This window comes from Oncorhynchus keta, chromosome 26 (genome assembly GCF_023373465.1).
Source record: "Oncorhynchus keta strain PuntledgeMale-10-30-2019 chromosome 26, Oket_V2, whole genome shotgun sequence".
NCBI classification, from domain to species: Eukaryota; Metazoa; Chordata; class Actinopteri; order Salmoniformes; family Salmonidae; genus Oncorhynchus; species Oncorhynchus keta.
The window spans coordinates 28,061,538-28,133,360 of NC_068446.1; the positions used below are offsets into that span (position 1 = coordinate 28,061,538).

At 42.2% G+C, this 71,823-nt stretch overlaps 4 protein-coding genes across 11 annotated transcripts in view; 1 reads left to right on the plus strand and 3 right to left on the minus strand.

Annotated features, from left to right (window-relative positions):
• Nucleotides 1-11,843: 11,843 nt before the first annotated feature.
• LOC118359202 (alpha/beta hydrolase domain-containing protein 17A-like) lies at nt 11,844-20,577 on the minus strand. Of its 2 annotated transcripts, none has more exons than XM_035737563.2 (5): nt 20,339-20,577; nt 19,053-19,434; nt 17,853-18,047; nt 17,238-17,417; nt 11,844-16,023 (listed from the first exon to the last, which is right to left on the minus strand). In XM_035737563.2, exons 2-5 carry the CDS (start codon nt 19,424-19,426, stop codon nt 15,798-15,800), a joined length of 975 nt encoding a protein of 324 aa, XP_035593456.1. In that variant the 5' UTR covers nt 19,427-19,434; nt 20,339-20,577; the 3' UTR covers nt 11,844-15,797. The 2 variants fall into 2 exon arrangements, with proteins under 2 accessions (XP_035593456.1, XP_035593455.1); XM_035737562.2 differs by having other exon boundaries at nt 19,600-20,576.
• Nucleotides 20,578-25,085: 4,508 nt separating this feature from the next.
• Nucleotides 25,086-33,034, minus strand: LOC118359205 (AN1-type zinc finger protein 5-like). 2 transcript variants are annotated; one of them, XM_035737568.2, is made up of 6 exons: nt 32,896-33,034; nt 31,244-31,459; nt 30,851-30,965; nt 30,537-30,664; nt 30,253-30,360; nt 25,086-28,694 (listed from the first exon to the last, which is right to left on the minus strand). In XM_035737568.2, exons 2-6 carry the CDS (start codon nt 31,401-31,403, stop codon nt 28,546-28,548), a joined length of 660 nt encoding a protein of 219 aa, XP_035593461.1. In that variant the 5' UTR covers nt 31,404-31,459; nt 32,896-33,034; the 3' UTR covers nt 25,086-28,545. The 2 variants fall into 2 exon arrangements, with proteins under 2 accessions (XP_035593461.1, XP_035593462.1); XM_035737569.2 differs by having other exon boundaries at nt 31,244-31,408; nt 32,896-33,000.
• Nucleotides 33,035-33,361: 327 nt separating this feature from the next.
• LOC118359204 (perilipin-2-like) lies at nt 33,362-44,875 on the minus strand. Of its 2 annotated transcripts, none has more exons than XM_035737566.2 (8): nt 44,728-44,875; nt 36,769-36,860; nt 36,284-36,479; nt 36,102-36,181; nt 35,137-35,488; nt 34,544-34,905; nt 34,205-34,420; nt 33,362-34,024 (listed from the first exon to the last, which is right to left on the minus strand). In XM_035737566.2, the coding sequence occupies exons 2-8, from the start codon at nt 36,835-36,837 to the stop codon at nt 33,887-33,889; spliced, it is 1,413 nt and encodes a 470-aa protein (XP_035593459.1). In that variant the 5' UTR covers nt 36,838-36,860; nt 44,728-44,875; the 3' UTR covers nt 33,362-33,886. The 2 variants fall into 2 exon arrangements, with proteins under 2 accessions (XP_035593459.1, XP_035593458.1); XM_035737565.2 differs by lacking the exon at nt 44,728-44,875 and adding an exon at nt 41,654-41,840.
• Nucleotides 44,876-68,571: 23,696 nt separating this feature from the next.
• Nucleotides 68,572-71,823, plus strand: part of LOC118359206 (semaphorin-6B-like) — a 150,629-nt gene continuing 147,377 nt past the window's right edge. For 2 of the 5 annotated variants that reach the window (XM_052480481.1, XM_052480482.1), the window contains exon 1: nt 68,572-68,825. In XM_052480481.1, coding sequence (XP_052336441.1) covers nt 68,697-68,825 — 129 coding nt within the window. In that variant the 5' untranslated portion in view covers nt 68,572-68,696. Of the gene's footprint in view, nt 68,826-68,846; nt 69,446-71,823 lie in introns of those variants that run through there. The other 3 variants (XM_052480485.1, XM_052480484.1, XM_052480483.1) reach the window with 2 other exon arrangements.

Here is a 71,823-nt window from a genome sequence, read left to right on the forward strand (position 1 = left end):
CCAAACATGAATGTAGGGTATCATGACAATAATCACAGGAGTTTTCTTAAGACAGATCTGGGACCAGGGCACGGCTACAGAAACTCTTCCTCTCCTATCCTGTACTTCTGCTTCCCCACAGTGGAGATCCAGTTATCCATTGGTCTGACCAGGAGTGTATTCATTAGTCGGATTCCATTGCAAAACGTTTGGTCTTTCGCAAAACATTTTGCTACAGAAACCGTTACCGTTTACTCTAGAAACCAAACGGAAGCAAACAGAACCTACCTGAATTTGTCCAATAGAAACTCTTGTTTTCTTTGCTAAATGTTTTTTGTTTGGAGAAATGTTTTTGAACGGAATCTGACTAATGAATAAACCCCAGGCCTTACTCCCCCTAACGACTGATCATGGACAGTTCGAAGCCAGGGTGGCGACGGGCATGCTTCAGCAGGTGGTCGTTTCGCATGAAGTGCATGGCACACAGTGGGCACTGGAACCGTTTCTCGCCCGTGTGAGTCCGCAGGTGGCAGATTTGTTCATCAGAACGGGAGAACTTCTTGTCACAGTCGGGCCAGGAGCAGTTGTAGGGGCTTCTCACCTGGGATGGGATGAAGAAAGTTAGTATTCACAACCAACATACTTGCTACTCTGTATGCAACACGCATACCCTCAGTGGTGTAAAGTAATTAAGTAAACATGTATTGAAGAAATTCTTCTGTTTTTTGGGGGGTATCTGTACTTTACTATTTATATTAATATAACTATTTATATAACTTTAACTCCATTAAATTCCTAATGTAATCATGTAATTTTTTACATGTTTCCTGCCACCCAAAAGTATTCATTACATTTAAAATGTTTAGAAGGAAGAAAATGGTCTAATTCATACACTTATCGAGAACATGTGGTCATCCCTACTGCCTCTGATCTGGCAGACTCACTTAAACACAAATGCTTTGTTTGTAAATGATGTCTGAGTGCTGGAGTCTGTCAAATAAAACAATGGTGCAGTCTGGTTGGCTTATAAGGAATGTGAAATGATTTATAGCATTTAAGTATAGTTTAGCATTTCCTTTTACTTCTGATACTTATATATACTTTTAGAATTTTACTCAAGTACTATTTTACTGGGTGACTTTCACTTTTACTTGAATAATTTCCATGCAATCTGCAGTTGAAACAATAAGACATTTCCCACCCCTGTTTTGGGTAAAAACTGAGGGATGGAGCTGGAGAAATGTAACCACTCTCAAATTCATAGACCGAGCTATAGATGCAAGTACTGACCATCCATTATATCAAAATGATAGTTTTAACCATGTTGTGAGGCTATGTAGTGTTTGTTTACATTTACTTTGTTTGACTCCAATGTTTGTAAACAATCGCATTCATTTGTCCCCAAAAAATATGTAGCAACTGCAGATTGCCGCTTTAAGCAGTGGTGTAAATTCCTAAAGAAAATACTTTTTACACCATTTTCCCTGACTACCAAAAGTACTCATTACATTTTAAATGCTTAGCAGCACAGGAAAATAGTCATGCACACACTTATCAAGAGAACACGTGGTCATCCCTACTGCCTCTGGTCTGGTGGACACACTAAACACATGCATATTTTGTAAATAATGTCTGAGTGTTGGAGTGGGACCCTGGCTATCTGAATTTTTTAAATAAACAGCTTTGCTAAATAATAGGAATTTTAAATAATGTATACTTTTACTATTGATTCTTGTTTTACTCAAGTATTTTACTGGCTGACTTTTACCTTTATTTAACTAGGCAAGTCAGTTAAGAACAAATTCTTATTTTCAATGACGGCCTAGAAACGGTGGGTTAACGGCCTTGTTCAGGGGCTGAGCGACAGATTTGTACCTTGTCGGCTCGGGATTTGATCTTGCAACCTTTCGGTTACTAGTCCAACGCTCTAACCACTGGGGAATCTGTTGTAAATGGGTATCCCAGGGTAGCCTATTTGAGTAACTTCCCATTAAGTTATCAATACTTTTACTGAAGTATGACAATTGGATACTTTTTCCACCAATGCATCCTTTTAGCGCTCAGATGTCTATTACATTGGACTGTAGCCAATAGTTGACGAAGCATGGAGGCTAACTGCTAAGCTATGCACATAGGTATACCACTTCTGGTACGACACTTTCCTGCGATCGAACGTAGCCTAAAAACGTGTCGCTTCACATAGCCTCTATTGTTTGGTTGTCCATCACATTGGACTGTAACGTTAGGCTAATAATAGTCAGTGCTATCCGGGATCCTTGACCATCCCTACCCTAACATTAACCCCTACCCTAACAATAAACCTTACCGTAACCAGTTTAAATTCATCTTCAATGGGGGTAGGGATGTCCCAGGGATACCCATATAGCAAGGACCCAAATAACAGATGACTGAGCATAGAGGAAGAGGCAAAGCAAGAGGTTTTACTCTGCCCAAAAATCTGTCCACTAAAATAAACTCACAAAGTGAGGTATTTGTATATGGTGGTCAATACCTGTTGAATTTGGAAAACAAAAAAAGTGCTTGCTAATTTGCCATGTGAGGCTTGTTTGATCGAATATAAGTTTTGTAACGGTTAGGTTGATGCGACTGCACTGATATAAATTGACGCAAGTGGCATTTTACCAAAAAAACGACTGTCTTGAGTTGGTCATCATGGACATTTTAGCATGGACATTGGAAGTGATTTCACCATTAATTTTCTATATTCAGGGTTCACTCAAACATTGTTTTAAGCTTTGTTTTACTATTGACAATTTTATAGCTGATTTCAAATTGTATATTGTATTCACTCTCCTTAAATATAAGTCATCTGATTTATTTGTTTGTCTGAATTGTTTCAAACTTTTACGCTGCCAACTCCTGATATCAGGACATAAACACAACAATCTGACTCCAATCCTCTAATCCCTGGCTAAACTAGCTGAACTATGCTTAGTTTTCGTCCTCATTGCCAAACTTCATAATTACTGCACCTTCAAAATTAAAACTATTTTGCTAGTTATACAATCATGTAACTAAGACATTTGCTGGAAAGAAACTCCAATTATTTATTGAGTTATCATGACTTGTTCAAGATATCTGTCGTAAAACGACGGTGGCGAAGGATGATATTGCTACTTTTTTTTATTTTAATTTAATTTAATTATTTTATATATATTTTTTTTTATAACAAATCAATACATAAAGCACATGAGGGAACACAAGCATACATAGATTACAAACAATAGACAATCGAGCTAGGGGGTACAATATCACAAGGACCTTAAGGGACATGCATATACTTACAATTCTAACAGCTTTTTTGTTAGTAGAGCATTTAACCGTCTTAAAATACAGTTCAATTTCTTTTTGTAGGATACGAAAATGTGGTTTTCTGTTTGTAAATTTACATTTGTGTATATGAAATTTGGCCAAAAGAATAATGAAATTAATTACATAAAAATGATTCCGCTTATTTCTATTGTATGTAGAGAATCCAAACAGTACATCTCTCCACAATAGTGTAAAATCTTCATAAATGTGTTCAATTATAAACCTACTGATGTCTTGCCACAGTTTTCTTACATGCATACAATGCCAAAAAAAGATGCACAACTGTTTCTGGGTGGTCATTACAAAAGGAGCAATTTGAGTTGATGTTTTCCTTAAACTTCTTCATATAGTGGTTGGCAGGATAATATTTATGAATAATTTTAAAGGAAACTTCCTTAATTTTGTTAACAAGTAGGTATGTGCGTGGCAACATCCAAACTTTTTTCCAACAGATATTATCAATAAATCCATTCCAATAAGGCATGACATAGGGTATAGATACAACATCCTGCTGAAACAAGGATCGTATCGCTCTGTTGTTGAATGGACCAAAAGAGAAACAAATCTTTCCTACTGATGAGTCAACAGATATTGCTACTTACCGCGGACCCAAGTAAAAATTTTAGATCCACCGGCGTCATTGGTGTAAATGAGCAGCCTCTCCCTGCTTGGCTCGATGGGATATGTACTGACACAGCCAGATACAAATGAAGTCTGAAGTTTACATACACTTTAGCCAAATACATTTAAACTAATCTTTTCATAATTCCTGACATTTAATCCAAGTAAAATATTCCCTTGTTTTAGGTAAGTTAGGATCACCACTTTATTTTAAGAATGTGAAATGTCAGAATAATAGTAGAGAGAATGATTTATTTCAGCTTTTATTTCTTTCACCACATTCCCAGTGGGTCAGAAGTTTACATACACTCAATTAGTATTTGGTAGCATTGCCTTTAAATTGTTTAACTAGGATCAAACATTTCGCGTAGCCTTCCACAAGCTTCCCACAATAAGTTGGGTGAATATTGGCCCATTCCTCCTGACAGGGCTGGTGGAACGCAGTTGGGTTTGTAGGCCTCCTTGCTCTCACATGCTTTTTCAGTTCTGCCCACAAATTTTCTATAGGATTGAGGCCAGGGCTTTGTGATGGCCACTTCAATAGCTTGACTTTGTTGTCCTTAAGCCATTTTGCCACAACTTTGGAAGTATGCTTGGGGTCATTGTCCATTTGGAAGAACCATTTGCGACCAAGCTTTAACTTCCTAATTGATGTCTTGAGATGTTGCTTCAGTATATCCAAATAATTTTCCAAAAATGATGCCATCTATTTTGTGAAGTGCACCAGTCCCTCCTGCAGCAAAGCACCCCCACAACATGACGCTGCCACCCCCGTGCTTCACGGTTGGGATGGTGTTCTTCGACTTGCAAGCCTCCCCTTTTTCCTCCAAACATAACGATGGTTATTATGGCCAAACAGTTCTATTTTTGTTTCATCAGAGCAGAGATTTCTCAAAAAGTTCGATCTTTGTCTCCATGTGCAGTTGCAAACCGTAGTCTGGCTTTTTTATGGCGGTTTTGGAGCAGTGGCTTCTTCCTTGCTGAGCAGCCTTTCAGGTTATGTCAATATAGGACTTGTTTTACTGTGGATATAGATACTTTTGTGCCTATTTCCTCCAGCATCTTCACAAGGTCCTTTGCTGTTCTGGGATTGATTTGCACTTTTTGCACCAAAGTACATTCATCTCTAGGAGACAGAACGCGTCTCCTTCCTGAGCGGTATGACATCTGCGTGGTTCCAAGTTGTTTATACTTGCGTACTATTGTTTGTACAGATGAATGTGGCACCTTCAGGCATTTGGACATTTCTCCCAAGGATGAACCTGACTTGTGGAGGTCTACTTTCTTTTCTGAGGTCTTGGCTGATTTCTTTTGATTTTCCCATGATGTCAAGCAAAGAGACACTGAGTTTGAAGGTAGGCCTGCAATACATCCACAGGTATACCTCCAATTGACTCAAATTATATCAATTAGCCTATCAGAAGCTTCTAAAGCCATGACATAATTTTCCAAGCTGTTTAAAGGCACAGTCAACTTAGTGTATGTAATCTTCTGACCCACTGGAATTGTGATACAGTGAATTATAAGTTAAATAATCTGTCTGTAAACAATTGTTGGAAAAATTACTTGTGTCATGCACAAAGTATATGTCCTAACCGACTTGCCAAAACTATAGTTTGTTAACAAGAAATTTGTGGAGTGGTTGATTAACGGGTTTTAATGACTCCAACCTAAGTGTATGTAAACTTCCTACGTCAACTGTATGTACACAGTGTTGTAACAAACTTTTTTTAAACTGACTATTGTATTTGTTGATTTTAAATCAGACTTTATTAACATAATTAGTAAGCACAAGTTAATTGACACAAGAAAACTGGAGAAAATAGCAATTCTACAGAGCACAATGAGTACAATTAATGGCTAAATTACTTCTGGACACAAAGGGTGTGAGGAGCTCCCCCTCACCACTCTATTGAGGGCTTCCACCATTTTAAAGTAGTCAACTGGTTGGGGATTCCTATTGGTTGGGAGCAATTAGCAAATGAAGAAGAAAATGTGCTACTTTAAAATGGAGATAGCTTTGATGGCACTGCCAATGAGGTCACAGACGCTATAATTGCATAGATCCAAAGATTAGTCCTCTATCTGCCGTCTTATTGGCAAGAATTGTCATACCTGATCTCTCCTCCCATCTTCGAGGACGTGTATTTCCATTATGAGCACGGTCACTGGAATATCTTGTCAATATAATATACTGTACTTTATTTGGAGGATGGTAAACTAACTGCTAAACTACGCACATACCTGTGCGTGTCCTTATATGCGACTTCAGGTGAGAGAATTTACCTAAGATCTTGACACAGCTATCAAACATGTCGGTTATTTTTAACAACTGGAGAGTGCGATAGTCAGTATCACTTACCAGCTGGCAAATTCTCAGGTCCACCAACGTACAGTGTGACTCTGGTCGGGTCATTGTGGTGTATTGGGAGACGGTAAAATGCACGCCCACTAACATAATTACGCATCTGACATGGGTTGCAAGAACAGAGTGGGATGTTTCTCAATTTCAATTTGAAACCTACTAGCTGCGTGTTTAAATTAACATGGATGCATTGGTGACAGTGGATGTGATCGTGCTGCTTACAGTGAGTCACTCTGCTCCAATTTCCTATTGTGCTGTACACTGCAGCCTGACAGAAGGGGAGTGTTGTTGCATCTGCCTTAATCCCAGTGCCAATCCATAAGAGCATTTGTGTGAGAGAGACTGTGCTCATTTATGCAGCCCATTGAGGAAGAGTTGGGAGACACTTGTGTGTTTGGGGTGGAGGTGGAGCAGGGCTTACGATCCATCTGGCAGTGCTACATCCCCCTACTCATCTTCCTGCTCTATGAAGAGAGCTTGGTGAGACTAACATTTGTATATAGAAAACAGACCAGTCATTTGAATATTTTTGTCATAGATAATAGCTAAGCACATCTGTTGGGCTCCCCAATTACCATTCCCTCTTCTCTGGTCAAATAAAATAAAATTTTATTTGTCACATGCGTGGAATACAACAAGTGTAGACATTACTGTGAAATACTTACTTACAAGCCCTTAACCAACAATGCAGTTTTTTTCACCTTTATTTAACCAGGTAGGCTAGTTGAGAACAAGTTCTCATTTGCAACTGCGACCTGGCCAAGATAAAGTGTAGCAATTTGACACATACAACAACACAGAGTTACACATGGAATAAACAAAACATACAGTCAATAATACAGTAGAGCAAAATAAAACAAAAAGTCTACATTCAGTGAGTGCAAATGAGGTAAGTTAAGGAAATAAATAGGCCATGGTGGCGAAGTAAATTACAATATAGCAATTAAACACTGGAATGGTAGATCGGCAGAGGATGAATGTGCAGGTAGAGATACTGGGGTGCAAAGGAGCCAAATAAATAAATACCAGTATGGGGATGAGGTAGGTAAACAGCCCATCTATGTACAGGTACAGTGATCTGTGAGCTGCTCTGACAGCTGGTGCTTAAAGCTAGTGAGGGAGATGTGAGTCTCCAGCTTCAGAGATTTTTGCAATTCGTTCCAGTCATGGGCAGCAGAGAACTGGAAGGAAAGACGGCCAAAGGAGGAATTGGCTTTGGGGGTGACCAGTGAAATATACCTACTGGAGCGTGTGCTACGAGTGGGTGCTGCTATGGTGACCAATGAGCTGAGATAAGGCGGGGCTTTACCTAGCAGAGACTTGTAGATAACCTGTAGCCAATGGGTTTGGCGACGAGTATGAAGCAAGGGCCAACCAACGAGAGCGTACAGGTCGCAATGGTGGGTAGTGTATGGGGCTTTGGTGACAAAACGGATGGCACTGTGATAGACTGCATCCAGTTTGTTGAGTAGAGTGTTGGAAGCTATTTTATAGATGACATCACCGAAGTCGAGGATCGGTAGGATGGTCAGTTTTACGAGGGTGTTTGGCAGAATGAGTGAAGGATGGTTTGTTGCGATATAGGAAGCCGATTCTAGATTCAATTTTGGATTGGAGATGCTTAATGTGAGTCTGGAAGGAGAGTTTACAGTCTAACCAGACACCCAGGTATTTATAGTTGTCCACGTATTCTAAGTCAGAGCCGTCCAGAGTAGTGATGCTGGACGGGTGAGCAGGTGCGGGCAGTGATCGGTTGAATAGCATGCATTTAGTTTTACTTAGGTTTAAGAGCAGTTGGAGGCCACGGAAGGAGAGTTGTATGGCATTGAAGCTCGTCTGGAGGTTAGTTAACACAGTGTCCAAGGAGGGGCCAGAAGTATACAGAATGGTGTCGTCTGCGTAGAGGTGGATCAGAGAATCACCAGCAGCAAGAGCAACATCATTGATGTATACAGAAAAGAGAGTTGGCCCAAGAATTTAACCCTGTGGCACCCCCATAGAGACTGTCAGAGGTCCGGACAACAGGCCCTCCGATTTGCACACTGAACTCTATCAGAGAAGTAGTTGGTAAACCAGGTGAGGCAATCATTTGAGAAACCAAGGCTGTCAAGTCTGCCAATAAGAATGTTGAAGTTCAAGAAAGAGTTAATAACATATTTACTAAATAAACTAAAGTGGAAAAAAAAGTTACAAGAAAATTACATAACAATAACGAGGCTATATAGAGGTGGTACCGTTACCGAGCCAATGTGCGGGGGTACAGGTTTGTCAAAGTAATTTGTAAAGTGACCATGCATAGCTAATAAACTGTGATTAGCAGCGGCGTTGGGGGGGTCAGTCAATGTATATAGTCCTGCTGACCATTTCATTAATTGTTCAGCAGTCTTATGGCTTGGGGTAGAAGCTGTTAAAGAGCCATTTGGTCCTGGACTCGGGGCTCCGGTGCCGCTTACCCTGGGGTAGCAAAGAGAACAGTCTATGACTTGGGTGACTTGAGTCTTTGACCATTTTTTGGGCCTTCCTCTGACACCGCCTAGTGATGCAACCGGAGCAGTGGAGCAGTTGTATAACTTTTTGAGGACCCCTGCCAAATATTTTCAGCCTCCTGAGGGGGAAAGGTGTTGTCGTGCCCTCTTCACGACTGTCTTGGTGTGTTTGGAGCATAATAGTTTGTTGGTGATGTGGTCACCAAGGAAATTGACACTGCACCCGCTCCACTTCAGCCCCGTCGATATTAATGGGGGCCTGTTCGGCCCTCCTTTTCCTATAGTCCACGATCCGCTTCTTTTTGTCTTGCTCACATTGAGAGAGAGGTTGTTGTCCTGGCACCACACTGCCAGGTCTCTTACCTTCTCTCTATAGGCTGTCTCATCGTTGTCGGTGATCAAGCCTACCACTGTTATGTTGTCAGCAAACTTAATGATGGTGTTGGAGTTGCTTGGCCACGCAGTCGTAGTTGAACAGGGAGTACAGGAGGGGACAAAGCACGCACCCCTGAGGGGCCCCAGTGTTGAGGATCAGCATGGCAGATGTGTTGTTGCCTACTCTTACTACCTGGGGGTGTCCCGTCAGGTAGTCCAGGATCCAATTGCAGAGGGAGGTGTTTAGTCCCAGGGTCCTTAGCTTAGTGATGAGCTTTGTATTGAGCTATGGTGTTGAATGCTGATCTGTAGTCAATGATCAGCATTCTCACATAGGTGTTCCTTTTGTCCAGGTGGGAAAGTGCAGTGTGGAGTGCGATTGAGATTGGGTCATCTGTGGTTTACGGCATGATGGTGTTGATGTGAGCCATGACCAGCCTTTCAAAGCACTTCATGGGTACCGACGTGAGTGCTACAGGGCGGTAATCATTTAAGCAGGTTACATTTACATTACATTTACATTTAAGTCATTTAGCAGACGCTCTTATCCAGAGCGACTTACAAATTGATGCATTCACCTTATGACATCCAGTGGAACAGCCACTTGCATCTAAATCTTATTGGGGGAGAAGGGGGGTGAGAAGGATTACTTACCCTTACTTACCCTATCCTAGGTATTCCTTGAAGAGGTGGGGTTTCAGGTGTCTCCGGAAGGTGGTGATTGACTCCGCTGTCCTGGCGTCGTGAGGGAGTTTGTTCCACCATTGGGGGGCCAGAGCAGCGAACAGTTTTGACTGGGCTGAGCGGGAACTGTACTTCCTCAGTGGTAGGGAGGCGAGCAGGCCAGAGGTGGATGAACGCAGTGCCCTTGTTTGGGTGTAGGGCCTGATCAGAGCCTTCACTTTCTTGGGCACAGGGACTATGGTCGTCTGTTTGAAACATGTAGGTATTACAGACTCAGGGAGAGGTTGAAAATGTCAGTGAAGACACTTTCCAATTTGTCCGCACATGCTTTGAGTACACGTCCTGGTAATCCGTCTGGCCCAGCGGCTTTGTGAATGTTGACCTGTTTAAAGGCTACGGAGAGCGTGATCGCAGTTGTCTGGAACAGCCGGTGCTCTCATGCATGCTTCAGTGTTGCTTGTCTCGAAGCGAGCATAACAGGTATTTCGTGACACGGCAGCTCGGCGGCTGGGTTTTACTTTGTGGTCCGTAATATTTTTCATACCCTGCCACATCCGACGAGCGTCAGAGCCGGTGTAGTAGGATTTAATCTTAGTCCTCTATTGAAGCTTTGCGTGTTTGATGGCATAGCGGGATTTCATATAAGTGTCCGGATTAGTGTCCCGCTCTTTGCAGATGTTGCTTGTAATCCATTGCTTCTGTTTGGGAAATACATATGGTCACTGTGGGGACGACGTCGTTGATGCACTTGTTGATGAAGCCCGTGACTGAGGTGATATACTCCTCAATGCCATTGGATGAATCCAGGGAACTTATTCCAGTCGTTGCTAGCAAAACAGTCCTGTAGCGTAGCATCCGCATCATCTGACCACTTCCGTATTGAGTGAGTCACTGGTACTTCCTGCTTTAGTTTTTGCTTTTCAGCAGGAATCAGGATGATAGAATTATGGTCAGATTTGCAAAATGGAGGGCGAGGGAGATCTATGCATGGAGTAAAGGTGGTCTAGATTTTTTTCTTTCTCTGGTTGCACATGTGACATGCTGGTTGAAATTAGGTTAAAACTGATTTAAGTTTGCCTGCATTAAAGTCCCCGGCTACTAGGAGCGCCACTTCTGGATGAGCATTTTCTTGTTCGCTAATGGCCTTATACAGCTCGTTGAGTGCGGTCTTAGTGCAAGCATCGGTTTGTGGTGGTAAATAGACGACTACAAATAATATAGATGAGAACTCTATTGGTAGATAGTGTGGTCTACAGCTTATCGTGAAGTATTCTACCTCAAGCGAAGCAATAACTCGAGTGACATATATACACACACCCCCGCCCCTCATCTTACCAGACATAGCTGCTCTGTCCTGCTAATACATCGAGAAGCCAGCCAGCTCTATATTACCTGTGTCGTTCAGCCACGTCTCAGTGAAACGTTAGATATTACAGTTTAATGTTCCGTTGGTAGGATAGTCTTAATCGTAGATTGTCCAGTTTGTTTTCCAATGATTTTACGTTAGTCAATAATACAGAGGGAAGTGGTGGTTTACCTACTCGTTGGCAAATTCCTACAAGGCACCCCGCCCTCCTCCCCCTTACCTCAGTCTTTTCTTCATGCTGATGACAGGGATTTGGGCCTCTTCTTGACAAAGCAGTATATCCTTTGCGTCAGAATCATTAAATAAGAAATCTTCGTCCAGTTCAAGGTGAGTAATCGCTGTTCTGATGTCCAGAAGCTCTTTTCGGTCATAAGAGACGGTAGCAGCAACATTAAGTACAAAATAGCACAGTTGGTTAGGAGCCCGTAAAACCCACCAGCCGTACATCAGCTGGTAGACAAGCCCTCTGAGGCCTTTTCCAACACTTATGCTGCTCGCTCTTTATAGCATTCCGAAGGTGAATCACAAAGATTAATGGGAAAATGGTGAATAGAGTTGACTTAAACATAATTTACAGAGAGCAGTTCTATATCAATGTGAGAAACATAATAGGAATCACAACAGACACAGAAGGTTTATTTTATCAATTCATGATGTTTGTTTTTATTTTTGGAGTAAAGATAAAACATTTCTATAACGTAACATAAAGTTGTAAATAATAAACAATGCATAACTGGATAGAATAACACACCAACCCATCATCACCTTGGATCCAAATACTCACCCAAAAAATTATCCATAGAGATAGCACATACAGTGCCTTCGGAAAATATTCAGACCCATTGACTTGTTCCACATTTTGTTACGTTACAGCCTTATTCTAAAATTGATTAAATAGATATAAATCCTCAGCAATCTAAACACAATACACCATAATGAGAAAGCGAAAACAGTTTTTTCTAAATGTGTGTAAATGTATTACAAATAAAAACCAGATACCTTATTTACATAAGTATTCAGACCCTTTGCTATGAGACTCAAAATTGAGCTCTGGTGCATCCTGTTTCTATTGATCATCCTTCAGATGTTTCTACAACTTGATTGGAGTACACCTGTGGTAAATTCAATTGATTGGACATGATTTGGAAAGGCACACACCTTTCTATATAAAGGTCCCATAGCTGACAGTGCATGTCAGCGCATAAACCAAGCCATGAGGTCGAAGGAATTGTCCGTAGAGCTCCGAGACAGGATTGTGTCGAGGCACAGATCTGGAGAAGTGTATCAAAACATATATGCAGCATTGAAGGTCCCCAAGAACACAGTGGCCTCCATTATTCTTACATGGAAGAAGTTTGGAACCACCAAGACTCTTCCTAGAGCTGGCCACCCGGCCAAATGAGCAATCGGGAGAGAAGGGCCTTGGTCAGGGAGGTGACCAAGAACCCGATGGTCCCACTAACAGAGCTGTAGAGTTCCTCTGTGGAGATGAGAACCTTCCAGAAGGACAACCATCTCTGCAGCACTCTACCAATCAGGCCTTTATGCTTGAATGGCAAGACGGAAGCCACTCCTCAGTAAAAGGCACATGGCAGCTTGGAGTTTGCCATGAGCCACCTAAAGCCTTAGACCATGAGAAACAAGATTCTCTGGTCTGATGTAACCAAGATTGAACATTTTGGCATGAATGCCAAGTGTCACATCTGGAAGAAACCAGTCACCATCCCTGCAGGGAAGCATGGTGGTGGCAGCATCTTGCTGTGTGGATGTTTTTCAGAGGCAGGGACTGGGAGACTAGTCAAGATCGAGGCAAAGATGAACAGAGCAAAGTACAGAGATCCTTGATGAAAACCTGCTCCAGAGCACTCAGGACCTCAGACTGGGGTGAAGGTTCACCTTCCAACAGGACCACGACCCTAAGCACACAGCCAAGACAATGCAGGAGTGGCTTCGGGACAAGTCTCTGAATGTCCTTGAGTGGACCAGCCAGAGCCTGGACTTGAACCCAATCAAACGTCTCTGGATAGACCTGAAAATAGCTGTGCAGCAACGCACCACATCCAACCTGACAGAGCTTGAGAGAACCTGCACAGAAGAATGGTAGAAACTCCCCAAATATAGGTGTGCCGAGCTTGTAGTGTCATAACAAAGACGACTCGAGGTTGTAATCGCTGCCAAAGGTGCTTCAACAAAGTACTGAGTAAATGGTCTGAATACTTTTGTAAATGTTATATTTACGTTTTATTTTTTATATAAATTAGCAAAAATGTCTAAACCTGTTTTTGCTTTGTCATTATGGGGTATTATGTGTAGCTTGATGAGGAAAAAAATACAATTTAATCAACTTGAGTATAAGGCTGTAACCTAACAAAATGTAGAAAAAGTCAAGGGATCTGAATACTTTTCGAAGGCACATTACGTTTGATTACAAAAAATGTATTTCCATAACTTACGTTTCTTCAAACAAAAGCTCTGAATGTGTGTCTGGAACTCGAAGTACAGTCAGTCCGTCACCTCCCACTAGGGTTGCAAAATTCTGTGAACTTTCAATAAATTCCCTTGTTTTCCATGAGTCCTGGTTGGATGACTTGAGTCCTGCTTACTCCCTCCTGCGTCCGGGGAACCCTCCAACTGGGATTTCGGGAAAACAAGTGAATTTCTTCTATGTTCCCAGAATTTTGCAACCCTACCTCCCACAGACACATGCTCCTCTCTCAGACCACCCAGACACAGAAATCAGTTGTATTGCTTGTATTCTCGATACAATAGTCCATCATAGGGAGTAAACACTCACTTTTGTTCCCTAACTGTATGCAGTGGCTGATAAGAAACCCATGTACTATGGGTGATGTGATGGACTTTCTCTTTGGTTCTGATGAACATACCATTAGAAAAGCAGGCCCGTTTTGTCCAAGACAGAACATTTCCTGTTAAACTTTGGTTGCTATGAACATGTTATCCTGACTCCCCCAAAACCCAACCCAAGGATATCCACTATCTTGTGGTGGTGGACCCCATATGCCAGAGAAGTTGGGCATTCGTCCAAGTCAACTTTCACACACAGACGGACAGAAATGGTGGAATCCCAAGTCTGTCTGAAATAGTGTGGCAACAGGATGAAGTGAGTGAAAAGGGCTAGTTGGAGCTGAAAAGGGAGCCTGCTCAAAATAAACATGGTCAATAACAAAATAGAGCACATCCTATTCCATAGCTCTACTAATGTTATAATGAAGTGTTATTTACCCTAAAATGAAGTAAACAAGAAACTAATCACACATGTAACATGACTGAATAAGTGTTTTCAGATGTCATATGGGACCAGCAGCGTGTATTGGCTCCACTCTACAGCGTAAAACATATTATTGAAACATGTATGACTGTTCCATTTCCCATCAAACTAAGCTGCATTAATGGATGTGGAGACTGTGACCCCTTTCAATCCATTTTATCATAATCTTTAGCAGCAAGTTCAGTTAATACTCCATCCAGCTTAGTCTCAACTGACCCGACCCAATTTACTATGTGAATGGCCATTACTGGCAAAAGCTTAGTGATTCACAATGATTTAGTGTTTTTGGAGGTATGAAATAAACTCACTGATTTAGAAATACCTAAAGTGAAATTGTTTGTACAACTCTGTAAATCACTTACAAAAAAGCCTTTGAAAACATCTGAAGTTGGATGTGGAACCACCATTTCAGACAGAAACCCAGTAAGAGGTGAATTTAGTTCAGTGCGTGAAACATAAGAGTGGTTGCTGAGCTAGAAACATAAGAGTGGTTGCCAAGATAGAAACATAAGAGGTTGCCGAGCTAGAAATCAATAGTGCCTTAGAGATATGCAAGAGACTTAAGAATGCTTTTGAAACAATTAATTTGGCTGAAATTTTGAACTTCAGCCAAAGCAAAAAATTCAGCAACTTTTTGCTCTAAATCACTTAATGGATTCAAATGAATCCATGCTTAATAATGATAAAAATGTCTGATTTATATGTTTATGAAACAAATGATTCATAGACTATTAATCTGACATCTTAATTGTAAACGAGAGAGAGAGAGAGATAAAAAGATTCCACACAAAACATGAGCAACAAACCTGCTTTCAAACAGGACAGTTATACTAATCTGTCAATACCACATGATTTGTAAAGTAGTGGCTCAGTGTCATGTGTTATAAAAGATAAAATGACAAATATTCATCACACAATTATTTGTCCATGTTAGGGTTGTTAGTTAAAGTTGAATCATGTGTAAATGTCTCAGAAGAGGTTAAACAGTACATGTTTGGAACACCTGACCTATCTGAGGTTGTGTTGGGCTGGGGTAAGAGAGAGGGGCTTTAGACAGACCAGTAGACAGACCCATGTCTCTGGGTTGCATTCTTGCACTGTCCCCGGGGCGGGAGGTGGACTAGAGAATCACTGACCAGTATTAATGACAGAAACAGAAAAGATGGAAAACAACAAAAAGACAGGGCTGCGAGCATCCAGACAAAGTTCACCAAAAGGTGAAGGATTATTCATTCTGAGAGGCCAGGCTTCACCCCTCTTCCCAGACAGAGCCACCCATTTTCACTGACTCAGGTGGTATCAAGCGTGCTGTGTGGCCAGCTCCTGGCCAATGAAGCGGCGCAGGCGCTCCAGGTACTGGCTGTACAGTTCGATGTCATTGTGTCCCGCCCCCTCCACCCAGAGTGGCTCCACGGCCTTGGGACAGCGCTCGAACAGAGCCAGGCCGTGGGAGAAGTCGATCACCTCGTCCTCCGTCCCGTGGATGATCAGCACCGGCGACGTGATCTTAGACACCTTCTCAATGCTGATAGAGAGAGAGGAAATGGAGTTAGAGTCTTGGGATAAGGGAAGCAAAGGTAGTCACTAGATTACCATGTGTGTAACAACACTGTTATAACTAAGTATGTTCTTAAAGGATAACCATGGACAGAAAGCGCTGTACAGACTTCTGTCTGTTTTAGCATGGCCGGTTAGTGCAACCTGCCCTCTGCAACTGTGAGCACTGACCAGCGACTGTTGCCAAACAGGTATAGGAACAAACAGGACAGACAGTAGATAAATGAGAGCACATTATTGCTGCATGTAAATGCATCTCCCAGCTCAGCTCAATCAACTAGTTCAGAAGGAAGAGAGTACTCATTGTCCTCCCTCTGTCCCACACATAACTGTGGTTTGGCTATAAGCACATACAGATCTGAACCAAGCTAGTATTACATTACTGGGAGTCCACTGACCGGATGGCATATGGCAGGGGTCGGAAACAGGCGGCCTGCGGGCCAAAACCAGCCTGCGAGTCATTTTAGTTTATCAAAAAAGACTAAAATCACAAGGAACTCAGCAAAAACTTTTTATTCCTACAAATACTTGTTCAAGTGTACAAATGAGCAGAATTTTCTGGCCCCCGACCATCCGCTTGGACATCGGTCCTCGGCTGAATCGAGTTACCTACTCCTGGAGTATGGGAGTCAGTGTGGGCTGAAGAGTGGGGAGAGCCAGCTAGGCAACAGGCACCCAGTGGTGGGAGAACTCAGGGGGGTGGAGGAGAACACTGGAGGCTTTCACCACAGAGCAGAAGCATCCTCGTCACGTACTCTACTCCTACACTGGCACTGCCTGGTACTGTACCGGAATTCTATTCAGTGAACCAACATGTGATTCTAATGGCTCAAATACCACACCATCACACTTTACATAATAAAGGGTGATGATATGATAAAATGACTGGAGGAGTCAGTGTTTATGACACCTGCTTATGATCTGATGCAGAGTGAGAGATGACTCAGTTGTGACTCAGATGTGATGAGGCTGTTTCCCCATAGAGAGAGAGAGAGACTGAATAATGTAATACATGAAAGAGATTGCAGTTCTTCTCCTTTTAGTTGGACAAATCTTTTGCCACTTACATTTCCATTTCTACACTTATATCCTAATCTCATCGTGTGCTATTATGTGAAAATGCCAAAAGGCAGACAGACAAGCAGTCAGAGTTGAAGATAAAGAGATAAGGAGGTTACTCACTTGGGGAAAGCATCAAAGCAGTAGGTCTTCTTGGTGTCTGGGAAGGCCACCCGCATGCCAGAGGTGAGGGGGGAGTGGAGCACCACGGCAGCACACTCATACCGAGATGCCAGGTCGACCGTGGGCACGGTGCCAATGCTCTGCCCGTACAGGATTATGTTCTCTGGGCTGATGCCATATCTGATCACAACCAGGAAAAAAAGAGGAATTAAACACAATCATGTCAGGGAAAAGCTAGGAGTAGCAAACACTAAAACAATTTGAACAGGAATCACTCCTATGAAGCCTAAACTATGATAATATATAATGACAACATACTTTAATCATATAGATCTAGGAGTAAACGGATAACAAATGTCTGCGAACATGGCACGCCTAACATAAAAACCAGCTGTAGCTCCATAACATCTATCCAAGGACAGCCATTGATAACACAGCATCCCATCAAACTAATGAGACCAGTCCATTAGCTGCATGAGCCTGTCATTGTGTGACATCACCCCCCCCCCTCTCTCTCTGTAAGGTGACATCTCCCGATGACGACACAGCCGTCACTCCCTGACATGGTGATGTATAGAGCTCCAGCCTGCCCAGCCCTGTGAGTTGGGTAAGTACCGTGTGCGCAGGGCCTGCCAGGCGGCATCAATGTCAGCGTAGAGGTTCTTCTCTGAAGGCTTGCCCGTGCTGACACCGTAGCCGGAGTAGTCGTAGGAGAAGATATTGCAGTTGATACGCGTTCCCAGGCCGATATAGAAGCTGCTCATCTGGCCAAGGTCCACCGCATTGCCGTGAGAGAACAGCACTGTGAACCTGGTGAGAGAGGCCACAGAGAGACAACTAGGTTACCAAGATAGACCGTACCTGGTCTTTTTACCTATCCTGACCTGTACTGTGTGAACAGCAGATTCCCATTAAAACCTCAGGAATTACCGATTTGAATGGGACTTGAATGTGCCGATTAAGGTAAACCGGTTACGGCCACAGACTGAAGAGAGGACTAGTTCACTAAGTTTAACTCCTGTCTTTTTACTTGTTCTCTATTACATGAATAATAGGGTTGCTATTCCCCAAGCATCAGCCATGTGCTTTCTATCCAGGAATGCAAGCTGTGCTCCCTAAAGCCACTGGATACTCTCTATTCCCTAAAGAGACTTGGCCCCTCCCATACAGTAAGTAATTGCTTTGCTCTTGGGCTTTTTACTCAAAATACCCTGAACAAGGAGTGCCATATTACATTCACGTGTGATACTGGCACTACATCAAGTGTAACAGGACCCAGTCCATGCCTTCACCAATCAATTGAGCTGATTACTGAAATAAATCAACAGGTGCAACAAGTAGGCTACCTGAAGCCATACCATGTGAAAACATAATGATGTATAAACTCTGAAAACCAGACTATCGATCACCAATAGACAAATTAGATTATCACAACTCACCAATATCATCTTACAAAACCACATGCAAAAAATGAGAGCATGAATTGGGGTAAAAACAAGGAGAATGGTATCGGTAGGTCAAAGAAGATGGCATGAACAATGAATGAGGAAAGCAGGAAGAGAACAGGTTTGAGATAGCCTGACACAATGAGGAAGCAAGTACAGGAAGTAAAGAAATAGCACACAAGCAAAATAATGGCATAACAAAAACAACACAAGAGGAACAGGGGGTGAGTTTATCAGAGGATGTGTGACACATGGTGAAACAATAGAGCCTCAATGAGCCAAGGTGTGTACACACACACACACACACACACACACACACACACACACACACACACACACACACACACACACACACACACGTGTGACTAACCTGGCAGTGGGGGCACAGCGGATGTACATGCATCCCACTCTGTTTCCACGACTGGAGCGGGTAAGGAACACATCTGTAGCATCCAGTTCTCTCTGGGAATACTGGAACTCGGCTCGCTCTGTCAGGTGGAGCTTCCATTTTCCTTCTGCAGGACCAGTGCTGACTGAGCCCCCTACAGCAGCTCCAGGTACCCCACTAGCTCTGGATCTCAGCCCTGCGGTCCCTGCTGTCCCCAGGGCTACAGACCCCTCTAGGTCTGGGAGGAGGGAATATGTAGGCTCAGGAGGCAGGAAGGCAAGCTTGGCAGCAATACGGCTCGGAAAGGGGGGGCAGCAGAACAGGCAGCATAGCTCACTGACAGATAGGCCATTCATTGTCCACTCTGTGGGGGCAAAGACAGATGAGCACTGTGATTGTATGTCATTCTGTACTACAACGGAATTTGATTCACAAATTCCACTGTAGTTAAAAATGTTCTGAACAAGACTTGACAAATGTATCTCATCAACGGTTAATAACAATAACAGAACATCGAATTCAGGCCTACCTGTTATTGAGAAAGAAACTAACTACCATGCAAAAATCTACCAGAGATCCCAAGTCAAAACAATACTCTCCAAAAACAAAACAGGGAAAGTTGTCCTGTCAGCAAAAATCAAAATGTAGCTAAGTCAGTAGTTTGAAAATGTAATTTTGAAAGTAGAATCGGAGGATTTTGAAGTATGGCTGAAGTCCACGTGAAATCCATATTTCCAAGTATTGGTTGTTATTGAGGTATTTTCGTGCGCATCAACTTGATCATGGTTGGAGAGAATTGAGTAACTTTAGCCAGCAGGTAATGTTATAGCTACTTTGCCAGTTAGCTAGCTAATGACTAACTAATGAACAACTGTCTGGATCTGGATAGCAGAAAACACCCACTCCGTTTATATCTCATTACACATAACTGCAGCTGACGGTTTGCTGATAAGTGTCTATCCCACCCACTGTAGTCAGCTGTAGCTAGCAGGGTTCAACAATGTTGACCTTCTACTAGCTACCTAGCTAGCCTACAAGCGAAGGAGTCAAAGCGTTCACGTTAAGTCGTGCCTTTAAAACACGTTCAAACTGCAACGAAATAAGTAAACACAGCAGCACTGCTAAAAATGATGACAAAATGACAAATACAAATTTCGGATTAACCACAGATACCAAATCAAGGCTGGCAATCTAATGTTAGTTAGCAGAAATGTATCCGCTAACTAGCTAGCATTGGGTAGCCAGCTAACTAGTTTAGGTATTCAGACCTGGAAACACCGTCTCCTCAGATAGGACCGTAATTTATGGACTGATGCAAATATATAGCGATACTTAAAAAACCAAGCGTCCAGGATACCCGTTTTGATAATCACATATGTTTTGTGGTTGAAATGATTAGTTTCTAGTTGCTAGCTAGCTACTGTCATGTATTAATCCATTCCATTGGCTGTGCAATATTTTTTTTCCTTCTGTTTCGCCGCGTCCGGAAATGACAGTGAAGGGGGAAAGCTTCCAATGGAAAAGCGGGGGAACTTTGATCGTCACTAGTTACTACAAACACTACATTTAAAAACAGCATTTTTTCCCTACAATTTATCTTCTTAAAATAGGATTTAAAACGTTAATTTATAACCACACTACTAACCTTATGCATAACCATAGCCTTGAATTAAGAATAAAAAGCAAATGGTTGTTTTCATGTATTTTTTACGATATAGACCATTTTGACATTGTGGCTGTGGTAACTAGTGGAAACCGAGAACTTTATTATCAAACAGATCTATGTTACAGGCAGCGTTCGGGAGCAGCAACACCCGTGATGTATCATGGCTAAATTGTGATTTACCAACTGATCAAGAAATAGCATTGATTAATTAAAGCACAGATAGAACAATGACGGAAATAGTAATGGATTATTTTTGTAGGCACTTACTCCACCATGGTTCGTTGGACTGAGCATATGAGGAAAATTAATGGCGTTTTTGTTGGATTTTTGGATAAACGCAGAAAATAAAGTCTGTGGTAAAAACATGTTTCATATATATTTTCTATATATACCTTTGTCAATTTGATCTGATTTCCAATATAGGGCTATGGTATTGCACTAGATTGTTGTCTCAAAAACATCTCGTCTGTGTTTGACCAATGACCAGTCATCAGCATTGGCACGCAAAGGCTAGAGCGCATATCCAGAGATAAGTGACCAGAAAGCACTTGCTTCATTTTCTCAGGTTTTGCCTGGCAAAAACAGAGTACAGTTTAGCAAGCTATTTCAGAGTCATCTTCGTCAGAACAATAACAGACTACCACCTGGCGATTTCATTGATCATTTTCATATTTCAGATAGGCCTAGTTTGGGTGGCTACTGGTTATATGTCTAAAGATGGCTGTAACATCGCACTGCCTTCAATATTATGGTATGGAGATGTAACATATTCTGGCGAATTAATTATGGTATTTGTGAGGAAAAAATGGGCTACCCAGTTGGCAACTAGCATTCTGCGGGCAGGCGGTCGATCTAAGCGATTGTGTGCTTTGAACCACTGAGCTAGCGAACAGATTGCTGATTTGTGAATCGGGTGCAGCGCAATCGTCAAATTGTACACTATCGGTCAAAAGTTTAAAAACACCTACTCATTCAAGGGTTTTTCTTTATTTTTACTATTTTCTACATTGTAGAATAATAGTGAAGACATCAAAACTATGAAATAACACATGGAATCATGTAGTGACCCCAAAAGTGTTAAACAAATACAAATATATTTTATATTTCAGATTCTTCAAATAGCCACCATTTGCCTTGATGACAGATTTGCACACACTTGGCATTCTCTCAACCAGCTTCACCTGGAATGCTTTTCCAACCGTTTTGAAGGAGTTCCCACATATGCTGAGCACATGTTGGCTGCTTTTCCTTCACTCTGTGGTCTGACTCATCCCCAAGCCATCTCAATTTAGTTGAGGTCGGGGGATTGTGGAGGCCAGGTCATCTGATGCAGCACTCCATCACCTTCTTGGTAAAATAGCCCTTACACATCCTGGAGGTGTGTTGGGTCATTGTCCTGTTGAAAAACAAATGATAGTCCCACTAAGCCCAAACCAGATGGGATGGCGTATTGCTGCAGAATGCTGTGGTAGCCATGCTGGTTAAGTGTGCCTTGAATTCTAAATAAATCACAGTGTTACTAGCAGTGCACCCCCACACCATCACACCTCCTCCTCCATGCTTTACGGTGGGAAATACACATGTGGAGATCATCCGTTCACCCACATCTCACAAAGAAATGGAGGTTGGATCCAAATATCTCCCATTTGGACTCAAGACCAAAGGACAAATTTCCACCGGTCTAATGTCCATTGCTCATGTTCCTTGGCCCAAGAAAGTCTCTTCTTCTTATTGGTGTCCTTTAGTAATGGTTTCTTTGCAGCAATTTGACCCTGAAGGCCTGATTCACACAGTCTCCTCTGAACAGTTGATGTTGAAATGTGTCTGTTACTTGAACTCTGTGAAGCAGTTCTTGAAATTTTCCGTATTGACTGACATTCATGTCTTAAAGAAATGTACTGTCGTTTCTCTTTGCTTATTTGAGCTGTTCTTGCCTTAATATGGACCTGGTATTTTACCAAAATAGGACTATCTTCTGTATAACCCCCTACCATGTCACAACACAACCGATTGGCTCAAACGCATTGAGAAGGAAAGAAATTCCACAAATTAACTTTGAAGAAGGCACACCTGTTATTTGAAATGCATTCCAGGTGACTACCTCATGAAGCTGGTTTAGAGAATGACAAGTGTGCAAAGCTGGCATCAAGGCAAGGTGTGGCTATTTGAAGAATGTCAAATATAAAATATGTTTTGATGTGTTTAACACTTTTTGGGTTACTACATGATTCCATTTGTGTTATTTCATAGTTTTGTATCTCTTCACTATTATTCTACAATGTAGAACATTTTAAAAATAAAGAAAAACCTTTGACCGGTAGTGTAGGGAGAGGAGATTTCCATAAATGAATATCCAGCTCCAAATATTGTTTGGTGACACTATTAACTGGTTACTTTGCAAGCTCACCAGCAATGGAGTGTCAATGAACAATAACTAGCATAGGCCTAGCTACTGGTCTTATGGTAGGTCTTGTGGTAAATTTATCAATTACTTATGAAGCTTGCATTTGGAATTTGTTATTAAACTGAATTCTTACATATCAAAATGTGTTAGACAAAATAATGAAAAGGGTTGTCTGGTAGCTTCAATAAATAGACAAAGATTTGCATGTATAGCATTTATTTATTTTTTACTTTACTTGAGATGTAAAACAAAACTTGTCTTGACTCGACTTGATCTTAGAATGCACGACTTGGACTTGACTGGAGACATGACCCGTTCTACTTGGGACACGACTTGGACTTGACTGGAGACATGACTTGGACTTGACTGGAGACATGACCCGTTCTACTTGGGACACGACTTGAGACTCAGACCTTGTGACTTGCTTGTGACTCTAATAATAGTGATTTGGTCCCACCTCTGGAAAATAGGTGTCAGCATATTTTCAAAAATGTAGTTTGTTGCATGGATCTCTTCCAGGATATAGTAGTTAGTAGCTTTGTCACTGACTGGACCGTTTATAAGGTACACCCATCTAGTATTGGGTTGGACCCCCCTTTGCCTCCTGAATTCTTAGGGGCATTGTATAAAGTGTCGGAAATGTTCCACAGTGATGTTGGTCCATGCTGACGCAACGGCATCACACAGTTGCTGCAGATTGGACGGCAATACATTCATTCTGCAAACAGCCCGTTCCATCTCATCCCAAAGATGCTGTATTAGGTTGAGGCCTGGGGACTGCGCAGGCCACTCAAATTAACTGAACTCGCTGTCATGTTATTCCACTCTTCAATTGTCCAGTGCTGTTGATCACGTGCCCACTGAAGTTGCTTCTTGTTTTTAGCTGATAGGAGTAGAACCCAGCGGTCATCTGCTGCAGTAGCCCATCTGCGACATGGATCAATGAGTTGTGCATTCCGAGATGTCGTTCTGCATACCACTGCGCCGTTATTTGTCTGTTGTGGCCTGCCTGTTAGCTTGGACGATTCTTGTTATTCACCTTTGACATCTGTCCCACAGGACTGCCACTGACTGGATGTTTTTAGTTTGTCGCACCATCCTCGTAAACCCTAGACACTGTCCTGTGTGAAAAACCCAGGAGGGCAGCCGTTTCTGAGATACTGTATCCGGCGCGCCTGGCACCAACGATCATACCACACTCAAAGTTGCTTAGGTTACTCAATTCACCCATTCTAACATTCAACAAACAGTAACTGAATTCCTCAATGCCTGTCTGCTTTATATAACAAGATACGTGACTCACTGTCTGTAGGAGTGATCCGTTTTTGTGAACGGGGTGGTGTACCAAATAAACTGACCGGAGAGTGTGTGTAGTAAACAACTTACTCAACACATTTAACATAGTTGAAAGGTGAGGTATACCATCATTATTAAGTGTGGTGTGTTTGGTAGGTAGATTGACACCTACTTTGTTGCTCAAATCCAACCAAGAGTAGTGAATGGCTGCTGATGTGGAAGTGGGCAGGGCTCTGTGGCACGGGTATACACAGCTACTGCACACATGGACATGGCTGCCTCAGTCTAGGTGTGTTAAACACAGCAGGATAGGTTTGCCCTCATGGTAAATTCTAGTTAGAGCCAGCATCCATTCCAGTTGAACATTTGGTGACATTGTGGACACCCATTTGTCTCTTAAGCATTTTGCCGAGTCAGAGAAACACATCAGTACAACGCATTGTGTAAATGTACAACAATAGGCTACTGCAACAATAGCCTACTGCAATATTAAGTGTTGTCCATTGAATGTACTCCAGGTGTTGTGAGGCTGTGATGGAATGTTAGGCTTTATATAGGATAAACCGATCTCAAGAGGAAAGTCTGAACCCTGATGTCCTATATCTGTCTTGCTTACCCTCAGCTGTACAAATAAATACAAAAGACAGTGTAAATTTAAAATAAACTTTGTAATTTTATTGTTTTATACTTACACATCATACAATCCTAAATTTTTAAAGAAAAAAAACAAAAAGATATCTGGTGTTGTTTCTGGGGGACTGGTGTGCACCAGTCCAAAGGACTTGACTGCACTTTTGCAATTTCCTACAGGAGAGATCTAAAATTTGTAACATTTTGGAACTCAATTACTGTCTGTTCCATCATTTCTCATACATCAGTGGAATGAGTCAAGCACTTCACTGTATTTTATGGGAACTCAGTTCTGCTGCAACACATTGAGAGAATATTGACAGATTTGGTCACCCATTAGCTGGTTACCCATCACAGATCAAAAGCTTTTGTAGTAATGGCCTGCAAGATGAGGACAATGATTATGTTAAAGTGTGCTAAAGACAAACTTGACATCAACATTGTAAAAGTGCAACAGATTGAAATTGCAGTGGATGTTTTCCTAACATCAAATCACTGATTCTGATCCGGTTTAGTTGATCCATTTACATACAATTGCAGTGATTCAACAGTTCTTATTAAGCCTAAAACATAAGCTCAGTGGGCCCCACAAGGGAGGCTCAGTGTGGTCAATTCCAGAGACAAAAATAGCTTGATAAGCATGACCCCATCAACCCATTGGTAACATTCAAACTGCTCACCTTTTTAAATGCTGGGATAGTCTGAGCAGTCAAGGGAACTACCAACCTGCAACACATCACAACTGCAAAGACGACAGTCAGCCAAACTGAAGTACAAGCCGAAGCTGTTCCCTTGCCCTAGAACAGAGTACACTCATCAGGTACACGAGGCCACGCATCTCTGCCCCATTTAAAAAAGTCTGTTTAGTGCACACCCTTAAAACCAAAACATCACCATGGGGAATAAACCAACAGCAAGGAAGGTTTTTCAACTCAGACAGCCTAGCTCATCATACACACTTCTTCTCAGGCCCTCTTCTTACATGGTATCAAAGGCACTGCACCATCTCCACTCAGATGCTTTAAACAGTGTGAACCCTAAGATCCAAGTGTCTGATTCCAAATGATAAACCAGAGGACTCATCTCGTAACAGGGGCTTTGAGCTCCGGGCTAGGCTCAGGGACAGGCTGTCTTGGTGTTTGCATGCCAAGGCCCTAAGCCACTGCTGCCCGCCCTTCACTAAGACATTCTTTAACTGGTAATACTACCCAGGCTAACGCGCCAATCACAGGTCTGACTAAATTAAGTCTAGGTTATTCCGTTTATATAAAGAGATCTCCTTTAGTTCAGACTTTCTCCTTGTTGTTTTGCCAGGTGTTACACTTGCTGTTTTTCAGTATCTGCTTTTTCCACACAATCTTTTTCAATGACTTCTGCTATGTTATGAAAAAGCATGAATTGTAAATCAATGTTTGATACACCTTTGATTCAACAATGCAAAACTGCCACAAATTGTTTTGAAATGAACTAGTGTGACCAATCCTGAAAACAACCACAGGGACACCAAGGACCTTGTTGAGGAGTGAGCCAGTTAGTAGCAGTACTTTGGACATAGAAGGGATGTGTTTGACTGTCTGTAGAGTTGAGTCACTGAATCTCAGGGCAGTCAGGAGGAACTGGAAAGCAACCTAGCATGACACTGTCAAAGATAAATATGTCATCCAGGGTGATTTGAGCCCTTTGACTAAATTCTACACCGTTTGAAGACACAGGAATTACCTGTGAGTGAAACAAAATAAAAGGAAAACCAAGCAGTGCCACTGCACTTATTTTAGGGTAGTTATGAAAAGCACTGTTATACACATACTAATATTTTGATATTTTTCTCCCCGCCTATTATCTGGCGACATTCTACATAAGATTATACTACATGAATAGTAGCCACATGGTATTTACAATTGAAAACATAGTAGAGTCCCATTAACTTGAACCTCAGCCAGTCAAGGTTCCAGTAACGCGTTGCATTGTGCTAATGCTGTGTGTCTTAACATTCTTGCTCGTTTTTCTGTTTATAATAAACAGTTATTCATCTGACTGTACATGCATGCACATTTTGATCTTCCGGAAGTAGCAAGCTAGAAGCGTCTTCGAAAAAGGACTCATTTGGGAGGACATTCTGAAGTAATTCACTTCAGCTGAGAATAGAGGTGTGTCACTATGGAGATTAATTGCCAACCAGTTCAGTTATCATTCAGCATATGTCAGTGGTATGATGGTGGTTAAGGACAAGGATTCTTAAAGTGTAAGCTATATGGAACAGAAGCAGGTGTTCAAGGAGAACACTACATTATGTCCTGCCAGCATGGGAAGAATATGCTTTATTCTCTGTAGCAAACCTGCATAGAGATCCAACTAAACTATAAAGACCCAGAGGCTGAAGAAAACAGAGTAGGTTCATTTGCACATTCAATGTTTTGTGCTCTGCAGGTGACACTATTTGTTGCATTTTGATTCCAAAATAATGGACCTTTTATGTCCACTCTACTCCATCACATATCAGAATGTGTATTCTTCAAATGGTTACATAATCAGATGGAAATGCTTAAATAGAATTGAAAGGTTAAGTACAAATCAACTGATTTGCGGACACATGCTGCCAATCCTCCAGTACAAACCAACCAAATGATTTAAAAAATAAATAGAATGCAATCAAACAATTCAAGCTAACTACAATATATTAATATAGATCTTCTGATGTCATTCGCTCATTAAAACAAAAAGGAAGGGGAAAATAACAGAACTCAATCACTCAGTTATGTCAAGGCTATCTTGATAACCCCAGCCCTGTCCCACCCCCTCCAATAACTAACTGTTCATGCACCCAACATCAGTATGAGAAGTCAATATATCCAAGAGAAAACATTCTTCAATGCAGAGACTTGGGAGTTTGACATGTTGTGAACTAATCACCCAGAGGGAAACATTAAAATAAGACAAAAAGGCCCATTTGACAGAAACTAGACAATGGTTTTTCTTTGGGAGTAAATGAATGTGAAGTCTTCAAAAGATCTTGATGATATACACAGAAACTCCCAGTATGGATCTTAACTTGACCTCCCAATGTCCTTATCCGAGCTGTGGCATGCTCTTAAACAGGTTACTTCTGTCTCATTTTAACTACCTCGCAGGGATAATATAAAAATAAGTCCCACCAAGTTAACAATAAAAAGGGTAAAAATGTAATGCCTTCCCTCCCCACAGCAGACAAATGCCCACCTAACCCTACTGCACTCTCCCTGACTCTCAAGCTACACACACACACCATCTCCCCACATGGGAATTCACACACGCATTCACACTCCAGCAGTCACTCTAGGAGAGAGAGAGGGAGATGCCAATAAAGGGAGTGGCTGGACAGGGGCTATGCTGCCACCCCACCCGCCTTATCCTACCATGAACAAATGAAGCCATTTTATCTGGTATTATTCCATGCCGCCATTGTTCCAAATGTTCACGTCAGAGACTTTTCTACTTAGTCCTCATAACTTCTGGATCTTCTCAGCCACCACAATGGGGTTCTCCTTGCGTATGCGGGCTGCGGCGGCGCCTCGGTAGTCGTAAGGACAGTTATGTTTGTCAGAGTACCGATGAATGGCGCAGAACAGGTTACCACAGCGACAGTCGAAGCCTAGAGAGTGAAGAGATGGACAAAGTTAATCCAACCCTATCTACGTCTCAGTCTCCACAGTCAGTTCCAACAAACTGGTCCAAGATGAAAACCTGAGATGTGTAGTAACAGTGTGCTTTCTTAGAGGGTGGTGAGCACAAGGCTCTTCCAAGAGATTGTTGTATAGCAGGCCAACACCACGGTAGAGTGCAAGCCAACAGTACACTGTGAAATGCAGTGGACCGTGAAATGCACCACTAACCTGCAGTATGTTGCTCTCTACACAAACAGCAATGTGATAGGTGGACTACTTTCATACAACTTGTAGTCTATGTTTGGAATAGGAACTATTAAATAAACATGCAAATATTGAAAAAAAAAATTTAAACCAAAGATTTAGTTAAAAAACAGCCAGTAAGGACAATGGCATCGTATTAACATTCAGTCTTGAGGTCTCTGTGCTATTTTTGCACTGTGTGTGATAAATATGATGTTCTGACGTTCAAATTGGCAGATTAATCATGTCTATTGAAAATGAGATATAATTTAGTTTGTGTAGCAGATTATAGAATTTCTTTGAAAAAAATAAAACAAACATACCATTGAAAAAGCATCAAATCAGCACTGTATGAGAGCAGTAACATCAGTCAGATAAAAAAATAAAAATGTATCTGAACTAACTAATTAGCCCTGCATGCTTCCATTTCCCCAGAGGTAAAGATTCGAGACAATCTCAAACACCTAAAAGCTAACTCAGAAAATAACTCCTTTGCACTCGAGCTCAATGCCCCATAAACCCTTTGAACTCAACAGCCACCTGCCATGTGTGTGCTGTGCACCCTGAAACCTTCTGTTAGGTGTCCACCCACTACCCAAAACACACTTCCTTATGTTATAAAATACATTTTACCAGAACAAATATGATTCTTCATGTCCTGAATCATTCACTGGGGTCTTTCTCTAACATGGTATTAATATTATATCCTAAAAGTCAGCTTTCGTAACCTAATACATTCAGTAATAAGCACCCAGCTCTGTTGACAAAGCAGTGACGCTTTCTCACAGCAACTTGAGGATTTTACATGTTCTGGTAGTCATCTGCAGTGGTTTCCGCAGGTTGCAAAAATTCAAATTAAATGTAAAATGCTTAAAAAATACAAAGCTTGCAGTACGGCTCAGTGTACCGTTGACATTTCAAAGATGTGTGTATAATATGAAAATACTCCATGTCATGTCTCAAAATCAATATCTTACCTCTATATTGTTTTATGCCCTCCAGATTCGAGAAGAAAGATGAGTTCAACAGTGAGCCATTCAGTTAGACTTAATTCTCACACAGCATCTAGCCTAGCTGATGCAAAACTATTTTCCTGTTACTTTACCACTTTTTTCTCTGATTTAGGGTCTCTAATTTCAGCTATCCTACAAGGGTAAATACTCCAATAACTTTTTAATGGATTATGAGAGACAATGTTTGGACCATTGGTTTTCTTAGAGGAGTATCTACACAATTACCATATTATTTTACCCATTGGTCAAAAGATGTGTTTCTGATTGGACACCCAATCTTCCGTCTTACCAGTCAGGCCCACTTTCTTCCGGCAGGTGAAGCATCGGTTCTTCTTCTTATTTTTGTCAGGGGTTTGATCACCATCAGACGAGGCCTGGGCTGCCTCCCCCACTGGCCCTGTTAAAATACAACATCTAACTGAACCTCACAAACAGAGCTACCCATATATTACTTTTGAAGTGTACCCTCGGGTGGCTGCAGCGTAGTTATGTATAACAAGACAGGAGCCATGCCATATACTGCTGATGACTGCTACTGAAAAAGTCTCAAGCTTTTTTTCCTGTTGTTCTAACCAGTGTTTTTGGATGTCCCCTCGTCCTCTTCCTCGTCCCCATCAGCCCGGTCTGAGTCAGTGGCTCCAGTATCCTGGGAGATACTCATGGCTGTCATCTGCTGGGTTACTGGGCTGGGGGAGTTGGGACTGGAGACACACATTCACACAGACCAATAATGAGGTGAACAACAAACCATAATCCAATATACTATGGAACTTCAAAAAACAATGAACAAAAGCCTCTTGAGCAACAGCTTACTGTCAATGTAATGGATTCCATTTAGCAGTCTGTGTGTTTGTTTGCAGAGACAAGCTGATTTTATGTCAGCATACCTGGATGTCCTTTCCTCAGGCGTAGTGACCCCTTCCGTACTGGGTTCCGACGTTGTGCTCTCCACTGACACACCAGCTGCTCCCGGGGACCCCACTGGCGATGAAGCTGCCGAGCCTGTAGATAAACCACACGTTTATATAGGACACAACTGAACCCCCCCAGTTGTTGACCATGAATGAATTGTACCTATATTGAATCATGCCACATGCTATTGATTACCTACATGGTCCAAAAAAAAAAAAGAACAAAACAAAAAGGGTTGTGTTTCACGAACTGATAAATCACTCTCTTGCTTTATAATGCCAAGGTTTTAGCAGCGATTGCTACCTCATTCTCCAGCCCCTTTTAGCAACCCACCACCCTCCTTTTGGGTCCCTCTCCCATCTTCCTACCTTTGTCACCTGGGGGGCTGGAACGCCCCCCTCCCTGTTGTCTCTGTAGGTGTTCCTTGTAGCAGACCGAGCACATACCATTGGTGCGGGGATTACCATAGTAACCACAGCCCATAGTGCAAAGCATTGGCACCTGCGTCTGATTGGTCTCCTGAGCCATGCTCTCTGATAAAGGGGGAGGGGAGGGGGGGGTAAGGGGGATGGGAGAGGATATTCCTGAAAATGGGGTTGAAGAGTTAGTCAAACTCACGGCCGGCCATTGTTTACATGAACATGTCTATAAAAAGGCTAAAAGAGCTTGGAGACCGGCATTGGAGCAGGAGAGCAGTTCTGAAAGTGTTAGTGGTTTTGCCAGGAGTAAGTGTGAATGATTGATTATTGGTTTAGTGTATTAGAGATGATCCTGACAGATCTAATCTGTATAGTACTGGTGATGAGTGATCTATTTTGTTAGATACAATACAAATACTGTTTATTGTTACTAGCATGGAGGCTACCCAATCCAGGAGCTATGCTTTATTCTGTTAAATTAGGCTTAGAATTTTACACCCGTAGCTTTCAAACCACAAAAACAACTTGTTTACTTCATTTGAATGGTCAGATAACACTGACAGTAGAAACAGAAGCAGTTACAAATCACAATACTCTTACACATGCACCTGGCTGGAAGTAAAACTGAGATATTCCGTGTGGTAGAGCATGGCGCTTGCAACGTCAGGGTTGTGGGCTCGATTCCCACCGGGGACCAGTACGAAAAAGTATGAAAATGTATGCACTCACTAATCTGGTTAAGAGCGCCTGCTAAATGACTGAACATGTTTAATATAAGTCACCATGACCATACATATGGGCTCATTTTCCATGAACGCGTTGGTACTCCTTGTTTTACAGCATGGAAAACAGACCAACAACAAAATACACATCGCAAACTGTCAGACAGTGCCTGTGTCACAAACACAAGCTTACTACCTAGCTAGCTGTAGTGTGTGCATTGAAAACAAAATAGTTTGTGCCTCGATAAACCAAGAAATACCAACACTGCAAAGGCTGCCAGGATAACCTAAATTCAATTACAGCGCCAGCATCATAGCTACATGTTTTGGTCGGTTCAAGCAAACTTGAAAGAACACAATACAATTATGGCATTCCCTCGTCATAGACTGACAATTGGCAAACTAGCGGTCTGGTTAACTAGATCAGTTAGTAACTAACGTTACTGCTGATTATCAACCCAGGTCTTGTTTGTCCGCAGTCGAAAACAATTGCGTCCTCGCTCAAAAGCAAATAGCGTTGGGCTAGCAAGAGACTGGTTATTTAGTTAGCTACAGTAACATTTAGCTAGCTAATTCATTGAAAACAAGGACCAGCGGCGACGTCATATTTTTCATGTCCTGAATGTAAAAATGCACTAGCTTATCTGGGTAATTATGTTTATTAGTCAGACGAATTACACCGAATATGTAACGACTTAGTTGGCACACAAGTGTCTAAACGAACGTTAGCAGTTGTAGCTGGCAGTACATGTTATCTGGCTACTATAACTAGCTAGCACGAAGCGCTAACGGTACAGTAGCTTGTCGTCAGCGGGAACATATTTAATCGGTTTACATTAGCGAAATCGTTTCTTATTTATTGTTAAAGCAACCCAGTACCTGAAATACGAAGTGATGAGCGGTGTTGACGACCTTAGTCTCCAGAAATGTACAAGTAATCGGTCGCCTCTGTGCGCGCGGCCTCCTAACCAGCGCTAGCTCCCGACATTCGAAACCACCGTGACGTAATTCTAAGCAACAATTCATTATTTTCTCACATGCATAATATCCCCATTTAATTTGCCAAATACAATACCATTGTAGAAACGGGGTGATATAATTATATTTAAAAAATTATTCTTATGAGTACTGTGACATTGAACATACAGGTTCTAGGAAAACATGTTTGTGTTAATTGGAAAAATAAAAAAAGAACAGCAAAGTACTTAGACTGGAGACAACATAACCAATTCTAAATATTCACTAAGCAGTATCAACTAGCAATGAGTGAAAGATGCAGGTGAATGAAATCCTGTATTATATAAAAATATGAAATAGCAAATATAATGGACTACAAGCCCAGGAGGAGAGTCAACAATACTTTATTGACCACATTAGCAATCAAGAACAACAGCAAGAGATCTTTCAGATGCATACACATACAGAGGAGAGCACAGAAATATCACACCAATTTGTCATGACCCCTTTTCGTACATTTTTAAGGATTAAAGATCAGTCACGTGGGGTTTATACAGCATTTTGTACAGTTAGTGTTACAGAAAAACAAAATTAGTTGGTTTTAAATGGTTCCTTAACATTCACAGATTGGAGTGTGATTTACAGCACAAATATGGCCATTTTAGTAGTCATCCCCTTCTGGAGAATATACAAAACAGTATTGTGATTCAAAAACAGTATTGTGATTCACATATGTATGTACCATGTTATTATCACAAGTGTGTGCAGTAAGTGCATCATTTACTGCTCTGTACAAAAAAATGAACACACCATGCCAGCAACATGTTAATCTATGGCCTCGGTCACTGAAAGCAGATGAAGTGCAAGCCTTTTTGAAGTAATCTACTCCAACCGGTCGGTCCTCAAACCAAGCCTAGGTCTGAGGGCCTTTATCCACAGCCTGCCTGTCCTCCCCCTTCTCAGTGAGCTGGGGTGCAAAGGGTCCCACCAGCCAGTTGAGAGGAGTGTTATTGAGCAGATACTCCATTACGCCATCTAGAGAATGTCGCACCTGCAAAAATGTGTCAATCAACATAAATAATCTCAGAGTGAATCATAATTATCTGTTATGATGATGTACATGCAATGTGTTGGTTGAAATATGAAAACTATGAATAAATAATGAGAAACCAGCAGCTGGTGTATTCATAATGAATACACAGGAAAAATGGAGCAACAGAGTTTGGTATACCTGTGTTAGATGATAACGGGTCTGTTCCAGGAGGTGGGGTGTGAGGGTGCTAGCGTTGCCCAGGGAGGAGTGCAGTTCTTCAGCTGCTTTCTGTGCATTTGCCAGCTGGTCCTGGACCGCACTGGGCAGGCCCTGGGCGCTGGACACCACACCAGAGCAGGCAGACCGCAACTGGCCACTGAGACCACGCACCATCGAGAGGGTTCGCCACTCCAACTTCAACACAAATAATGGCATTTACAGTTAGCTGTGGTTACCTAGACAGTGTTTATAAAGTTCCCCAAGTACATTCATTCCCATGACTACTTTGTCAAAACAAACTAATTTGAGACTTCCTACCGCAGTCTGGTCTTTGGGACCATCCACCTTCCCGCCATCTACTTGTCCATCTTTAGGCTGTTTCTCCTGCCACTCCTTCCAGCGCTGCAGCAGCTGCTCTGGTGCCCCTTCCAGCTGGTGGTTGGCAGCAGCCAGGGTGGAGCGGGCATTCTCCAGCAGGTCCAAGGTGCTGGTGATCTGGGTTATGGTGGCATATGTAGTGTCTCTGGCGTACCGGGCTCTCACCAGGGACTGCTCCAGGGCCCGCTCCTGCACCTTGGAGGATAGCTTGCCCAGACGGATAAAGTAGCTGGGGCTAGATGGGCTAGAGCCCACCACTGGTGCAGTAGCCACCTCACCTGTTGCAGGCTCGGCCAAAGCAGCTGAACAGAAAAAAATGAAGATGATCTAGAATGGATATTTCAGTCTGAGATCAGAGCTATTGATTTTAGTGCCACCCTGTCTACATACACATATCTAAACATAAATTAAATGATCACACCATCTTGCAGCTCTAGACCTGACTCAGCAGCACCCACACCAGGGATAGGTTGAAAACCATTTCAGTACAGTCCATTCAGTGGTTACTAGTTAATTTTCTCATTCATACTGACCTAGCTCTCTGTCGCTGAGAGGCAGGATCTGGTCCACCAAGTTCTCAGAGTGGCTGAGGGCCAGGCCCACCCCACTGCTGACCATTTGGCCCACACCGGTCCCCATGAATGAGCTGAACCATCCACTGGCTGCTGCTTGGGTCATCTCCACACCCCCAAACACTGCAGCCATCATAGCCCCAGTCATGGTCTCCTTGGCCCCAGCCATGGTTTCCTTGGCCCCGGTCACAGCCCCAGTTATTGACTCCTTTGCCCCCAATACAGCCCCAGTCATGGTGTCCTTGGCTCCAGCCATGGCCTCTTTTGCCCCGCTAACAGACTGGTACATCATGCCCACTGTGTCTGAAACCAGCTGTGGGAAAGAAAATATACAGCTCATTAAAAAGCTGTTATAAATATATGAGGTATTATACATCTGCAGGAGCAACGGTGACAACCATGGGAAGCCTCAAACAGGGCCAGCCTAGACAACATCCGGAAACAACGCACAGTCTCTGAAAAAAAACTACCTGGACCTCACATGTCGTCTGAACGCCTTTTACTGCAAATGCCTCCGCCGCATACTGGGCATCACATGGTGAGACCACATCTCGAACTACAATACAAGACGGACCAACCCTGTTTCCTCCCTAATCAGTGCCTCCTGACTCTGACTGTTTGGTGACTTGGCCTGATCAAACCCACCTCTAGAGCCCACCCTCATCCTCAAGGAGCCATCCCCAACTGGACACGCCCAAGAGGACGACCTACTCAACCGGAGACAAAAAACCACATCAACCTGGGACCTGACCCAGAATAGGACAGCGTGGGGATCCATATGTTGAGGCGCTATGCTCCAAGCGAAGATTAGTGAGTGAGGGATGAGATATCAAGGAGTTTACCTGTCTTTTCTTGGGGACTTTAGTCAAATTGGATGCATGAGGAAGCGTTGTTGACTAGTCAATATTAGATTTGGAAAGTCTCACCTTGTCAGCTGGCTGCTGGAGGATTTGTAGTTTTTCCACCTTGTCTAGTCCCATCATGGCATATTGATTCACCACAGAAACTGTAACAAATTATGAATCAATTCCTAACAAAAAGTGATCCACTAAAATAAAATAATTTTTTAAATGATGTCTGTCTGTGGTCACTATGCATCAGAACTCACTCTGTGGCTCCAGTCTGTCCAGGAGTGGCTTGGAGCTGGTGGTGGCGGCTGCCCCCAGGGTGCGCACCCCGCTCTCGGCAGCATCCATGACCCCCTTCAGAAGGGGAACGCTGTCCTTAGTGCTGCTGTAGGCGTTGGACACTACACCACAAGCAGAGCTCACCAGGGGGATGCTACCTACACGGGACACAACACTCTGGGAACCAAACACACAATGCTTATAATTTAGCAAGGTTTAAGAGAGAAGAAACAGCCATTGTGTTGCCATTTTCATATTTTGTTTGCTTTGTACTGATAACTCAACACACTGAGTTTTTGTGTGTGCATATTACTATTGAGGAGTGCATATTTCCAATTAATCAACTTTGAGTGCCTATTCTCTGTGAAATATTGAATGCTGGTTTCAAAGTTATCTGTGTACCAGACCCTTCATGAGAGCTGTGTGTTATAGAGTAAACTACTGTCCCAGTGATGGTGCTCCTCACCTGCTGGTCTCCATCAGCTGGCTGGGCTATGGCTGCTGCACTGGGCTCAGACTTCTCGCTGTCTGCCATTGTGCAGGATGTTTCTTTAATTTCTGAAATGAAATGACAGTTTGAGAGAATTTACTTGCTTCAGAAGACAGAAATGTATTATCCAGCAGCGATGGGATTTATTTTGCTGTCCCCCCCATCCATCTGTTAGAGGACAACCCAGGCATGTTTGCTTCATTTGTCAAACAACAGGATACAGTCAAGATGGAAATGGATAGGGCAGAATTGAAGAATTATTCACGTCACTGGATAGAAGTTGAACTGAGCAAGGATGACTGAAGTCTTGTGGTTTTCAATTATGTTTCCCACAGTCAAAATATTAAAATCATTCTGATGGAGGTAGATACAGATACAGTAGATACAGTAATTGTTTATATTACAAACAAACAGTATAGCTAACTGGGCCATGGCCCATCTCACTGCAGACCAAAGTAATGTAGGCCTTCATTGGGATGTTTGCTGTTATAATAAAGATGTGGCAGTTTGATCATGTGCTTTTTATATTTTCCCTGAACAATTTTGGCAAACATTTTTATTTGATGACATCACAATTGAACATGAAAATCCTGCAGAACTGTGTTCATAATGTCATGGTGATTCTGAATGTGTTTGTTATTCAATTGGATGACAACATCTGAACATAGCAACTTTGGTAGAATGTTTGGGTCAAGAATGTGCCAAAGTTGAGCCTGAATTCAGTTTTGGTGGCATCAAATTTAAGGCCATTTGAGACCAAGCTTTCTATATAAAAATTTCCTTTTAACATTTTTTTTTTAAAATTCAGGAAGTTGATCAGTCTGTACCATTGATGGAACAGGTAAATCTTTCTGCAAGACCAACTATTTTCATCTATAGTGGTAAGAACATTTCATTCCTCTGCAGAGGACAGGGCTACAGCTTATTTGTGTGTACTGCTCAATATTCCATGTCCAAAAAGGCACAGATGTAGGATCTCAATTTGGTCACTTTGTTGCTGAGAATTTTTCTGCACAGCAAATGCAAACGTGTAGTCTATTCAAGCTTTAAAGGCTTCTAAAGTTTGTAATTTCCACTTTAAAAATGTCAGACTTAATTTGCCCCAGGGTTGTAATATGAGTCCGGTCTCGAGACCACATATTGAGCATATCAGTCTGTAATTTCTTACAGAGACCAGCGGAGTTTTTACTTACTTAAATTAGCAGCTTCCATTCAGTCAGCGGATAAAACCGATTCTCCAGGCCAAATATCTACACTCCTTTCTTGAAACATTAATATTGTATCGCCTATTGAAACCTGGGATTCCTACTTTACTCGTAACATTACTGTCCTTAACTTTTGTTGAAAAATATCCTCAAACTTTGTCTGAATTTAATTGACTTGTCGGTAGGGAAGAGTGGGGGAAATTGTTGGAAATTTGCACGCTCACTATTAGTAAGGGGAGACACGGGGAAATTATAGCAGATATAAATACTGCTACAGACATGTTCGCGCAGTGTCGAGCCTATTGGGCCATCAGTGTGTGACAGGCTTGTGATGCTGAAAGGACAGCAAGCGTAATACCAGCACACTCATGTAGGAGTGCGCACTTTTTGTAAAACACAAAGGGCCAGTGGTGGAGTAGAGGCTATACGCAGGTTTATGCCATATACACATTTTGTTTTTCAGTGGGCATTGCCTCTACTCACTTCTCAATCCCTACTGTTTGCGTATCAAATTAGTGTAGTGGAGGTATACAACTTATTATTTATTAAGGATACCCTTCCTGGTTTCCTGCAACACCAAGGCAGTTATATACACAATTTAAAATATGACGTTACATTTCATAACACCATCAGGCCACTACTCCACTATCTCATATTTACAATACAACATCCATGTGTGTGTAGTGATGGATTCTGGGTTGAAATAGGGTTCATTATCAGGTATTCTATTGAAATATTGAGTACTATGGTTTAGAGGGTTTATACCAGAAGTGAATGGTTATCTGTAGGAGGAAGGTATATGGTGGGTGCAATTAAGCTTGGAATGTAGTGAGTGTAGGGAAAACGATCATACGTGGCAGGCATTGATAAGGGGAGAGAGTCATGGATTAGTGATGGGTTGAAGGTCAGGTCAGGTCACGTTAAGGGAGAAGGAAAGGGTTATTGCCCGTATCACTTTGTATCTTTATTGCTACGCAGGAAACTACCTTTAGCGAGAAGGAGGAGACTCCACCCAAAGTGGGGTACATATACCACCACTATAGTAAACACGTTTTTGTCGATTCAGCGGTTCGATCCTTTGGGAAGAATAAACTTGGTCTAAGCTTTCATAGTCCCCGTCGAGTTCTTACTCTGATAATTAGAACCTAACAGTAGATTGAGTGTCTTATGTGTGTGTGTCTGTGTCTCTTCACAGTCCCAGCTGTAGTACAATAGAGAAATCATGCACAAAGTAGCCTAAACAATTGCAAAGCACGTGAAATATATTCATCTGCTTGCAGCACAAATAGCCTAGTTTCAGCAGCATATAATCTGCAAGCAGCATGAGTGTGCAGCTCTCAACTGGTTGTCGCATGGAGCAGCTCACAGAATGACATCCTTAGCCGGTAGGGTAGAAAAGACATTTCAACTTACATCCACCAGTAAATGATAACTATGGCAACAATTGGTATGCAAATCAGGTATTGAAAATGTTGGTCCGTAGTCTTGGTTAGTAGGCTATTTGCAATGTGCAATTCAATCATCATACACCACTGTTTGCATGAACATTTCTAAAGGCTTTCCAAAAAAAAACTTCCCAATTAAATGTTGACAGCAATGCAGGCCTACCTGATAGAATGCTATAAATGCTGATTTGTATCAATGGGGAGGGCATTTGTTTAGCTCAGTTGAAATAAGGGACAACTAAAAAAATGTTATTTTTTCCCACACCTCAAATGGTCTCCTGATGTGGTTCAAGGACATCACATTTGTATTTATTTTTTATGTGAGATTTTGAGTGAAAATCTGAAAAATCTTTAGGAAAACATGGTCCTGTGTGACGTACTCTCTCCTCAAGGCACCACTACACCACTTCATTGGGCCGATGGAAAGAAAGCAGTCACACGCAGCATGATGGTAAAGGATAAGCAGTCAATTCACTCAAACAAAATAAGCCAGTAGGTCCCAATCATAAGAATACAAAAACATATCCATTAGGCTAAGCATTTCCGAATTGCAATGAACAACTGACTTTCCATTGCAAAACACATTTCACGTTTAGCACACAAAGTAACCGGTGATCTAAAGTTTAAATGCAAGAATGTTTTCACACAGTCCCTGTGCCCAAGAAAGCAAAGGTAACCTGCTTCAATGACTATCGCCCCGTAGCACTCACATTGGTAGACATGAAGTGCTTTGAAAGGCTGGTCATGGCTCACATCAACACCATCATCCCATAAACCCTAGACCCACTCCAATTCACATACCGCCCCAACAGATCCGCAGATGACGCAATCTCAATCGCACTCCACACTGCCCTTTCCCACCTGGACAAAAGGAACACCTATGTGAGAATGCTGTTCATTGACTACAGCTCAGCATTCAACACCATATTGCCCACGAAGCTCATCACTAAGCTAAGGACCCTGGGACTAAACACCTCACTCCGCAACTTCTTGACGGGCCGCCCCCAGGTGGTAAGGGTCGGCAACAACCCATCTGCTCTGCCACGCTGATCCTCAACACTGGGGCCTCTCAAGGGTGCGTGCTTAGTCCCCTCCTGTACTCCCTGTTCACCCACGAGTGTGTGGCCAAGCACAACTACAACACCATCATTAAGTTTGCTGACCACACAACAGTGGTAGCCCTGATCACCGACAATGATGACACAGCCTATAGGTAAGAGGTCAGAAACCTGGCAATGTGGTGCCAAAACAACAACCTCTCCCTCAATGAGAGCAAGACAAAGATGATGATGGTTGATTACAGGAAAAGGAGGGCCAAACAGGCCCCTATTCATGTTGACGGGGCTGTAGTAGTGGAGTGTGTCAAGTTCCTTGGTGACCACATCACCAACAAACTATCATGGTCCAAACACACCAAGACAGTGGTGAAGAGGGCACGACAACACCTTTTACCCCCTCAGGAGACTGAAAAGATTTGGCATGGGTCCTCAGATCCTCCAAAGGTTCTACAATTGCACCATCAAGAACATCCTGACAGGTTGCATTACGGCATGATATATGGCAACTGCTCAGCCTCCGACCGTAAGGCGCTACAGAGGGTAGTGCGTACGGCCCAGTACATTACTGGGGCCAAACTTCCTGCCATCCAGAACCTATATACACTAGGCGTGTCAGAGGAAGGACCGAAAACTGTCAAAGACTCCAGTCACCGAAGTCAGACTGTTCTCTCTGCTACCACACGGCAAGCGCTACCGGAGCACCAAGTCTAGGTCCAAAAGACTCCTTAACAGCTTCTACCTCCAAGCCATAAGACTGCTGAACAATCAAATGTCCACCGTGACGATTTACATTGACCCCCCTACACTACACTGCTGCAACTCGCTGTTTATTATCTAAGCATTACCCCTACCTACATGTACAAATTACCTCAGCTTACCTGTACCTCCACACATTGACTCGGTACAGATACCCCCTGTATATGGCCTCTATTTTTATTTTAGTGTTACTTTAGTTTATTTAGTAAATATTTTCTTAACTCTATTTCTTGAACTGCATTGTTGGTTAAGGGCTTGTAAGGTCTACACTACACCTGTTGTATTCAGCAGATGTGACAAATAACATTTGATTTGATTGATTTGACATAAGCTGTTTTCAAACGAGATGGCTAACAGGAAGCGTGCTGCAATAATAAAAAAACACAGTTCCACTTACCAGATGATGATAATTTGAAACTTAACTTCTTGTTGAAAGTTATTCTTGAAAAAGGACAAGCTAACAAATTAGCAACAACATTTACTTCGATAACACCTGCTGCAGCCTCTGCAAACTAGCCTACAACAAAAGCTAGCTAGCTGGACCATGGGAAAACTACTGCTTGCTATTGCACAGTGGCCTGTTGGCCTTCGAGAATGCAGAAGTTCCCATGTTTTTTTTTGTAAAAGTGGTCCCACTTATTAGAAGTCAATGTGATTGGTTGACACCCCTAATATAGTTGAATGGCAGATGTCCTCTATCAAGCATCTGATGGCCTAGCCAATGGCTGACTTAGCTAGCTAGATTTATCTGCCTAAAGACCATCAAAGAAAAATCCTGATTTAATATTTCTCTCTTCAGTGTTAACCCTTTCATTTCTAAAAAAAACTGAAGAGATTAAAATCAAAACATCTTTGGAAAAAAAACTTTTATAGATCCTTAACCTTTCTCTGAAAGTGTAGAAGTCCCTCATTGTTCCCCACTGTGTTTGGGTAAGTAATCATTTGTAGAGTGGCTCTTCACCATTTTTTCCCCCATCATTCTGAATGTCTAAAGAATCTATATGTTTTTTGAATTATGAACACAGAAATACTGGACAGTTTGAACTCTTATTATAGTGGCGATTTGACAAAATTACATTCATAGTCTTGAATTGGCATTTTTCTGGCCTCGGTCTTGACTTGGTCTCACTTTAGGTGGTCTCGAACACAACACTGATTTTCCCTAATGAAAGATGTATCAACACCTACAAAAAAAATTGCCATTAATTATAATCCACATAATTTATACTTCCTGTTGCTGCAGCATTATTTTTATGCTGTAGCAAACTTGCTCAAATTAAGATCCTACATCAGTATGGTGATCTGCTGTGGTTTTGCCTTGTCTTTACTTTGGGTTATGGAATGTCAGAAGTCAGTGATATGTGATTGAGATGAAACTTATATACAGAGTAGAGGTCGACCGATTAAATCAGAATGGCCGATTAATTAGGGCCGATTTCAAGTTTTCATAACAAATCGGTAATCTGCATTTTTGGGTACCGATCATGGCCGATTACATTGCACTCCACGAGGAGACTGCATGGCAGGCTGACTACCTGTTATGCGAGCGCAGCAAGGAGCCAAGGTAAGGTGCTAGCTAGAATTAAACGCATCTTATAAAAAACAATCAATCTTAACATAATCACTAGTTAACTACACACGGTTGATGATATTACTAGTTTATCTAGCTTGTCCTGCGTTGCATATAATCGATGCGGTGCCTGTTAATTTATCATTGAATCACAGCCTGCTTCAACAAACGGGTGATTTAACAAGCATATTCGTGAGAAAAGCATTGTTGCTCCTGACCAGGCCTCACCACCACAGCAGTCCAAGAACATCCCTGTACTGTGCCCACTCCAGGCCATTTCTGCCGCAGCTGAAGGAAGTTGGGCACCCCCTGGGCTCATTCCCTTAGCAGGCCCCTCTCCTGCTGCTCTCCCCTTCCCTTATGGTCCATGGCAGGCACCTGTCTTCAGTCACCCAGCCGAGCGCTACAACTAGAAGGAGTACTGGGAAAGGTGCATGCAGTACTACCAGCAGCTGTCTGATCAGGAGAGGTGGAACCAGGTCTGCTACTACATGGACCTGATGCACAGAGCAGAGTTTGCCCATATGAGAGAGTTCTACATACGCATACTGATGCAGCTGAGGAAGAGGAAGGCCCCGTCTGGACCAGACCATGCTGAGGGTGAGGACAGGGCAGCTGAGTCTCCTACCAACAGGCAGCTTATAAAAACCACTGGAGAGGCTTACTGCCATTTTATGAATGGTGGAGCTGGCCAAAAACATGGGCCTCCTGCCTGCCTCAGACTCCGAGGCATCCAAAACATGCTCTGATTGACTGATGTGATTGAACTGACTAGACTCCCATTGAACTGATTTCACATTTAACTGGGTTTCTTATATTCATAATACTTGGTCAGTATTAATACCTATATTAAGCATCTAAACCACAATTAGTATTTTTGTGTCACTATGTGTATAAACCTACTCTTCTCTCATTCTTAGTGAAGGTAACATGAATGGAGAGAGGAGACTAGCTTGGTATGATAATACAGCTCAGTGCCTGGGTCAAGGTCACGACTGAAGCTATAAACTACAGGACAAACATAGGTGGAAATACAGACTAAATGTAGGCATACTTATTTAGAATTGAAATGATCCACGGTGAGATCTTCACTTACACTGTGACACCACTGGAGCAAAGTCTGTCTCTTCATATCAGATAAGAAACAGATAGAGAAATATAATACTAGAGCAATATATTTTAATAACTGCTTTGCAACTAACAATACCAAACAGTTGGAGGGGGGGGATTGACATTATTTTGCATTGAAGGTCTACACCTTCGGACAACCACATCCTGGTGAGTGTTCAATCTACTATCAAAAAGCACTCTCTGTGACTCCTACAGCTAGTAGGGCAGGCCTAAATGGCAAGCACGTTAGTATGCAAGCAGTGAAACACTGACTGATTGTATGAAGAAAGACTTGGGCCCCAGCCATACCACATGTGTATATATATATATTTTTTAAAGGTCCCAGGCATAGAAGTGAATGGTCCTAGCAGCCTACAACATTACGATTCCAGATCTAGACACACCGTGTACAGTTATGCCAAGTAAAAGTATGAAAAATACTATTTTACCAAGAAGAAAAATAACAAGAGGTCTGCACTGAGTGGCCATTTGAACATTTGCTGCTGTTTTGAAAGACGGTTCAGCTGAACTTTCCCCCACAAGAGGAATTTTCCTAGTACTGTAACAATATTAACAGCGTCTTTGGGAGATAACTATTGAGTCATGTAACTTGATAAACTTCTATCGAAATAGGCATCTAAACAGACACTTAGGCAGACATCTAATATTACAGTAGAGTTTGTAGTAAGCAAGCTAGTAGTCACGAAACGTGGCGATGTCTTCAAATTACTACAATTGTCATGCTTTTTAAAATACGTTTGTCGCTATAGGTTGTAATTGTATTTACTGACCTCACTGATCGTGTGCTCCTGTCCTCCTTGTATCTGGCTGCGAAATTAACCCGAACTAGCTGTGTTCCGACCAAGCCCTCTTGACAGCACAATTGCAACACATGATGGCTTAGCAAAGGCAGGGTTGTCCAATTGTCCACGAAAGTTAACCAATCACAGTAACCTGAAACCAAACTAGCTACAGTAGCCAATGAATGTTGTTTGCTTATATGAATGAAGCAATGTAGGCTAACAATTATATCAATAGTTGTGCCTGTATGATGATGGTAATATAGTTTTGAATATCCACAGCCATTTGTCTATAATGTCTGTGAATGTATATTTATGTAAGTTGTGTTCATGTCATAATTGATGAGACTGTTTTAGCCTATTCCAATAATCATTTTAATTATAGAGGGGAAACAGTTTTAGCTAACTGATGAGGTCTCTCCATCTCCAAGTACACAACCTGACATTGCATTATCAGATTAAGAAAAATGGCTCACAAATGGGAGTTTCACGAGTTCAGCTTCTCACCATCTGAGGAACATGTCTGAAAGGGTAGAAGTCAGTGGCGTGTATTCATGGATGCCAAGGGAAGCCAGGCTATAAAAACATTAAATAATGTATCTTTCGTCTCTCTGTGTTTCATAATGTTCCTTCAATACGCAAGAGACAATGTATTAACTGCCTTAATTTTGCCGGCCCCTGGAAGAGTAGCTGGTGCCTTGGCAGCAACTAATGGGGATCCATAATAAATACAAATCTCACCGGAGAAAGCAACTGGGTGAGTGAAATAGCATCACTCTGTCTCTGTTAGTGTAGACCATCTATCTGATGCTGTCTGGTCCAAAAGAGTATGACATTGTTATGGAGCCAAATAGTTGCCAAACGTTTGAATGTACGTATCGTTAGCATCTTTAAATTGTTAGGATTGTAAGAAAAGCCATGCGTGAAACAAGAAACGTAACCGTTAAATTAGGTCTGTAAATGTACAAACCCTATGTCACATCTATGAATGAACATTGAAACGTTCAATTCTTACTTTACGTCTCCCTTTACTCTGTGACAGATGTTGTTTATACATACAAACTTTTGCCAGGAATGTGGAATATGCAAAGGTCATGAACCCGAAAGTAGCTAGTCGAACTTAACTAGTCAATCAAGCAACTCTAGCCCAGACATTAGAGTTGTTTTTCAGATTCCAGTTTCATTTCCAAAATAAAGGTCTAGGTCTAGCTTGTTTTAGAACGGAAATTCAATAACGACATTATACCAGTTGATGGCGTAGTATAGGCATGGGCCTTCAGCAAATTACTTTTGTGAGAATGATACTATAAAGACACAGAAGAGCCTCGTCTAGAATAACCGCCTGAACTGCAATACAGAAAGTAAATATGATTTATGCTAGGCCTATTCTACTTTCTAAATATGCCATGCTGTTGTGTGTTATTTATTGGCCATATCATTACATAATACATTTTTATGGCCGCGTGGGGCTACTGTGGTGATCATGTAACCTAACGAATCTCACTTTTCCAGTATTTGGGAGCAAGGCCTTATGTTAGGCATTTTGATTGTTGTATTTGTGAATTCAAGTCTGTATGTAGGCTTGTTATAGCCATTTGCGTTGCACAACCCCATCACGCAGAGGCTATATCCATAATGAGACAAAACAAAATTATTATTTTTTTATATTTTTGGGGGGTACTTTTTACCCCTTTTTTTAATGATATCCAATTGGTCGTTACAGTCTTGTCCCATCGCGGCAACTCCCGTAAAGAGGCGAAGGTCGATTCGAAACATGACCCCACTGGCTCTTGACACCACCAATGTGTCGGAGGAAACACAGTACAGCTGGAGACTGTGCATGCACCCGGCTGCCACAAGGAGGCGCTCGAGCACGATGGGACAAGGACATCCTAGCTGGCCAAACTCGCCCCGAGCCCGGACGACGCTGGGACAATTCTGCACCACCTCATGGGTCTCCCGGTCGTGGCTATAACCTGTCCCGAGCAAAATAACCAAGGGGTACCAAATGGTCAAGACTATCTATAACCTATTCTTGTTGCCAGTACTGTTTTCCCTATCAGTCACTGCATGTGCTTCTTTAACTATTTAGTTTAACGTTTATTTAGAGGCCTATGAGCTAGAGTCTCTTTTTAAGGGGAGGCCTATAATAAAAACAGTTATAAAACACAAATAGTATTCTGCAAGACACCAGTACCCAAAATTATAGACTAAATTGCAATGCCTATAAGTTGAAGGCCTATTTTTTTATTTGGATAGGCCTAAATTAAACATTGAATTATTAAAGTGATAGGCTAAAGAACTTGGAAATTTAGATCATTTTAGATACACACATGGATTTCAGTAAACAAATGGATAAGACTGTTCTTTTCTCTTTGATTTAGTTCCTATTGCAACAAATGACAGAATGGATGACATACTGACTGACTGAACTGAATGAAGGATGAATTAAATGTTCAAATATGTTGGAATGATGAGTTGCACACATCATGCATGCCCTGCACTTTATTTGGCTAGTAGGCAAATAGGCCTACATTAGGGTATAATGACTCTATGGCTGCATGCCTCCGGAAGTCTGGGTAGCCATTTGATTAGACGTTCAGGAGTCTCATGGCTTGTAGGTAGAAGCTGTTTAGAAGCCTCTTGGACCTAGACTTGGCACACCAGTACCGTTTTTGCTCTGACATGCATTGTCAATTGTGGGACTTGTATTGATTGACAGGTGTGTGCCTTTCCAAACCATGTCCAATCAATTTAATTTACCACAGGTGGACTCCAATCAAGTTATAGAAACATCTCAAGGATGATCAATGGGAACAGGATGCACCTGAGCTCAAATTTGAGTCTCATAGCAAAGGGACTGAATACTTAGTATGTAAATAAAGGGATTTCTGTTTTTTATTTTTGCAAACCTTTCTAAAAACCTGTTTCCACTTTGCCATTATGGGGTATTTTGTGTAGATAGATGAGGGGGAAACTATTTAATACATTTTAGAATAAGGCTATTTTTTAAACTAGGCAAGTCCATTAAGAACAAATTCTTATTTTCAATGATGGCCTAGGAACAGTGGGCCTGTACGACAGATTTTTACCTTGTCAGCTTTGGGGTTTGAACTTGCAACCTTCCGGTTACTAGTCCAACACTCTAACCACTAGGCTACCCTGCTAATGTAATACAATGTGGAAAAAGGGAAATGGTCTGAATGCACTGTATGCCCATGCTGTAGAGATCCATTACATTAGCTCCCGAGTGGCGCAGCGGTCTAAGGCACTGCATCTCTGTGTTAGAGGCGTCACTACAGACACCCTGGTTTGAATCCAGGCTGTATCACAACTGGCTGTGATTGGGGGTCCCATAGGGCAGTGCACAATTGGCCCAGCTTTGGCTGGTATAGTCCTTAATTGATCTTGGTTAAATAAATGTGAAATGAACACAAGTGAGGAGTATTGGAGACTTGAAAACATGCAGGATACCTTTTCCGGTTTCCCTGACTTCAGTCGTTTTTATACGGTGTTATGCTTGTTTGCGTAGCACTCCTCACAGGGCGTTTGATGTAAAGAAAAAAAAAATGTTGGTTAGATGAAGCTGCCAGAACTCTGAAATTAATTATTGTATGCCTGAATTGCCCCCCAAAAAATCCATAATCATAACATGGTGTTTGTATGTTCACAGATAAAATTTAACGTTTCATGTTTCACTCATGGCTTTCCTTATGATCCTAACGATACGTACGTTCAACCTTTTGGCAGCTATCTGGCGCCATAGATTGTTGCCCCCTGTAGCATTGAATTCAAGGGAAGCCAGAGAGCATTTAGCCTACCTTGATCAAAAAAAATCTTAATTCTCCATACTGGCCAATTATTATAACTGCAATTCTGATCCAACCATTCATTCTTACATTGTGTTCCTGGCCTGAGAGGATGAAAGGTCAGTATGTAGCTAGATGTAGAAGGCTAATGTTAACTAGCTAATGTTACCCACGAAAGGAAGTTAGGCTAGCGAGCAAGCATGTTAGCCAGGTAGCCAAAGACAACAAATAAGTGTATTGGATGACAGTGATACTGTTTCCTCAACATGAGAGTAAGATGGCATTGGTATTTCTCTACAAGTAGGGTGAGTCAACACCCACACACAGCAGAAACATGGACAGCCACATATTTAACTTACATTGATTGGACTAAAACGTTTTTGGTGCCTTTTAGTTGTCACTGTATTAGAGTAAGCATAGCTGATTTTGTGAGGTTGAAATGGTGCTTGAATAGTGAAGGCAGCTCCTGTTCTCTTTGACTTGCGGTAACTCTGGTTCTAAATCAATAGTTGTTTGGTGGTTCGAAAATTTCCGTCCTGGGGTGGGTAATGCCATGTGGGCCAGTTGCAACAAATGATGGGCCCACGGCCAGCCACAGGATGGCAAAAGGCAGACTGTTTGCACAAACAAATGTTAAAGGTGCATGCCGCCACCTACTGTGCTAGGATGTGGTCCACCACATTTTACAACATCAGTTCCACATTTCTAAATCCTCCTACCTAACTCAATACTTCTACGAAAAAAAAGAGCTTCTAACAGACCCTCCCCCAAATCCCTTCCAAACCTCAATGACCCAACACAATCTTTCACTCTTCAACATGCTTCCAATATAACACGCTCCACCAACCGGATGTAAGTTCTACGCCCATATATGGTGTTCCTTTTCCTAATAAGCTACGGTCCAAAATTGGTGTCTGGGACCATTTATGGAGGTCCTGTTCAGGGCTGCGTTACAATATGAATGTCAGTGTCACAATATGAATGTCAGTGTCCATGTATGGAGTTCCAGCTCCAGGCCGCATTCCAATATGAAAAGGCTTTGCCCATATAAGGAGCCCCTGCTCTGATTATGGTCCAATACTGAAGACAAGCCAATATATGGAAGTTCCTGCTGTGGATTAAGGCGTCCGCAATGCTTCCCAGCCGAAACAGTTCGTAACAGTTTGTGCATATATTATGACGTTTTTGTTGGTTTTGGTCTTCTGCAAGTTTTGTTTGTTGGCTGTTAGGGCACACAACATTTTTTCTCAGGCAAGCCAAAGTCTGTAGCAGAAGTCTATGCTCCTTCGTAGGTGATTGGTCAACAGTAGTGACTCAAAGTGTTTGTCATTCAATGAGAGACAACTTGTTTTCATGCACGCGTTTTCACTCAAGTAATACTGCACCAAACATTTTAGTTAGATGTGAAATTGCGCAACTAAGATCTCCCAGAAAAACATCAAAATCAATTGCAGATTTCCTGAGTTGATTTAGATTAATTCAGACTGGCTACAGCATCTCAAAATGGACAAACAGTACGTTTGCTGTTTTCTTTTCTTCTCATTTTTCATGCAAAGGTCTTTTAAGGAATATGCGAGCACACTCGCTCGGTTTGCTTAGCCGGGTTTGCATAGGCGCCTTTAGATATGTCATCTAAAGCTTAAGCGCTCCTCCAGGAAACTGCGTTATAAACTACACTTAACTAATTTCACTAATGTGCCAGATTTCACAACGCCTGGTACAATCACAGAAACATCTGTTGTGATTATTACCCTTTAGATGGAGACAGGTGCCTCGCAGCTCCAATTAAATATTTTCTAAGGGTCAGTAAATACATCAGACCTGGCAATAGTTAGTCAATGAAATCTTGAAGGCCCATAAACTGTTAAGTCAACAAGAGACATTTTTTCAAGATGTTGAGCAATAACATTCCTGAAGGTGACATCACACCTGTAGCCTACTGGATGAGTTCCACACCTGCGCAATGTGAACAACAAATGTCAAAAATACTTTGTCAAGGATTTTTTCCCTGTCTGATACATTTCATATTGAAATAATTACCTGTGTCTTATCCAAATAATCTATTTTGATTGTAGGCCTGCTTATGTGCTGTATTTGTGTTGTATTTGTCTATAGATGTTTTGTTCAGTACGAGCAAAGAGGTTATAGGCATAGAGACCTAAAAGTTCCAGAATGGTCCGAAAATGGAAGCCAAAGTGGTCAGGGAGAAATCCAAACCTGTCTAATTGCAATGAATGGCAGTAGAGGCATAGGTGATTTTACTTATGCATGGGAAAAAAAGTAAAGCAAATGGTATATCAGAAATTGTGCAATAGGCAGGTAGCCAGCAGGTAGCCTAATGGTTAGAGCTTTGGGCCAGTAACTGGAAGGTTGCTAGATTGAATCCCTGAGGTGACAAGGTAAAAAATATATCTAATTATAAATACAGTTTTACACAATTATTTAAATGTAAACAGACCATAAATGTCTACATTTTTGTTTTCTTGGAAATCTGTCAGTGTTATATGCTACAGTAGTATGCATTTACAACTTGTCTAAGTCCTAACATCAACTGATTTCAGCCAGTGTATGGTGGTGGTTTGACTGCATTGTTTGAATGAAATGTTGGCATAATTTGGTAGTTATTTTGAAAAACGCATTCCTCTAAACTGGCTGACCACAACGTGTGGTGTTGCAAGCACCCCTCTCTATAGGTTAATGTCCATTATAGTATTCTAATTCCTCATTCTATGGTTATACTGGTCAGTGGTCACATGTTACACAGGGGACCAGGAAGTGTTAGCACAGGTGAGAGGCGAGGGCAGGCAATTCTTACCTCTCAATTTATGTATTATGTTATGTTTTTATATGCAAATGAGCTATATGTCATTTAGATTTTATACCTGCAATAAATTAAAATCACCCAACCAAAGATCTACGCCTGGAAAGCCAATTGTTTTCAACCTGCGCCAACGGTGGGAATCGCCATTACAGGTAGGCCTATTACTAACTCAAGTCATCTGTCCCAAGTAAGTCCCAATAACATCAATTGAGCCTAGCGTTTCTTATCTCTTAAGTTTTCCCCCAGAATCGAATCAAGTTTTTTAAATTTGGATTCTAGTTTGCTGAGATTAAAACACATGAGTGGCTTTGTATTTCTGAGGGAAGCACTGTAACTGCAGTGGGTAGCTGGTACCTACACCTCAAGGGGGCAATCTTTACCCACAAAGAGAGGCCAATTTGCTGGAGCCTCACCCACTGTATGTGGCTGAACCTCTGCAACGTCTTTCAAATCTGCTTGGCACCCATATGGAAGACTTGTTCAGATGATCCTTTTACACAAATTATAACTACAAGTTTATTTAAAAAAAAAATTGAACAGAGAATAAATCAACTATGAAGCCGATGAAAGAGAAATGAATGTGGATACATTTATAAATACAAGTGTGGAGTTTAAAGTAAATAATAATAATAATATATTATTATAAAGTAAATGTATGGGATACATATGTAGGCTATGACCGTGAAATAAATATTTTGAGAAATGTCCATAGGAAAATAAAAAGGTTATTCATGATTTCCTGACATGTGGAGTTCTAATACAGGCATAGGTAACTTTGATGGGGGTGGGGTCCACAAAACATCTGAACTCATCATGAGGGGCCTGCTTACCCACATCCATACCCACACATGCAGTCAACTGATTTGTGCAATTAATCCATTAGTGCAGTTAAACTACTTAACTCTCTTAAAGACATGTTCCGGAACTTTGACGACTAGTAAACATCCCGCTTTTGGCTCGATGTGTCAATGTGTAGTTCATACATGCATAATCTATAAATTGAATTACTGTCTTACCTCAATTAGCCACAAAATCCCTAGTTTGAAAGCGACTGTTTTCTGGAAGTTGTGCGGCTCCAATATCCCTAAATTTTCCCACATGTGGGCCAGCCCCCTAGCAATTTGAGTCTAAGCCAATGAGCTTCAGCCCCTCAACATTTGAGGTACAGCTAGCAAGATGCACACACAGCAAAGCGAGAGACAGAGAGCTATAACGTGGTGCACATATCTGACGGAATTTCAGAGACCACTCTTGAGTGCAACTTCGCACTCCTGGCCAAAAAGTATATAAAAGTACCAGAGAATCTCTTTAACTAAATGCATTATACCATTAGCCAGGATCAGCCCTAGCCTTTTGGGGGCCCTAATCGAGATTTGGTTGGGGGCTCATCCACATAGAGGGCAAACATTTTATTGGCCTCCGTCTTTACGGTGTAGAGAAAAATGTGAAAAAGTGAGTTTCCTGCAATTTGACACATTTTGCCATGGGGTGTAGAGAGAATGTTGCAGTTTTAGAACACATTTAATGCAATTCTACTCATTTTGTCATGGGGCAGAGAGACATTTTTGCAGTTTTACAACACATTTCCTGCTATTCTACCTATTTTGCCATGACTTACGCAATGTTAATATGATATCTGAGTGATATATCTGAGTGAGAGTCACTGATATCTGAGTGAGAGTCACTAACAAAATCAAAGTGGGCCCCCTGTTGGTCAGGGCCCCTGGGCATGTGCCCTGCATACCTGGTCGGTATTCGGCCATGTTTACTACAAGTTTGGATAGCTGGTGAGATACATTTCCCAATCTAAAAAATATTAGCTTACATGGGTAATTGAGTGACTGTCAGTGACTAACATAACAAGAAAAAAACTGCTCACGCAAAACCAAATTTCGAAATTGCGCCGTATTCTACGATTCAGTATGTTGAGACCCCGACTGAGTTTGGAGTCTCAACTTGGGGGGGAATTGATCCGCAAGCCTACAAAAGGCATGCCGCCAGTTGCCCATCCCTGAGCTAGAACAACGTGTGTCTCTGTGTGGCTGGGATAATATTATCCCAGCATGCCAGACACAATAATTCATATTACCATTATTTGTTATGCAGGATTCCATTTCCACAAAACTCCTACATTTCATTAGGAGATTTTTTTATCACAATAAAATATGACCCATTAGAATTTTCATTATCTGCCCTTTCATATTTTCATAGTTATTAGGACAAAACACGGGGAGAGATTACTTTAATATTGCTATCAGAGACTCTGAACGGCTTCCACAGTTACATTTTGGTTCATGTTTGAAGTGAAATGGTCACATTTATAATCACCAACCCTTCTAAAAGTAAACGTATTCACACAGCATGCAGAGATATTAACGAATGAGAGAGTGAACAGGAGTCTGGTAGCTGGAGAACAGTGGGGTGTCTGTGTTTCTCCTCTCTCATATATATTTCAGTTATTGGTTTGTGTGTTTTTGGAGAGCGTGGGGATTTAATGTTCTCCAGTGTCCCCCTACTTCCTCCTCCTTCAATTTCCCCAGACTGGGGTTACCAGCATGTGCCCTGGGGGCCCATAGTGTCATCTGTTTCTGCTTAACTCTGACTCTGCTCCACTGGATCAATTGATTGTGGCCCAAATTGTTCTGGATATTGAGTAATTGAAGATTAGGAGATAACAAGAAGTTCACTGATCCCTTAGGAAAATTACAACTTTCCCCGTGCCTGAGGACAGCTGTTGGTTTTCTAAACAAGATTGTGTATTACCTTCTTTGCATTAGTGAAACGTTCTGGGTCAATTTAACCAAACCCAGTGTTTTAAAAATCTGATCTGGATATTTTTTTTTACCCAAACCCAATAAACTAACTAGTAAAGAGGACTCAAATGAGACCCAAACATCAGGTAGTACTTATAAACTGTATCCTTTGCATTGGGAGATGAATTGGTCCAATAGTAGGCTATCCACCAAGGAAGGCTTTCTGAGGTCATATGAATGTGATCTCTGCAAGGCAAAAATGTACTACAATTATAAAATAATGAAAAACATTTGCACTGATTTCATGTTTACACAAGAAACAGATGGTACAGGTGCATTACATGGAGAACATAAAAAAAGCACTTTTCAACTTCTTCCCCCATACTTGCATCGTGTTTGTTTTTTCCCCAATGTGACTGCAACACTTCAATGGTGTTTCTAAGGTCAAGAGAGCGGAATCTTCAATTTATATGAAATATTTACCATCTGGCCATTTTATGACGATTTCAATTGAAGTTTGTTTCAGTTTGTTTTCACCAGCAGAAATCGTATTTTCAATGCACTGCAACATATTGCCGGTGTCCTGGCTGCAACATCAGATATCAGTAACATGGAAGACACCATTAGATATGATCTCAAGGTTGAAACTTGATATGACCTCTTGCCCTGGCAATATATGGTGCAGAAACATATGAATAATAAGGCGTGACCTTGGCTGAGCTGATGCAGGTCTCAGAGATGAACAGAGACATAGCTCACGTGGAAGGGATATAGAGAGCAGAGGTTGACCATACACCAGAGGCTGTCAAGTCAACCATACTCATACTATACTGTTACTATACTCTAGCCCTACCTACCTGCCTGCCTCCATCTACCCCTTTACTGAGAGTACCAGATCCGTTTTCCTTTCAGCAGTAGTTCCTTTTATATCTACTGTTCCAATGAATAAATAAACATATTGATTACTTCTCACCAATGTTTAAAGGTTGTTTGGTTGAATGATGAGGCTTATCGACGCATTCGTGAAAACCTAAACAGCTATGATGTTAATGTGTCCAATACTCTCTTGCTCTCTAAAGCCTTATTTTCCTATAATACTTTTGTACAATGTGTTCACATTAAAAATCACGTGTTAGAAATAGTGGATGGAAAAAAACTGTCCTAATTATTTTCTTGAACATTTTCAAGAAGCGTGAACTCATCCTTATTCTTTTAAAATGAATACTCATCACAGTCCTTAACTGCATGTAAAGTATTTGGCTCTGTTGAGTGTCGTTCTCTTTAATCTTTTCGGTTATTATAATCACAAAGGCCTCTGTTGAGGAAGTTGGAACAGCCTGAGACTTTAAGTAAGCTCCATATTTCCAGGTTGTAAAATATTGACAACATGATTCAAGTGAATCTCTGTTGGCTCTTTAAAACAACAAAGTAGACAATCATATTTGCTGCATGAAAAACCTCCATGCTCCCCAAAATGTCATATGAAATGAAAAGTAACAAATAAGACACAGTTTCCTCCATGGCAAAAAAATATCCTCCTAATTTACGACTTTTCATCATATCTGAAACACAGGCGACTCTGTAGTCCCTTCCACTGTTTATTCTAGTGGGATTATTTGGCGAGAGGGGGTTGCCAACGGGGTCAGTGGCAACATTAGAGGTGCACTGGGAACATGGGGGAGACGGCTAGCCCTGAAATATTAATCGTCTGGCTGGGACGTGACTGCTGATCTGTCCTGACAGTGATGGCCTACAACTGTGTTGTCCCCAAACAAAGGACTGGTGTGTTGCAGAATGCTGTGTGACTGTAGCAAGGTGAGGTACTGTAAAATAAGTCTCCCTCTAAATTGGCCCTCCTCCTCTTCCCTCTGTCCTCTCTTTCATAATCTCATCCCCTGCTGCACACTCCACTCACACGGCTACCATGAATGATGGCTACCATGACAATGCCCCTCACAGAGAAATAACATGGCCATCCGGCCTGGGCAGACGTCAGAAGCAGAGCACTTTTATCAGCTCTGGATGTCTACCAAGAGAAAATCACCAGTAATTGCATTAGCATTTAGCAGAGCTCAAGTTAATATCCAACATATAATATAGCCATTGTAAAGTGGGGCATTATACTTGTTGATTCAATTGGTGCATGTGCTCATAATTATGGGAAACAGCCAGGATAAGTCAAGGTTGTGCAAGAGAAATTATGCATGAGCGTAGTGGACAATTCCCTTTCCTGTTTCTCTGTGTAAAGACACATGGCAATCAAGTCTAGCCAATGACATTGAACCACAGTTTGAGCTTCTTGGTTCCACAGAGGAAGCAGAAAAAAATCCAAAGTTTGACTGGATGCCTTACTGTTAGTGATGCAGGGAAGTGAAATCAATTTGTACTGGTGAGCAAGCTCTGTTATTCAACTGCAATCAAACACTGGGCTCCTGAGTGGCACAGCAGTCAAAGGCACTGCATCTCAGTGTAAGAGGTGTCACTACAGTCCCTGGTTTGAATCCAGGCTGTATCACATCCGGCCGTGATTGGGAATTACATAGGGCGGTGCACAATTGTCCCAGCATTGGCCGGGGTAGGCCGTCATTGTAAATAAGAATTTGTTCTTAACTGACATGCCTAGATTTTTAAAAAGCTTACACTGTGTTTTCTCGACAAACCATTCCAGGACAAATGTTTGATAAGAGAAAGGCATGACACATAACAACTCTTAAAATGTCTGAGTGGTTTTCATGGGGCCTTCCTTTATCAAACATGGTATCAGATCACAAGGAGAGATGGAGACAGACAGAGCTGCTGGTTCACTTGTGACAGCAGATCATCTAATTTCACACAAATGTATTATAACTCAGTATCTTTGCCCGTAGCTGAACTATGTTTTTACCTCTCTGAGGACAACGTGCTGCTAGTGCTCATAGTAGAAAACGGAGTATCTACATCTACACTACGCATCATTAATATCATATCCTTCCATCATCACGATGACACCTGCCCCATGGGCTTATGTCAGGCACATACTGCAGAATATGAACAATAATGACTGCTGTTTTCAGTACTGATCTAGTGTTAGCATCTCTGCTCTCCTCTCAGAGGAAGCCTGCACTTCATTGCCCTGCCCCTTCTCCAGACATTGTTGAAAGATTAAAAAGCACAGTGTTCCCCATCAAAGGTTACGATTTTTGCTATTTCATTTTCGCATCCTGCTCCGCTCTGGTTTTATCTAGTGCAGGTCTATAGCGATCTGCCTGCCTGCTCCAAGCCTCTGTGGGATAAAAGGGAAGAGAACAACACATGCTTTTTGTTTATTTATTTATTGTCAGTTTCCCTCCTCCATCCTTGACAAGAGATCAAATAGACAAAATGAACAGAAGCGCAACTTTTCTGCTGAATTTGGTGCAATGTTTCTTTGTCCTAATTTATTACTTTGAATAAAGCTTTAGGAAACCAGTACAGAGAATGTCACAACATATTGAAATTGCAAGTGTGAATTGGTGTGTACTTGACTTGTTGGGAGTAAAATAAAATACCATTAAAAATCCTATTTTCTCTAACCCCTAAACCTAAACCTAACCCTTAACCTAACCTTAACCCTAACCCTAACCTTAACCCCCAAAATCCTAAACCTAACTGTAAACTTTAACATTAACCCTAACCTTAACCCCAAAACCTTAAACCTAACCTTTAAGCTTAAAATAGCATTTGAAAACATTGAGGACATGAAAGAAGTACTGACATTTCTAAAAAGTTATTATTTTCCTACCTTGTCAGAATATTTGGGTGAATTGTTCGGACATTGGTGTCCTCATAAGGTAGGAAAAACACACACACACACACACACACACACACACACACACACACACACACACACACACACAATTAGAAAACGTTTTAATTAAAGGCTGGGCCACCAGAGCATATCCTTACAGCCATACTTTTTAATTGAATTAAGTGTCCTCAAATGTTCATAACCTCCTGTCTATTGTAACATTTAAAGTGACTGGCAGTCATTTCAGTTCAACGCAGATGGGAGGTGACCTTGTAGAGACCTTAGTTTAGGCTGTGATCCAATCCTATCGAACCCGCTCTTCTTAGGTGTGCTGTGTGTCTGTGAGAGGAGAACTCATCACTATTCAGGCCCTGGCCCCAGCATCGCACTGCTTGAATAATGATGCTGCTGCTTGGTGTGTTGACTGAGCAGTGTCCTCTGGTGAGGGTGCAGTGGTCTACTGGGCTGTTTTTTATAGTCCTACCAAGAAATATATTGTTAAAGGAAATGTAGTCTGTACATTCTGTGGTACTTTGGCAACTGACCTTACACAGTCATGACACAAGTTGTTAATATGGAAAGCTAGTTGACTAATGGTACAGTCTACACACTGTCACGTTCTGACCTTTATTTCCTTTGTTTTGTCTTTATTTAGTATGGTCAGGGCGTGAGTTGGGGTGTGCAGTCTATGTGTGTTTTTCTATGTTGGGGTTTTGAGTTCAGCCTAGTATGGTTCTCGTTAGTTGTCTCTTATTGAGAATCATACTTTGGTAGCCTGGGTTTCACTTTTGAGTTGTGGGTGTTTGTTTCCGTGTGTGTGTTTGTTGCCACGCGGTACTGTTTCGGTTTCGTTTGTTTCACGTTTATTGTTTTGTAGTGTTCAGTTTATGTCTTTAAATAAACATTATGGACACTTACCACGCTGTGCATTGGTCCTCCGATCCTTCTCGCTACTCCTCCTCAGAAGAGGAGGATGAATGCCGTTACAGAAACACTCACCAACAAAGGACCAAGCAGCATGGTAAAGGGCAGCAGCAGGAGCGGCAAAGAACACATGACTCCTGGACATGGGAGGAGATTCTGGACGGCAAAGGACCCTGGGCACAGCCAGGGGAATATCGCCACCCCAAAGCAGAGCTGGAGGCAGCGAAGGCAGAGAGGCACTGGTATGAGGAGGCAGCACGGCAGTGCGGCTGGAAGCCCGAGAGGCAGCCCCAAAAATGTATTGGTGGGGGCACACGGGGAGTGTGGCGAAGCCAGGTAGGAGACCTGCGCCAACTTCCCGTGTTTACCGGAGAGAGAGAGGGACCGGGCAGGCACCGTGTTATGCGGTGGAGCATACAGTTTCCTCAGTGCGGTACATTCCAGCTCCTCATATCGGCCGGGCTAGAGTGGATATCGAGCCAGGTGCCATGAAGCCGGCTCTACGCATCTGGTCTCCAGTGCGTCTCCTCGGGCCGGCGTACATGGCACCAGCCTTACGCATGGTGTCCCCGGTTCGCCAGCACAGCCCAGTGCGGGCTATTCCACCTCGCCGCACTGGCCTGGCTACGGGGAGAATTCAACCAGGTAAGGTTGGGCAGGCTCGGTGCTCAAGAGCTCCAGATTTGATTTATTTCCTACCGATCTACACAACCTACTCCACATTTTCAAAGTGAAAGAAAAATTATAGAACATTTTCTAAATGATATACATTACCGTTCAGAAGTTTGGGGTCAATTAGAAATGTCCTTGATTTCAATGAAAACATACATGAAATTAGTTGCAAAATGAATACGAAATATAGTCAAGACGTTGACAAGGTTATAAATAAAATAAAAATATTTAAATAATAATTGTGTCCTTCAAACTTTGCTTTCGTCAAAGAATCCTCCATTTGCAGCAATTACAGCCTTGCAGGCCATTTTGAGCCTGTAATCGAACCCACAAATGCTGATGCTCCAGATACTCAACTATTCTAAAAAAGGGCAGTTGTATTGCTTCTTTAATCAGAACAACAGTTTTCAGATGTTCTAACATAATTGCAAAAGGGGTTTCTAATGATAAATTAGCCTTTTAAAATTATAAACTTGGATTAGCTAACACAACGTGACATTGGAACACAGGAGTGATGGTTGCTGATAATGGTCTTCTGTACGCCTAAGTAGATATTCCGTAAAAAAATCTGCCATTTCCAGCTACAATAGCCATTTACAACATTAGCAAAGTCTACACTGTATTTCTGATCAATTTGATGTTATTTTAATGGGCAAAAAATGTGTTTTCTTTCAAAAACAAAGACATTTCTAAGTGACCCCAAACTTTTGAACGGTTGTGTATACTGAACAAAAATATAAACACAACATGTAATGTGTTGGTCCAATGTTTCATGAGCTGAAATGAAAGATCCCAGGAATTTTAAATACGCACAAGAAGCTTATTTCTTACAGATTTGTGCACAAATTTGTTTACATCAATTTGGCAGTACATCCAACCGGCCTTACAACCCCGCAGACCACGTGTAAACACGCCATCCCAGGAACTCCACATCCGGCTTCTTCACCTGCTGGATCGTCTGAGGAGGGGTGGTGCTCAGGAGTATTTCTGTCTGTAATAAAGCCCTTTTTTGGGGAAAAACTCATTCTGTTTGGCTGGGCCTGGCTCCCCAGTGGGTGGGCCTGGCTCCCAAGTGGCCCTGCCATCTCAGCACTAGAGGCGTCACTATAGCCCCTGGTTCGATTCCAGGCTGTATGACACCCAGCCGTGATTGGGAGTACCATAGGGTGGGACACAATTGGCCCAGCGTCGTCCGGGATAGGGTTTGGCCGGGGTAGGCCGTCATTGTAAATAAGAATTAGTTCTTAACTGACTTGCCTAGTTAAACAAAGGTTAAATTGAAAAGTGGGTGGGCCTATGACCTCCCAAGCCCATCCATGGCTACACCACTGCCCAGTCATGTAAAATCCATAGACCAGGGCCTAATTCATTCATTTAAATTGACCGATAACCTTCTATGAAGTGTAACTCAGTAAAATCTTTGAAATTGTGGCATTTCGCGTTTATATTTTAGTTCAGTATAAAATTAGGATTTATCGATTGCATATGTCTTCACACCCCAGTTAATACTTGGTGGAAGCACCTTTAGCAGCCATTACAGCTGTGGATAACTTTGAATAAGATTCTACCAACCTTGCACAACTCTTAGGGCAAACTACAAGTAAATCCATTGTTTCTGCTCATCAAAACTGCTCATATATCCATGTTAAGAAAGTTTAAGTTAATTTACTGCATTTTTATACAATGTAAAAGGTAAAATGCTATTTGGAGAACAGCAAAAACAAGCAAAAATGTATCCAGCCATTATGACATTGGTTGCTGTGGCTTCACTCACATCAATCGATATACAAACACATATACAGTAATTGTATAACTAAACACATTAGCTATACAATTAGCCACTACACTTAAAGTCACATTAACTCAGCACCGAGATTAAAAACTATCATTTAATACGTAGAGAATTTTAAAAATGTATTTTAATAACAAAAGGTGAACAAATATGTTTGCTGTACATAACTTTTTGTTGCAGTTTTACAGCTAATTGCCTGCTATTCTATACATTTTGCCATGACTTAAGACTTATGCCATGTTAATACGATATCTGAGTGAGAGTGACTAACCAAATCAATGGGGGCCCCCTGGAGGTCAGGGCCCCTGGGCACGTGCTCTGTGTGCCTGGTCGGTAATTCGGACAGGTTACGTTGCTGGCTAGACTAACTAAACTAATTTACCAATCTAAAATGTTTGAACTGACATTGGGTAGTTGAGTGACTGTCAGTGAATGACATATAACAACAGGAAAACTGCTTATTTAAAAATACAAATATATATTTCACCTTTATTTAACTAGGTAAGTCAGTTAAGAACAAATTCTTATTCACAACTACGGTCTACCTCAGCCAAACCTGGGCCAATTGGACTGCTCCGCAACTCAGGAGCCTGGGAATACCATTTATTTATATGATCTTAAAGGGCATGTAGAAGCTATTCCTCAATGTCAGAAACGCAGCCGTGGTAACTTAGAACAACCCAAGAAAACATGACCAAATTAAATACATTTTTATAGAGCCAGTTTGCACTGTTCTGTGAAGGCTCCTGAGTTGCTCCTAGTACACAGCGTTGTATGAGATCTTCAGTTTCTTGACAATTTCTCGCATGGAACAACTTTCCTTCTCAGAACAAGAATAGACTGATGAGTTTCAGGAGAAAGTTATTTGTTTCTGGCCATTTTGAGCCTGTAATCGAACCCACAAATGCTGATGCTCCAGATACTCAACTAGTCTAAAGAAGGCCAGTTTATTGCTTCTAAAACAGGACAACAGTTTTCAGCTTGTCACGAATACCACCGAAGGTGGCTTCCCTTCCTGTTCGGGTGGCCCTCGGCGGTCGTCGTCGCCGGTCTACGAGCTGCTACCGATCCCGTTTTCCTTTTCGTTTGTTGTTGTCTAATTGTTTTCACCTGTTCCTTGTTGGAGTTTTGGGATGGGTGTTATTTAAGTTTGTTTAGCCCGTTGGTGTTTGTGCGGGCTTGTGGTTATTTTACGTCAGTGGTGTTTGTTGACTTTTGGGTTTTCGCTGTCCGGTATTTTTGTAACAGTGGTTTTGGGTTTGTTGCGCCTGTGGTTTGGGCTTCCCCCATATCTGTTACTGTGATTGAGGACATTAAAGCGTTTTTTCCTGTCTACCTTCTGCTCTCTGCATCTGACTCCACACCCATCCCTCTCCCGTCGTTACAGATGCCCGCACAACCATATGGAGTCAGCAGGAGCAGCGACCACCCCTCTCCCCATGATGGAGGAGAGAGTCCTTCCTCATACGTCCATCCTCCATCGCATCGGATCAGCGATGGATCAAATGATGGAGAGGATGGACCGTTGGGAGAGGAGTGGTCTCCCTACTACCCCACCTACCCTCCCACCAGCAACTCTACCATCTCCTTCAGCGGGATCCGGTGCCAGCGCTCTGCGCATCACGCCTCTGAGGGTGTACGATGGAGTGGCGGCGGGGTGCCAGGGATTCCTGTTACAACTAGTGCTCTACCTGGCTACCGTTCGGCCGGCTCCCTCGGACGAGGAGAGCGTGAGTGTCCTCATCTCCTGCCTGACGGGTAGAGCCCTGGAGTGGGCCAATGCCGTCTGGAACGGGTCTGACTCAGCGAGGGGTCACTACCTGGAGTTCACCCACCGTTTTGGGGCCGTGTTCGATCATCCTCCGGAGGGCCGAGCAGCTGGTGAGAGGTTGTTCCATCTCCGGCAGGGGACAAGGAGCGCGCAGGACTTCGCGCCGGAATTCCGGACCTTGGCCGCTGGAGCGGGGTGGAATGACAGGGCCCTGATAGACCATTACAGGTGTAGCCTAAGAGAGGACGTCTGCAGGGAGCTGGCTTGTCGGGACACTACGCTCAGCTATGATGAGCTGATCGACATGTCAATCCGGCTAGACCATCTGCTGGCTGCTCGCGGACATTCTGAAAGGGTCCTGTCAGTTCCACCTCCTGGTCCCCCCACTCCCACGATGGAGCTAGGAGGGACTGCATCTAGGGAGACCGGAGGAGGAGGCTCCTCCTGTACCCATTGTGGCAGGAGAGGGCACACTTCCCGTCGGTGCTGGAGGAGTCCATCTGGGAGTCAAGATGGCAGGCAGAACAGTCCTCAGTCACCCCAGCTGAGTCAGCACCACACTCTCCCAGAGCTTCCTGTTGGTCACATGTTTTTGTTAATTTGTTTCCTGAAGTTTTTCCCCTCTCTCCAGCATAAGGCGCTAGTTGATTCAGGCGCAGCGGGGAGTTTTATAGATTGCGGACTCGCCCAGAGGTTGAGGATTCCGTTAGTTAAGGTAGACCCCCCCTTCCCCGTGCACTCCTTAGATAGTCGACCGTTAGGGTCAGGGCTGGTCAGGGAGGCCACGATTCCTCTGGAGATGATTACGTGGGGGAATCATAAGGAGCGGATTAGTCTGGTCCTTATCGATTCACCTGCGTTTCCGGTGGTGCTGGGGATTCCCTGGCTGGCTATTCACAATTCTAGGCTTTTGTGGAGACAGGGAGCTCTCCAGGGGTGGTCTGATGAGTGTTCAGGCAGGTGTTTAGGAGTTTCCATCGGTGCGACATCGGTGGAGAGTCCAGACCAGGTTTCCACTGTGCGCATTCAGTAAGAAGAAGGAGACCCTATTAGCACCTCATCGACAGGGGGATTGCGTGATAAACCTCCAGGTAAACGCTGCACTACCCAGGAGTCACGTGTATCCTTTGTCCCAGGAGGAGACGTTGGCTATGGAGACATATGTCACGAAAGCCCTGGGACAGGGGTACATTCGGCCCTCCATGTCACCCGTCTCCTCGAGTTTCTTTTTCGTGAAGAAAAAGGAGGGTGATTTGCGTCCGTGTATTGATTATCAAGGTCTAAATTCCTTGATAATTCCTTGGGTTTTAGTTACCCACTACCTCTCATCACTATGGCGGTGGAATCATTTCACGGGGAGGGATTCTTCACGAAACTGGACCTCAGGAGCGCGTATAATCTGGTGCGTATTCGGGAGGGTATTCGGGCGTTTAGTACCACATCGGCGTTCCCATTCTGTGAGCTTGTGTGGCCTACCACTTTGCGGCTGAGCCGTTGTTGCTCCTAGATGTTTCCACTTCACAATAATAGCACTTAAAATAGTAGAATAGGACAATTTCTGAACTTGGTTGTGCATTCTGTGCTGTTTTTGTAGCAGTGCCTTGCTTTATCTTGGCCAGGTCGCAGTTGTAAATGAGAACTTGTTCTAAACTGGCCTACCTAGTTAAATAAAGGTTCAATTTAAAGAAATAAAATAAAAAAATAATTTGTAACTCCACAGTAAGGAACAAGTTGTTCTAAATGGTCAGATGGGAAAGCATGTGAACCCTTTGGAAATACCTGGATTTCTGCGTAAATTGGTCATAACGTTTGATCTGATCTTCATCTTGGTCACAACAATATATATATTTTTATTTTACCTTTATTTTACTAGGCAAGTCAGTTAAGAACAAATTCTTATTTTCAATGACGCCCTAGGAACAGTGGATTAACTGCCTGTTCAGGGGCAGACCGACAGATTTTGTACCTTGTCAGCTCAGGGATTTGAACTTGCAACCTTTCAGTTACTAGTCCAACGCTCTAACCACTAGGCTACCCTGCCAATAACACACAATCACTGATACGTTTTCATGTCATTATTGAACACACCGTGTAAACATTCACAACGCAGGGTGGGAAAAGTATGTTAAACCTTGGATTTAATAACTGGTTGACTCTCCTTCTGCAGCAATAACCTCAACCAAACATTTTCTGTAGGATCAGACCTGCACAACGGTCAGGAGAAATTTCGGACCATTCCTCTATACAACACTGTTTCAGTTCAGCAATATTATTGGGATGCCTGGTGTGAACTGCTCTCTTGAGGTCATGCCACAGCATCTCAAACGGGTTGAGGTCAGGACTCTGACTGGGCCACTCCAGAAGGAGAATTGTCTTCTGTTGAAGCCATTCTGTTGTTGATTTACTTCTGTGTTTTGGGTAATTGTCCTGTTGCATCACCCAACTTTTGTTGAGCTTCAATTGGTGGACAGAGAGCCTTACATTCTCCTGCAAAATGTATTGAAATGCATTTTTTCGTCGATGATAGCAAACTGTCCAGGCCCTGAGGTAGCAAAGCAGCCCCAAACCATGATGCTCCCTCCACCATACTTTAAAGTTGGGATGAGGTTTTAATATTGGTGTGCTGTGCCTTTTTTCTCCACACATAGTGTTGTGTGTTCCCTCCAAACAACTCAACTGTAGTTTTATCTGTCCACAGAACATTTTGACAGTAGCACTGTGGAAAATCCAGGTGCACTTTTGCAAACTTCAGATGTTTTTTGGACAGCAGTGTCTTCTTCCGTGGTGTCCTCCCATGAACACCATTCTTGTTTAGTGTTTTACATATCGTGGACTCGTCAACAGAGATGTTAGCATGTTCCAGAGATTTATGTAAGTCTTTTGTTGACACTCTAGGATTCTTCATAACTTCATTAAGCATTCTGGGCTGTGCTCTTGCAGTCATCTTTGCAGGACGGCCACTCCTAGGGAGAGTAGCAACAGTGCTGAACTTTCTCCATTTATAGACAATTTGTCTTACCTTGGACTGTCTCATTGATTGGACTCCAGGCTAGCTGACTCCTCACTCATTGGCCTAGGGGTTCACATACTTTTCCCAACGTACACTGTGAATGTTTAAATTATGTATTCAATATAGACAAGAAAAATACAAAAATGTCTGTGTTATTAGTTTAAGCACACTATGTTTGTCTACTGCTGTGACTTAAATGAAGATCAGATCAAATTTGATGACCAATTCATGTAGAAATCCAGGTAATTCCAAAGGGTTCACATACTTTTCCTTGCCACTGTATGTGCCAGAGCCCTTTATCAAAAAGGCTATTTTGTATCATGTTGAGATGAGCATATCCTCACATCAAATCAATTTATTTTTGTCACATGCGCCAAATACATCAATAAATTGCTTACTTTACAAGCCCTTAACCAACAATTCAGTTTTAAGAAAAATACCAACAAAAATAAATAAATAAATAGATAAAAAATAATAATAGATAAATAAATAAAATAAAAGTAACAAATAATTAAAGAGCAGCAGTAAAATAACAATAGCGAGGCTATATACAGGGGGTACCGGTACAGAGTCAATGTGTGGGGACACCGGTTAGTCGAAGTAATTGATGTGATATGTACATGTAGGTAGAGTTATTAAGTGACTATGCATAGATAATAACAGAGTAGCAGCAGCGTAAGGGGGGGCAGTGCAAATTTGATTAGATGTTCAGGAGTCTTATGGCTTGGGGGTAAAAACTGTTTAGGAGCCTCTTGGACCTAGACTTGGTGCTCCGGTACCGCTTGCCGTGCGGTAGCAGAGAGTACAGTCTATGACTAAGGTGGCTGGGGTCTTTGACCATTTTTAGGGCCTTCCTCTGACATTGCCTGGTATAGAGGTCCTGGATGGCAGTAAGCTTGGCCCTAGTGATGTGCTGGGCCGTACGCATTACCCTCTGTAGTGTCTTGCGGTCGGAGGCTGAGCAGTTGCCATATACCAGGCAGTGATGCAATCAGACGAAAGGACAGATTTCCATCAGTCTAATGTCCATTGCACGTGTTTTTTGGCCCAAGCAAGTTCTTCTTTTTATTTGTGTCCTTTAGTAGTGGTTTCTTCGCAGCAATTTGACCATGAAGTCCTGATTCACGCAGTCTCCTCTGAACAGTTGATTATGAGATGTGTCTGTTACTTGAAATCTGTGTAGTATTTATTTGGGCTGCAATTTCTGAGGCTGGTAATTCTAATGAACTTATCCTCTGCAGCAGAGGTAACTCTGGGTCTTCCTTTCCTGTGGCGGTCCTCACGAGAGCCAGTTTCATCATAGTACTTAATGGTTTTTGAGACTGCACTTGAAGAACTTTCAAAGTTCTTGAAATGTTCCTGATTGACTGATCTTCATGTCTTAAAGTAATGATGGACAGTTGTTTCTCTTTGCTTATTTGAGCTGTTCTTGCCATAATATGGACTTGGTATTTTACCAAATAGGCCTATCTTCTGTATACCACCCCTACCTTGTCACAAACGCATTAAGAAGGAAAGAAAATCCACAAATGATCTTTTAACAAGACACGCCTGTTAATTGAAATGCATTCCAGGTGACTACCTCATGAAGCTGGTTGAGAGAATGCCAAGAGTGTGCAAAGCTGTCATCAAGGAATAGGGTGGTTACTTTGAAGAATCTCAAATATTAAATATATTTTGATTTGTTGAAACAATTTTTTGTTACTACATCCATATGTGTTATTTCATATTGTTTATGTCTTCACTATTATTCTACAATGTAGAAAATAGTAAAAATAAAGATAATTATTAGGTGTGACCCAAACGTTTGTCTGGTACTGTATGTAAATAAGGTATTTCTGTTTTTTAATTGTAATAAATGTGCAAAAATGTCTAAAAACCTGTTTTTGCTTTGTCATCATTGGTTTCTGTGTGTAGGTTGAGCAGGAAAAACATGCATTTAATGAATTTTAGAATTTGTATGTAATGGAACAAAATGTAAAAGGGTCAAGGGGTCTGAATACTTTCCGAATGCAATGTACAGCACGAACTACATACATATCTGATAGGGTCCATTATCTGCTACCTGGACTTTAAAATGGATACTTTGGGATTCTGGTAAAGAAGACCTTCATCTATTTCCCTGGAGTCAGATTAACTTGTGGATACCATTTTTATGTCTCGGTATCCAGTATGATGGAAGTTAGAGTTAGTTTTGCGAGTGTTAGCACATTGACTGGACGTCTATGGTAATGCTAGCTGTTACCATAGACGTCCAGTCATTGTGCTAACGCTAGTTAGCAACTTCCTTCAAACTGCTTGGTATCCATTAGTTCATCTGACTCTGGGGAAGTTGATACATGGCTTCATTGTTAAAATCCCAAAGCATTCCTTTGATGTTTTATTTAAGAATAAAATAATTTGCCTAATTAGGCCTAAACGTTAGCCCAACTATGAATTAATTCCATTCCAGTCACTGCATAATTCTGCTTCAGGTTTTGGTATCGCCTTGTTTTCTGTCCCTGTGGGTGACAGAGGGAGCAGTAGCCTACTGAAGATGCTGTATTCCACCGTTAGTAGAGAAACAGAGCCTACCTTGACAAAGCACCTGAGGGGTAAACCACAGAAAAAAATTAGGCTACATATTTGTAATAACCCGATTAATGAGATTTTCCTTCCCGGAGAATCCTGAAGCTGGAGCATACTGGAAAGGGGGCGCATTCCAAACTGATGAACAGCCTTTTCTTTCAGTGAGACCCGAAGTAAAACGACGCAGCAATGACATTCTACTGGTAAGAGCACCAGCCGTGCGCAGCTACATCGAGCACAAAATAACTATTGTGGGGATAGATGATTGATAACGCAACTGCTATAGCGCAGGCCGGGAGACGGAAACATATGTAATTGTCTTATTGTACAGCTGGTTCAGTGACACTGGGTACTGCATGGATTGTTATTGCAATCAGTCCTTCTACATCAGCCACTTCTACCAGCAATTACACATTACTTTGATTCCGGACGGCTTGCGGAGGAGGAATATTGCTGCAGAGCTATAGGGGAATGCCATGTGTCGTGGCGCGACATAAGAAGCGCTTTGTGGTGTGTTTTCCACCGGGGACAGGTGGTGTTGGGAGGTAGCGGGTGTATATGAAAACACAACCCGGAGACAGTTGTCTTAAGGATGTCACGCTGCCGTACAGGAATTTTTTTTTGTTGCCAGAGACAGATGCGACAGAGAGGAGTAGGCTAGTAGTTTACAAATTAGGTTAGGATTAGGTTTGACGAAAACATCGGATCACTCTCTCCTCTTCTTACATACTGGATATTAATCCAGGGGAAATCAGACTGTAGAGAGAGGCAAGAACTGTGTAACCGCCGCGTTCCGGGCGCACCCTTTACGCGAAAATAAGCGGTAAGTGAACGGAGCTGTCCAACGTTGGGGTCCGGTGTTTGAGGGTGGTGGTGCGCGCTGTGGGACATTGCCTCCGGTCGCGCCATGCCGATGCATTGGGTACAATGGTGTTCCAAATATAATCAAATGTGATGATTTGTCAATGGTTTGAAAATGGCTCAAACGAATGTAGGGAACTTACTTGAAATTGGCCTTGGTATTTTCCCTCGGAGGGAGAGTTTCACAGTTATCACAATGACACACATTATTGCGACATAAATGTAAAATGTTGTTCAATTGCCTAATGTTAGTCTACCTAGTTTTTCTATCATTGTGTAGTTAGTTCTCGATTTCATACTGCGTAGCTCCATGTCCAAACCACATGAAGATTTCATGTTTTTTACAGACAGCGGGATTTATTAATTGTTGACTATAAAAAAAGCATGCTATGTTTATTCCTTCCCTATTTATAGAGAAGTAATTGACACTGACATGTTTACTATTTTCTAAAATAATAGGCTATTTATTTATTACTGTGCAATATCAGGCTATGATATATTTAGCCAATTAGCCTACTATTCCAATGCATTAAACCATATTATTCTTATTATTTGTTATTATTATTATTATTATTGACTAAATATAATTTAAAATGTTCTTAAAATGCACAGAAATGACTCCTTTTACTCTTCTCTCACACGAAGAGTTCAATAGCTATGAGGGCAGCAGCCCTCTCTGTGTTTGGTGTGTGTCCAGTGGCACTGCTGGTGGTTGTGCATGCTGATCTGTGATCCTGCCCAATGGCCCCCAGGTGTCCTTACACCTGTCCTCCCCTCGGGCTCCTCTCTCTCCCTTTACTCTGTCCCTCTATTTCTGAAGCAGCTGCTGCCTTTACAGGACACTGAGTTAGTGTCAAAATCTAATGTGCGTTTTTATGTGAGGGCTAATTTTGAATTGCTGGCACTGAGCTCCCCAAAGTTTCTTCTTTCAGGAGAAAGCTGCACGTTTTTGTTGTGCTTCCTGTTTCAAATTCAAATTGCCTTTGAGCTGCCTTTTGTTGGGCCCTGGGGTTTGTGGCCTGGAAAGGGAGACAAGTAAGTGAAGTCCCCAAGGGTCAGAGCATTCCAATAATGAGCCCAAGTGTAAGAGAGGAGAGTGGAAGAGAAAAGGGGGCTAGGGAGAGGAGACAGTTCTGTTCAGCCAGCAAAAGCTAAGATATAACAGCACAAGCCCTCCCCTCACTCACATGTGTCAATCAGGCTCTAAGGACAAGGGGCTCTTTAAAATCCCCTGAAAGGCCTCTCTTTCTCCCTGGGCTCTGCCACAGGTTGCAGATCTCACCTATACACAAATTAACTCTCCTGTTTCCCAGATGCTGGGCTATTGTCCTACAGTTCCAGCCTCATGTCATTGTTTTCTTTGCCTATGTGTAGAGGGAGAGAGAGAAAGAGAAATTGAGAAAATAGAATGGAATAGAGCGAGTAAGAATGGGAGAAAATGGAAGAAGAGAGAGAGGGGAGGGCTACTGGCTTAGTGGGTGACTGTGCTGTGTGTTCTCATGGCTAAGGAGTTCCTCTACTACACCTTTCTCCCTGCTATTGCCTCCGACCTCCTTGTACACTCATCATCCCACTAGCACTGATTACACAACAACTATCATAAGGAATAAATTAGGTGAGAAGAACAGAGGGAAATGCCTGTCTGATAAATGCTGTGATCTCCTCATTGTACTTTAAGAGCTGAAGAGCATGGATTAAATAAGAGAAAATAGGCCCCTACCAGAATAATAATTTGTGGGATCTGTCTGAGTACTGTGTTTGTGTGTGTGTGTGTGTGTGTGTGTGTGTGTGTGTGTGTGTGTGTGTGTGTGTGTGTGTGTGTGTGTGTGTGTGTGAGAGAGAGAGAGAGACAGAGAGACAGAGAGAGAAAAGAGAAATAAAAAGAGAGGGAGAATTTGTTTGTCACAGTCTGTTCGTTTTCCTGTCATAGTGTGTGCCTGTGTGTATTTGTGTCTGTGCGCCTAAATGTGTGTGTTTGTTTCTCTACCACAGTGTGTGTGTTTGTGTGTGTGTGTGTGTGTGTGTGTGTGTGATTCAGTGCTGTCCAGGATTTGTTGAATGGATGCCCTGTTAGTATCCTCTCCACTCTCTAGCAGCCGCGCAGGCCAGCGCCCCTCAGAGCAAGTGTTGAGCCCACTGTGCTAAAATAACAGGTGCCCCTGTCCTGTCGCAGGGGTCTCAATCCTGTCCCCGCCACCCCCTCCTGGGGGTTATGTTACCTGGTCAGGGTAGCCCGATCACTGGCTACCACCCCCTGACTATTGAGCTGCCTGCCTGGGGGCCCCAAGGCTAACCTGCTCTGCCAGCCCTCCCCTCTCCCTCCCACTGGACCTTGATGTC

Coding starts and splice junctions, on each gene's coding strand:
- LOC118359204 (XM_035737566.2), bottom strand. CDS start 36,837: ATGGCAGACAGCGAGAAGTCTGAGCCCAGTGCAGCAGCCATAGCCCAG. Junction 35,489..36,101: donor TCCAGCAGCCAGCTGACAAG/GTGAGACTTTCC, acceptor TCTTTCCCACAG/CTGGTTTCAGACACAGTGGG. Junction 34,025..34,204: donor CCCGTTATCATCTAACACAG/GTATACCAAACT, acceptor ACATTTTTGCAG/GTGCGACATTCTCTAGATGG.
- LOC118359202 (XM_035737563.2), bottom strand. CDS start 19,426: ATGAATGGCCTATCTGTCAGTGAGCTATGCTGCCTGTTCTGCTGCCCC. Junction 17,418..17,852: donor TGGCAGGCCCTGCGCACACG/GTACTTACCCAA, acceptor GGTTGTGATCAG/ATATGGCATCAGCCCAGAGA. Junction 16,024..17,237: donor TGCTTTGATGCTTTCCCCAA/GTGAGTAACCTC, acceptor TCTCTCTATCAG/CATTGAGAAGGTGTCTAAGA.
- LOC118359205 (XM_035737568.2), bottom strand. CDS start 31,403: ATGGCTCAGGAGACCAATCAGACGCAGGTGCCAATGCTTTGCACTATG. Junction 30,361..30,536: donor GGGGACATCCAAAAACACTG/GTTAGAACAACA, acceptor GTATTTTAACAG/GGCCAGTGGGGGAGGCAGCC. Junction 28,695..30,252: donor GAAGAAAGTGGGCCTGACTG/GTAAGACGGAAG, acceptor TTCACTCTCTAG/GCTTCGACTGTCGCTGTGGT.